The sequence below is a fragment of the Pavona decussata genome, unplaced genomic scaffold, assembly GCF_977016875.1.
Source record: "Pavona decussata unplaced genomic scaffold, jaPavDecu1.1 SCAFFOLD_89, whole genome shotgun sequence".
In the NCBI taxonomy this organism is placed as follows: domain Eukaryota; kingdom Metazoa; phylum Cnidaria; class Anthozoa; order Scleractinia; family Agariciidae; genus Pavona; species Pavona decussata.
Window position 1 is genome coordinate 1140053 of NW_028145506.1, and position 70913 is coordinate 1210965.

The 70913-nt window shown below is 39.7% G+C and overlaps 7 protein-coding genes and 2 pseudogenes across 9 annotated transcripts in view; 3 read left to right on the top strand and 6 right to left on the bottom strand.

Annotated features, from left to right (window-relative positions):
• Nucleotides 1-3460: 3460 nt before the first annotated feature.
• Nucleotides 3461-5654, bottom strand: LOC146474457 (uncharacterized; annotated as a pseudogene).
• A 1016-nt stretch (nucleotides 5655-6670) lies between these two features.
• LOC146474458 (uncharacterized) lies at nucleotides 6671-9382 on the top strand (annotated as a pseudogene). The gene is made up of 2 exons (XR_014866163.1): nucleotides 6671-7177; nucleotides 7417-9382. The product of XR_014866163.1 is annotated as an uncharacterized LOC146474458 (transcript).
• Nucleotides 9383-9573: 191 nt separating this feature from the next.
• On the bottom strand, nucleotides 9574-13681 carry LOC146474459 (uncharacterized). Of its 2 annotated transcripts, XM_085117057.1 has the most exons (6): nucleotides 12869-13681; nucleotides 12498-12699; nucleotides 12030-12258; nucleotides 11131-11262; nucleotides 10350-10611; nucleotides 9574-10057 (listed from the first exon to the last, which is right to left on the bottom strand). In XM_085117057.1, exons 1-6 carry the CDS (start codon nucleotides 13091-13093, stop codon nucleotides 10055-10057), a joined length of 1053 nt encoding a protein of 350 aa, XP_084973183.1. In that variant the 5' UTR covers nucleotides 13094-13681; the 3' UTR covers nucleotides 9574-10054. The 2 variants fall into 2 exon arrangements, with proteins under 2 accessions (XP_084973183.1, XP_084973182.1); XM_085117056.1 differs by having other exon boundaries at nucleotides 9574-10611.
• Nucleotides 13646-14821, bottom strand: LOC146474460 (uncharacterized). Its single transcript, XM_085117141.1, has 2 exons — nucleotides 14533-14821; nucleotides 13646-13847 (listed from the first exon to the last, which is right to left on the bottom strand). The coding sequence occupies exons 1-2, from the start codon at nucleotides 14709-14711 to the stop codon at nucleotides 13646-13648; spliced, it is 381 nt and encodes a 126-aa protein (XP_084973267.1). The 5' UTR covers nucleotides 14712-14821.
• Nucleotides 14822-20957: 6136 nt separating this feature from the next.
• Nucleotides 20958-21605, top strand: LOC146474461 (uncharacterized). Its single transcript, XM_085117142.1, has one exon. The coding sequence runs from the start codon at nucleotides 20958-20960 to the stop codon at nucleotides 21603-21605; it is 648 nt and encodes a 215-aa protein (XP_084973268.1).
• Nucleotides 21606-29209: 7604 nt separating this feature from the next.
• Nucleotides 29210-35962, bottom strand: LOC146474462 (uncharacterized). The gene is made up of 3 exons (XM_085117061.1): nucleotides 34263-35962; nucleotides 32350-32522; nucleotides 29210-31969 (listed from the first exon to the last, which is right to left on the bottom strand). Exons 1-3 carry the CDS (start codon nucleotides 34348-34350, stop codon nucleotides 30227-30229), a joined length of 2004 nt encoding a protein of 667 aa, XP_084973187.1. The 5' UTR covers nucleotides 34351-35962; the 3' UTR covers nucleotides 29210-30226.
• A 141-nt stretch (nucleotides 35963-36103) lies between these two features.
• On the bottom strand, nucleotides 36104-47078 carry LOC146474463 (dimethyladenosine transferase 1, mitochondrial-like). The gene is made up of 7 exons (XM_085117062.1): nucleotides 46795-47078; nucleotides 45503-45651; nucleotides 43083-43194; nucleotides 42732-42883; nucleotides 41165-41284; nucleotides 39645-39772; nucleotides 36104-39540 (listed from the first exon to the last, which is right to left on the bottom strand). Exons 1-7 carry the CDS (start codon nucleotides 46919-46921, stop codon nucleotides 39291-39293), a joined length of 1038 nt encoding a protein of 345 aa, XP_084973188.1. The 5' UTR covers nucleotides 46922-47078; the 3' UTR covers nucleotides 36104-39290.
• An 11655-nt stretch (nucleotides 47079-58733) lies between these two features.
• LOC146474464 (sex-determining region Y protein-like) lies at nucleotides 58734-61191 on the top strand. Its single transcript, XM_085116957.1, has one exon. The coding sequence runs from the start codon at nucleotides 58951-58953 to the stop codon at nucleotides 59671-59673; it is 723 nt and encodes a 240-aa protein (XP_084973083.1). The 5' UTR covers nucleotides 58734-58950; the 3' UTR covers nucleotides 59674-61191.
• Nucleotides 61192-68813: 7622 nt separating this feature from the next.
• LOC146474465 (Golgi-associated PDZ and coiled-coil motif-containing protein-like) overlaps nucleotides 68814-70913 on the bottom strand; it is a 14675-nt gene continuing 12575 nt past the window's right edge. Inside the window, exons 6-7 of the mRNA XM_085117063.1 lie at nucleotides 70364-70501; nucleotides 68814-69721 (exon numbers count right to left, since the gene is read on the bottom strand). Coding sequence (XP_084973189.1) covers nucleotides 69415-69721; nucleotides 70364-70501 — 445 coding nt within the window. The 3' untranslated portion in view covers nucleotides 68814-69414. The remainder of the gene's footprint in view (nucleotides 69722-70363; nucleotides 70502-70913) is intronic.

The following is a 70913-nucleotide window of genomic DNA, read 5'->3' on the forward strand; positions in this document are numbered from 1 at the left end:
GGAGTTGAATGAAAAATCGAAAGCGAAGAAAATCGGACACAGTCGGACATCTAAAATTCAAAAAAAAGTTAAAATGTACGAATTATAACCTTTCTGAGACTAGCATTCAAGTGCTTTTGAAGCTCCAGCTTACTTCAAAATCGTTCAGTGGTATTTTACTCGGTTCCGTCCATATAACTTAAAGTTCAATTTTGTTGTGAAAACTTATCACGCGTCATGCTACGAATTCAGTAATGAGGCGTAAACAAAAAGTAGGCTGAGGTTGTCTAGGTTAGCATCTTATCGCAAAAATGGCTCGAGTGACTACAAAACGGCAGAGCTTTCCGAATGATAACAAAACCACAGATGTTCTATGGTTTGCAACGGTCTACTAATCTGCACAAGACTGCACATCTGATCAAAAGCGAATCAATGGCGATTTGGTTGCGAAAGCTTAATTGTAAACAAAACATCCACAAATAAAACTCGAAGTCAAAGTACACGAGATCAGACCGCACAGCTTAAAACAAAGTTCATTATTTCCACATAGCACGCAAGGCTCCATACAGACTTGGAACTGGATACTGCAAGGTTTTACATAAAATCCTTGTTAATATAATACCATCATTAGACTTTGTCAGTTTACATTAATTATTATTAATGGGGACTGGGGGGTTTCTACATGCATAAATACATACATACTTTATTGTAACTCAGTCCCCATAAGGGTTTAATGTGGGTATCTGTAAAACGCGGACCGGATGGCTGCGGATGGCGGATGCGGATGGCGGATGGGAAAATGTAGCCTCCCACGCAGTCGTTTTTAGGAGACTCGTATTACCTCCTCCCCACAAACGCCTGCTTACCCAAGCGCCACATTCCTTTCCGCCGATAAGCCAATCACAATGAACCTTCTAAAATCTGGAAGGTTGACCTTGACGTCAAAACGCCTCTCGCGGGAACAGTGAAAAACATCACGGCGGAGACAGAACTTGACCGAGCTTACGTGAGCTTGTTCAAAATTTCTCGTTTAAATGCCTATCAACTGACTGCAATCAAAGAATTCGTGGCGGGATATTTTCGTCAATTTGCCGACTGGTTACGCAAAGTCGCTTTAATATTTATATATCAAGCTTTGCCTTCGACCTTGTCGACCTTGCCGTTGTGGAGGAAATCGAAATATTACCCGATTTGTCGGTAAACGTTAAAGATTTTGCAGTTGAAACTCGCTTTGTTGTCGCAATTTCAGTTCGGGGGCATGTGCGACATTTTCCACAAGAACCACAAGTTGATCGGCTCTTTGTCGTTTAACTTTCCGTTAATAGTCTTTTTAAAATAGACTGATAAATACTGCAGATCTCCCCTTGATACCTTCTACATTCTTCTTTGCTTTCTCGAATCGAGTTAGTCTCTCGTAGCACTTCATACAAACAAAGAAATCTGCTCCAAAGTTTCCACACCCGTAAGAGGTCTGAGAGGTGATATCTTCACCGACTGTCAACTCGATCAGGCGAGGAAGATCGATACACTTTCCCGACGATTTTGACTCTCCTAGCAGCTAATGGTGTCAAAATTAAATGTCGCACAAGAAGCGCTCTTACTCATATTCGATATTTGGTTTGGCGTTTCTGCCATGACCAGCCATTCCAGAAGTGAAGAAAAAAATTCCAACTTAACTCCCGCATCTCTCAAGACTGTACCAGAGTCTGCACAAAGCTCGCGGGAAACGGAAGCGGCCGTTGTAACCAGGAATTTGATTTGATATCATTAGACAATGCCTCGATGGTGATTGGCTAGGGTCCTCGGGGAATAAAACAATGGGAAAGGAATGTGGCGCTTGGGTAAGCAGGCGTTTGTGGGGAGGAGGTAATACGAGTCCCCTAAAAACGACTGCGTGGGAGGCTAGGGAAAATGCGGATGGAAAAATGCGGATGACAAAATAAAATAAAAAAATGAAAAAAATGAAAAAATGAAATAAAATAGAAGGTATAAATATATAAATAGACAGATTAACAAGAAGAAAAAAATTGAATGGAAAATAACAACAACAATAAACAAAGGACTAACGTTACCCGAAAAAAACCGCCAGTAAACAAAGAACGGCGCTGGGACTTAAAGAGACCACTGAACCAACCATCAATTTGCTTTTAGTCGGTAGTCTTCATAAGACGTGTTAATACTCCTTGCGTTCCGTTCGTTGAATTGCTTTCTTTGCTTCCCGGTTTTTCACTTGTATTTCTTCTATTAAACATGGCATAATGGGGTTGACAGGCCTACGCGACTCTCATGTGCGTGTTTAGCCTAAATAAGAGTTTTGCCCTCACGGGTTATGTCTTCCAAAGAACACCCTTTTCTCTATGAAAAGAGCGGTGCTCCCGGTAAAATTTTCTTTTAGCGCTGGATTTTCTTCTTATTAAATGCCATCTATGATTTGGAGGATTTGCGCGATAGACACTGAACAAAGCCATGTGTTTAACTGTCGCATGTGTTGTAATTGATCTCAAAGGTCATTTTGACCTCTTGTTGTTACGTTTCCGTTTATAATTTAGCGACTGTCGTTCTTATGCCGTTTGTGGCATTTAGTTTTGGCTTGGTATGGCTCATTTCAGTGCGTCTGGTGACAGTATAGCCTCTCTTTTTATCGTTGTAAGGATAGGATTTGAACCGTGTAATAACTATACATTATCTTGCAGCTTTTGTCGCTTTTGTCAGATTGCCGGGCCCGGCTATTTGCTTTTGTTGCAAGATGCTGTGCTTCTTATCACGGTTATTTGTCCCTTGATCCGTTCTCAAATCCTATCCTTACAACGATAAAAAGAGAGGCTATACTGTCACCAGACGCACTGAAATGAGCCATACCAAGCCTAAACTAAATGCCACAAACGGCATAAGAACGACAGTCGCTAAATTATAAACGGAAACGTAACAACAAGAGGTCAAAATGACCTTTGAGATCAATTACGACACATGCGACAGTTAAACACATGGCTTTGTTCAGTGTCTATCGCGCAAATCCTCCAAATCATAGATGGCATTTAATAAGAAGAAAATCCAGCGCTAAAAGAAAATTTTACGGGGAGCACCGCTCTTTTCATAGAGAAAAGGGTGTTCTTTGGAAGACATAACCCGTGAGGGCAAAACTCTTATTTAGGCTAAACACGCACATGAGAGTCGCGTAGGCCTGTCAGCCCCATTATGCCATGTTTAATAGAAGAAATACAAGTGAAAAACCGGGAAGCAAAGAAAGCGATTCAACGAACGGAACGCAAGGAGTATTAACACGTCTTATGAAGACTACCGACTAAAAGCAAATTGATGGTTGGTTTAGTGGTCTCTTTAAGTCCCAGCGCCGTTCTTTGTTTACTGGCGGTTTTTTTGGGTAACGTTAGTCCTTTGTTTATTGTTGTTGTTATTTTCCATTCAATTTTTTTCTTCTTGTTAATCTGTCTATTTATATATTTATACCTTCCATTTTATTTCATTTTTTTCATTTTTTTATTTTATTTTGTCATCCGCATTTTTCCATCCGCATTTTCCCATCCGCCATCCGCCATCCGCCATCCGCAGCCATCCGGTCCGCGTTTTACAGATACCCTTTGACATTGGCCGAGTTTCAAGACTATAACACTACATAGTTAAGCAAATAACTAAAGTAACAAATCTGCATACAAAATTAGCAAAATACAAAAGGAAAAATTAAATTACCTCAAGCCCATTATATCTGCAGTTTTTCCTTCAACCTAAATAACAATGTGCAGAATATGAGCCGTAGCGTTTCTATTCTTTCATTTTCTTACCCTGTAAAATGCTCGTTTTTTAATAATTTTCGGACAAAATACAAGTTCAAAAACTTTGTGTGAGTCCGCGTCGTACATGCCAAAATAACAGGGATACAACTGATTATAAGCTTCGTCTTGAACAAACTGCTAAAAGATGTGTCCATAACAAAGGTTTCTTGCAATTTTGAGCCGAAAGGTCTACACTGCATGCATTTAAACTTCTTTGAAACTCTTAAGTTTCTCGAAATGTCTATGGACTCGGCAAAAATTAATACCGGTTGAAACGTCTCTAAGAAATACAATTTGGTCGCTTTAATTTTCCAGAAAACCAACTCGTGCGCGACTCATTTTTAAAGCGAGACAAAGCTACAAATGTACTGTTCACATCATAGTTCAATGTTCTTTAAAATTCTCACTTCTTTTTGTCTGCTGGAAGTACGGTCGCAATTTTGGCTTTAACTGGAATATTATGTGTATCCAGGCCTGGTGTTTGGCCTCGCGTATCAAACTCGATATTCACTCCAGGTCGGAATATCAGACAATGCGTGGAACCACCAAAGTGAAACATACCGAGCTGGTCACCTTTCATCACTGTATTCCCCTCTTCTACGGTGATTTCGTTGGTAGACACGTCTAACATACCGATTGATACGAAACACATCAAGCCAATATCAGGATTGTCAGCTTTGATGTACACAATTCCTCGGGCGGCTACCTGGGCCAGGTATCCTTGTGACATTCTGGGTGAGGGGTCGTCCTGGATGTTGTGGGTTTGCGAGTAATAGGAACCATCCACAAGTTCTGTTTTGTAAATGGTGCCGGTCACAGGACTGTGCCATCGGTGATAATTGGTGGCGCTAAGGAACGCTTGGTAGACGGTTCCACCGTGAAACTGCTTGGCCAGGTCACTCATGTTCAGGATAAAATCCAAGGAGTATCGTTGACTCTTTATCCAAAAGTAGTCCCTCTTTTTTACGGCTGTAGAAATCTTTAACGGTGCCGACTCACAGGCGTTCGCAATAATGGAATCATCGTTTGGAGATTCTACTGGACGAACTCCAGGGCGAAACTCTCTGGTGAAAAAATCATCCCATGATTTATAGCCATAATATTCTGCCTGTGGGTTGCATTTAAACTCTTTAGCAAAGTTTGGCATTGCTTCCATTGCATCCTCACCAAACCAACCGTGTCGAGGGTCCTTACTCAAAACGTAACATGAAGCTGAAGTGGACAGAAACGTGTCAGCCCAGTAATTGAGAATATTCTTGAACAACCTGTTGACTTTGTCATTCAGGAAAGCAGCAAATCCAGCAGTCGTAGCCTTCGGCCAGTTCAAAATGACATTGATGGGGAAGATAAGCAAACCAGTTTTGTTATACGCTGGAGCAGTTGTCATGATGTAGTCGATTATTAGAATCATCAGCTGCCAGGACAAAATTTTTGTGCCTTCTGAAGTATCCATATCTGGGAGACGGTACTGTTGCCAGAACATCTGATGAAAGAACATGTTGATCTCGGGGTCGGAAAGAATAGCATTCTTCAGTTCTTCAACCGGTGGATGGAGCACGAGGTCTTTATCTGTAGCGCTGGTAGCTGCAACTTGATGTCCACTGCTGGCTTTTTCTTCATCTTCAGCTGGTGGATGGAGAGCCATTATCAAATCTAACTTATCTTTGGATTTAACTTTGACTTCTTTGATCACGTTGGCTAGCCATTCGTCAATAACTTTCCGGTCGAAAGGAAGCCATTGGCCAACACGATAGGGTTTGGAGCTCATGATTGTGTAGCAAGTGGTTCGCTGCTCGTTTCGCCGTTGAATGATAAACTTCTGTCAAGTGTGTCTACTTTAAATTGCAAATTTTGATTGTGCATGTGCAACTGACGCTGAAATGAGCGTGCAATTATTTTCGTTTCAGCGTGATCGATGAAAGGCCTTTGTTTGGCAAAAGCTTGTTTTATCTGATTACGGTTTGAAATGTCAGCCGTCTCCTCCCCCTAACGACCCTTGTGGTTCATTTTCAGACTACAGTAGTCTCATATTTTACAACAGATATTTGTCTAGCCTCCCAGGCGGTCGTTCACTGTAGTTTGCGGAATGGCATGTGGCATGACGTGCGAAATGGCACAATTACCGGTATACGAAATACAAAATATGCGGAATGACTTAAAGAAATAAATTTACTGAAGAGTGCGTCCTGTTCTCGCGCCAATTTTAATTTATGTCACCAGCAGCTTTTTCGAGGTTGCAGAGTCCAGCCGAATATCAAACAACTGAAACAACAGATCGAGGATTTGAAAATAAAGGCCTGGGATAGAACATGTCGGATCACTGGTTGGGGGATGTGAAAGTGAAGAAATCGATGAACACTGTTAATAGTTTTCGCATTCAAGGAACTTTGAATAACTTAAATTTCAAGAACGTGGCAGCGAGCCGAACCTGGACATTTAGACCAACAACATACTGTAGAGAACTTAGGTGTTTGTGTGACGCTTGCGTGACTAAAGAAATTCGAGCGGATCTGTCAAGATCTGTTAACTGATAGCTGTTTAGTTTATTTTGTAATCATGTGTAATTTTAGACTTAGGAACCCGAGCGTTGGAGAAAAAGGGTTGTTGTGTAATCACTTGTGATCGGAGAGCATTAAACAGGATTGTAGACTGTACACAGTCCCCTATTTTTCCGTGTGATCGTCGAGATCGAGCGCGTCTTACCCTTAATGGCAGCCATCTTGATTTTTAGATGTACCGAGGGGGCGGGCGTCGGGGATTATAGCTCTACGGGGTGGGGGGCGAGAAAAATAGAGGGACTGTACCAACATCACTGCGACTCGCGTTCAAGGAGCATCTGATTAGTCATTAGACAATAGAGGTTAATCTGCATTGACAACACGTTTGGCTTAAACTGACAAGCTGTTGACAAGTCGACAGTTCTATTAAATGGCTCTCGCGCGCAGGGGATCAATTTCAGATGTATCGTTTTCATGCAGATTAACTGAGCGCCTTGGAGGTTTAGTTTTGAAGGACAAACAAGAAGAAGCGTTGAAAAGTTTACTGGATGGCAAAGATGTGTTTGCTGTACTACTTACTGGCTTCGGGAAGAGCTTAATATATCAAAGCTTTGTCATTGAAAAAGAAATGGAGGGCTGCGTCACTGATCCGTGTAGTTTAGTTATCGTCTCGCTTCGCAGCATCGTAGAAGAGCAAGTAAACTACAACGATTTTGGCATGACAGCTTAAGGTTTCGAGAATTCGAGCGAAGGCTTAAAGGACATTAAAAGCAACAAATACAAATTAATCTATGCCTCCGCTGAGCAAGCTTTATCGAGCGAATTTCTTAGTTTGCTAAAGGGTGACTCCTCCGAGCTCAAGAAATCGTTGTCGCTGATCGTGGTGGACGAAAGTCACACAGTGGAAACCTGGTAAGTGGCGAGAAATGCAAGGTTAACTGCTTTCCAGCAGATAAGAGGTCATTTTTTGCGATCAGTGGTACAATTTATGTGATATTTTAAATTTTGCCTTTCATTTGGTTAACAAAATCGCACGCGATGAATTCCCCACGCGATGTCTTTGCATGTATTATTTTAAGCTAGCTATTAAGCCTTTCACAGCGAACACTTTACTGAGATTTTAATTTTATGAGAACTATCTTACACTTCAGGGGAAAGGGCAAGAAGAGAGGAAAGAGGGTTTCAGAACCCTTTAGAAAAGATTTTGGCGAACTGTCAACTCTTCGATCCTTTTGTAGTGGTACGTATTAGCGATTATTTTGTTTCTCCAAACTTAGAAGTTTTACTGTTTAATTTTTCGTATTTCGATTTTGATTTTTTTGTAAGCTATAAGATGCAAAGCTTGTCACTTAAGAAGCTCAGCCTCTCTTCTTCTGTATACCTCTATGTTGTAAATTCCGTAAGTTGTTTGCAAATGAACATTGAATCCTGTATTGACTTGTTGTCCAGATTTACATTGCATGACAAATATTTATTATCGATACAATCCTAATAAGGTTAGGAAATTAAGAAATTACAATAAAACACCAAATAAGAAACTGAATAACAAATTATGGTCTGGCGAAATAACAATAAAACACTGAAAACAGAAAATACAAACTGAAATCAAACAAACTGATGCGACGCCGATGGAGGCTGACCGTAGAATGTCACAAGTTACACAACGGACTCTATTTCAAATCCCCTAACCATGAAACCTCACGCGCTACACTAGCACCCAGTTCTCTGTTCCGTGTCGGCAAAATATTAATTTATGCCAGTGCTTATCACAAATTACATTTCTCTGTGATAAAAACTACTAAGACTGACCAGCTTGGTTACCTTGGATGGTTAATAGATGTTATCAAAGAAAGAAATTTATTGTCTCCAAAGACAATAATTTTTTGTGCCACAATGCATGATGTTGCAAAAGTTTTTGGTTCCCGCTAGATGAGTTAGGCGATTCTGCGTATTTGGCAGAGAAGCCAAGAATCCCGGAGAACAGGTTGGTGGGAATTTACCATTCCATGACTCTCCCTAAATACAAATCTAGGGTTTCACATTCATTTCAAGATAACGTGGGACAAGTCCGTATTGTTATTGCAACCTCTGCCCTCAGTATGGGAGTCACTTTTCCTGATGTTAGATACATAATCCACATTGGCTCAGCAAGAAGTGTTGTGGACCACATACAGGAAGCTGGAAGAGCTGGAAGAGATGGTGCCAGTGCACATTATGTTTTTCTATACCATGGTAATCAGCTCGCCCATCGTGAAGAAGCTATCAAGCAATTTGCACGTTTAGGGAGTTGTGTCAAAAAAGCTTTATTTAAGGACCTTGATGATGTCTCAAGCAATAATCCTCCACATGAATGCTGCAGCAGCTGTGACAACAATTGTTTATGTTCTGGTGAGGAGTGTAGTCGTGAAAGATTTCCTTTAGATGGGCCAAAAGGGATGACATCTACCTCAGAGTCTTGTGCTGCGTTCCAACGACCAGAAGAAAATGCTGAGACATTGCAGAAAGCCCTATGCGAAGTCAAGTGTGGAATTTCCAACAGGAAAGCATTTATGTTTGACTCCACCAGTTCAAGCAGTTTCACCTCAGAACTAGTTAATGAACTGATGTTACATGCATCCTCTGTTTCTTCTTTGTCAGACATTCTCTAGCACTTCCCTGTATTTAGCCTGGGTACTGCCAAGTTGATTTTAGAAGTTTTCCAAGATATTTTTGAAGACATTCCATACTTTGATAAAATGATGGCAACAGCTGTACCTAATGACCAATTTTTCATTGACTTATATTATGACTGTGATGAAACGGAACACATCTCATCTGAGTCAGATTCCGATCCAGATAGAATTAACACCGAAGAACTAGAAAATGTGTAGTTGGTACAATTTCTTATCTGTTATTAAATTTTTATTGATTGAGATACCACTTATACGTAAACTCAGAAGGGAATGGTATGTAAATGACGTTATGACAACTGTTTTTAATTATCCGTAGAGAATAAGATCACCAAGGATAGGCAGCCCTTTATCATGTTGTATGCCTTACCATATTTTACAAAGATGAGGAAAGGATATTGTGTATCATACAACTCAGATAACCACTATTAAAAATACTAAGAGTCTTCATAGCAGCTAATTTGATGACTGTGTTGTCAATGTCATTTTTGTGTCAAGAGTTTTATCTTAAGTTTCTGCTGAAGAACAAATTGTCTGAGCTCTATATAGTACTTGCTTAATTTTGTATTCAAACTACAGTGCTTTTTTCACCTGATAAGATTGAAGAAAAAGACAGAAAAATGTGTGCAAATACTATAATTTCTGTTCCTGATTAATTCCACATGAAGATGTAAAGAGTACTCATGAATGTTATTTAAAATTGATAAATGACATTATTTCTTACAAAAAACAAATGATGATCTTTAACCAATTGCCCCTGTTGTTGCCAAGTTTATGTCGGGGAATAAAAATCTACTGGAATACAACAAATTTAAAACGAAATATCAAATGAATTTTTAAGTCTGACCTTACAACACAAATCAAGTGAAATTTATCACACTGCATAAAACTGTGAAGAAATCTGCATACATCTGTATATGAAACAGCTGATAAAAAAAGATATGCAGGGTATTAATACTCTAATTGGGTTGCTATGTGTAAATCTTTTCCCATATTCTCAGATGATCCTTGATCCGATGATCCTTGATCCTGTTTCTGTAGTCCAGTCTTTCAGTGAGGTCGGAGCTGAACTTTTCAAAACCTTTGTAGCCGCCCCTCCCTAGGTCATCAGTAATCTACTTTACTGTCTCAGCAGGGTCCTTCCCTCCTCTCACGGTCCCAGTTCGGCTTTGGCCCTTACAGTCTCCATCCACTGTTTGCATTATGGTGATCATGTGATTTAAAGAGGCTGCTACTCTCTGGGCATTCACTTCATTGAGGTTAGCACCAAGGCTTTTTAAGGAAGCCTTAACAGAATTATTGTCATGTTCTAATTGAAGATCTAATGGAATATTTCTAGCTCTTTTTCCAGTAGCATTGCAAAACCGTTTCCACTTTAGCCTGAAGGCTTGTGACTCGCTGAGCAATGCACTTACTTTAACTAGAAGCATTAATGTGGTATATGCATACTTTGTACAACCGTGGCTCTTGTAAATTAATAATAGAATTTTGTACAAGGAAATTACCCTCTCCCCATCCCCTTCTCTTATGGCATCCTTGAAATTGGCTAAAACAAGACCGTGACAAAGCTTAGCCTTATGGTAATTAAAAATAGTGTCTTGAGGCTGATTCTTGGAATTGTCATCTTCTTGGGGCTCATCACGTACCTCCAGAGTTGGATGCTTTTTCTTCTCATGGCTTAGAGAAATTAAATTAAAACAAAAAAGCATAGTTTATTAAAGTGGAGTGGTTGGTAATCCCTTTGTTTGTGCACAACGTTCAATAGCATTCCCATCATTTTGAAGTTATTGACCAATAGAAACATAACATTATTTTTTTCAGTCATAGTTTGTGCACATTATACAAAGGATTGTGTACGGTGAGGAGCTTCTAACATAACCCACACCACCATTGTTTTCAATTTTGATGTTTGCCAGGTTTCCTAACCTCTACTAACCATGAAAAAAATGAAGCAATCAAAATTTAAATTTTAAAAAGGTGGTTATCCTTTGCAGAGATTAATTTATTGTTGGGTTCTTATTGAGTAAACTTGTAATAACTTGGATGGTTGGGGGTGGGGGGGGGGGGGGGAACGAAATGTAATAATGCTGATGCATATAAGGGCAATTTAGTTGTAGAGTGCAAGACAACTTAACTTTGCAATACATTTTCTTGTAGTGTAGTCTTGGATTAAGCACAGGATCAAATTATACTCACTTGTTCCGTGTTGCCTTTGTCTTATATACAAGTCCACAGTTTCCTCTGCACCTGTAGTAGCCTTCACTATCCATCTCGTCAGTTGGTCCAGTGTCTTGCACCAAAAGTGCCGGATGTGAAACAGTCTCATGCCTTTCAAAGTAATAGCAAAATTAATACTCTAGATTGATAATCAAATCTTGACCCCATGTCCAACAAGTGGATATAATCCTATTACCACACAGGGTTCTCGTTAAGTTTTAAAGTATGCAGCTATAACGTAAAGGTAGGCGGCTTAGCAATTGAGTATTGTAGGCGATTTCAGGCTTTCTTTCCCTATTTTACCCCCTTTTTCTCAAAAACGACTACAGGGCCCAAACCTCAAAGTAGCCATTTTTTTTTTCTTTGCCAGCACTTAGTGAGAACCCTGCCATATATGCTGAAATTTCCATACATCATGTATTTAACCTCCAAACCCCTCTTTTAAGGTTTCAATTAAAAATCCAAATATACCATATTTATTTGAATAAGCACCCACTGAGATTCATTGTACTACTTCACTGGCTGACAATCTCTAGATTCACTGTACTACTAATAAACTTCCCTTTAGACCACGTTTTCTTAGTATTTTACAGGCACTCTCAGTGGTGAAAATTTAATACACGTAAGCCAAGCCATGCCAAGCTTTGAATGAGGTCCAAAAATGTAATAAGTGTTGTGCTTATATGAGAAATATGATAAATTGATAATTGTAACTTTTTTTCTTTAGTTGCAATTTGAATAGTGTTTCTCATGTTATAATTGTGGCAGCATTGATTAATACTATCAGACTAAATAAGCGGTATTATTGATACTGTTACATGTATTTGTGAGATACCATTGTTGCCATAGTTAGGTCATGCGAAAGTAGTTATACTTACCTCACTCTACCAGAGTGAAATGCATAGGATTTGTCACAGCCCGGTGCCCTGCATGGATATCTGTCACCAACATTGTTGTCAAGTCTTTCGACTTGTTCTACCATGGTTGACACATCTGTGGCACCAAAGACAAATTGGTCAAGGTAACTGGCTATGGCTTGTTCAAACCATCTTTTCTTTTCCTCTTTTGTTGACCAAACAGAGGGAATGGTCACTCCCCTTGGTTGTTCTATAATAGAGCAAAATTAATAAATTTACTGTTTGTCTCAAGCCATCACTATTTTGATTGTTCTCAGCATCAAAAAATAAATGACAATTTTAGACGCTTTTATATAACATCTTAATTTCAGAATAAATTTTACGGCAATTTTGTGCTTTTAATTTTCTTTTTGTCCCATGTTTATTTTTATATTCAACATTTATTTTCAAACATACAACACAAGTATTTTGTCTAGTGTAAAAGATTACCTCCCATTGTTTTCATCCCAGAGAATGTCATGAAAGATGCCAGCACATGTTCCTCAAACTCTCTGTCGTGAAAGTCCTTGTATGCATTGTAATCTGCCATTGGTCCCTGCTTGGCATTGGTCTTCCCAGTCATATTCATCGAAGCACATGTACTCCCCACATCTCCAGATGACTCCGTTTTGAAAAAGATTTTGTAATCCAGCTATGTAAGATAAATAAAGAGATAATATTAATAATGTATTAACATAATGTGTACATTAAATATAAGAACGATACACAACACAGCCACACAGCCTAGCCATTTGAAGTGGTCCCTCCTAGAAATAAGGGTACATGTATATTAACATTAAAAGTATGTAACTTGCACTTACATCGTACAACTTCAGTTTAGCATGCCAGTCCGTATGAAGTGGTTCCAATCCCTCTAAGCGGTCCAACGTGTTATCACCATCCTTGAACGTCCACTGGACGTTCGTTGCCCTCTCTTCTGTTAACGCATCGCCATCGAAGAATATAGGCTCCACGTAGGTTCCCTGGTCCTGGACTTCAACGGTCGGCACATACTTTTTCTGGTTTGATATAAGCAAATGAGCCATTTATCCCGAGATGTTTGAGTTAAGGGGTGTCAGTCCAAAACAGCATTAGAAAAAAGTGAACTTTTTTCCTCTCATCAATATTGTTTGTTAGCTTTTGGTATGTTGGGGAAGAGAGTAGAACAAAAAACCATGAAATATGTTTTAAAGAGACCCAAATAATACTTGGATAAAGAACAGAGTATTACATAAAAAATGAACTAAAGTAATATGAAAAAAGGTTTGTCTTTATATATGTATTGCCTATTTGTTTGTTAACTAAATCACTGACCAATTTCTCCTTGCAACATCATTACAGAAATGGGAAATAAAGAATTATGAAAAGGACAAGGGTTAAAAAAGATTAGCACAATATGTTTCATACCCTTTCAGATTTTTTTGCCATTTCCTTAGAAAACATGTGCGGAATGTGATTGATGATGATGTCTTTGAACTGATTGAATGGTGCCAGGTACTTAGCAACCATCCTTGATACCAACACAGTTGAGTCCCTCTTGAACGTGTTCTGAATGGTCTTTCCAGGTAAAAGGTTACAAAGGGGCAGATCATTGAGGGTCAACTGAGTCCTGGGTCCTGGGTCCTGGGTCCTGGGTCCTGGGTCCTGGGTCCTGGGTCCTGGGTCCTGTCATCCAGTGTGGGATCACACCTCACCCTGTCCTTGATGGCATACTGGTGTGTCCAGTGTATGGACTGATTAGACTTTAACTTTGTCTGAATACGTGACTTCACAGACAAGTCAAAATTATCTGCAGCAATTCTAAAGTGACAGTATATTTAAATATATTGAGGTGGTTGTTTCTAGGTTATGAGCATTAAATTCGTTTATGGAGGAATAGAAAAATGTTCTCCTCATTGTTTCAGATCTGGGTTAGCGGTATGATGTTTTTGTTCTTGTGGAATAGTAATTGTCCTCAAACCAAAGAGAGTCCAAACTTGTAATTTGGCATTGTGGTGCTCTTCCGTTAATAACGTTTTTTAAAATGACGGGGTTTTTTAATCTTGAGCATGTGATTGATTGGCCGCCACCTTAATCCCACTTAAAGTCCCCATACAAGGGACTGGGCTGGGTTGTATAATACATTTTTAGGTTATGGGAACTCATAAGTTTTGTTCCATATTAATAGGTTATTTTTCCAGAACATTAATTAAGAGCTCTCTTATCTTAACAACGTCTTATGAGGGGGGCCTTGAATCTTAAAAAAAAACCTATTTTACTATTTTTATTGTCTACTGAGTCAATTGACTTATGGTATCCTAAAGAAATCCCACCATTTCCAACAAGAGTAAATAATTAGCGTGTCACGTGAGTGGCCAACGTAGTGCCTTTGGTGATGTCTTATATGCTGTACTGTTATTTCAGTTGCCATGAAAACATTATTGACCAACTTAAAAACCTTGCACAGATCTCAAACTAATATTAGTAATGTAATAATCTAACTCACCTATATCTTGGAATTAATCTGTATTTATCTGCTGTCGAAGAAACAGCCACTTCAAGAGCAGCAGGGGTGGCAGTTGGTGAAGATGCAAGCATACCTTTGCAGATCTCATATGATTCTTGAGAGAAAAAATCATAAGAACCCAGGGTTGACTGGTTCAAATCATACACATCAATTTCCATATCATTTTCATCACTGGTTTCCAATGGCACTGGTACTTGTTTTTCTTTCACTTCATTGAAGAAGACTTTCGCATCTCTTGGCGGTTTCAATCTTATTTTTCCACGTGAGAACCAGCGAGTCGTTCTCCTAAGCCATTTTTTTCTGCTTTGCGATGATCGATTTATGGGACATGCTAATTCCAAGACGATTAAGGCGAGTGAAATCCTGGCTCTTGGCACCAGTATGCAACAGGATCACGGAAATTCTGTAGGCAAGGGTTGACATTCTCTGATGCCTAGATTTGGCCACAGAAGCAGAGCAAAGTGCCAGGACATTTACAGCCTTGTCAGACTTGGCCTTGGATCTGTGGCAACCAGCTCCGCTCTCAGGGCGGCATTCCAGAGGGGACACATCACTGACACTTCGTGGCAAACTAACTTATTAGAAAACGCAGCTAATTCTGCTGGCGAAGTATGCTTCAAAAGAGAGTTGTCTGATTGACAATACTCCTTCAGTTCACTAGAAATAGCTGATTTTAAGGCCTCTTCTATGAAAGGCTTCAGTTCCTTGCACTTAAAAATCAAATGAACGGCCGCCTTGACATTACTTATTGCGAAGTTTTTCACAATACCTGACACATCATCGGGCACTCACTTGTGGCGCTGTCCGGATGGAAAATCGAGGGTTATATCCACGTTAATTTTTTTCTGTGATCTGCCCTTTTCCTCACGTCCGACATCATCCAATAACACGTTTAGCGGAAAATCTGCACTGGCTTCTCCGGATGATCGAAGACATCGTCACTCACGCCGTCCAGGGTTATGTTCAGAGTGTCGCCCAGATCAGCATCTCTGGCCATGTCATCATTTCCGTTAAACAGCATTATATAGAACGTTTCGCTCTTCGCCTATTTTCTGGCTCATTGTCTGCTCGCGAAACAGCGGAAGGACTTGTTTTCCGTGACTGCTTCGGCATTGGCGAGCTGTAAGGCCGGCTCTTCTTGACATTTCTTAGAGGAGAAATGACATTCAACCTTTTGAAGCGAGGATCTCCGCCACTTTCTACGTAAGAGGTGTTTTCAGAATCCAATGCTGCCTTTATAAATTCGCATATTGTACTGGCATTCCGAATTTTCAAGGCACATTTTGCGCAAACACGCGCAAACACAAGACTTCTTCGTATCTTGCGGGATTTCTACTCCGACATGCTTTGCAACCAGCTCGGCTAGGGAAGTGCTGCTAACTCCCGATTTCTGCAGTATTTAAAACAAATTCTCCGTGGAAACACGATATCTGCCGGACGACTTAAAATCAACGTAAGAAAGACGACACGTACTAGAAATATCTGGCTTCTTAGCTAATGGTTTAACCGGTGTTTTGGGTATAGAAGAAAGCGTGCTCACCGCCTCCATTGGAAAACGGTGATGTTTTGATCACGCAATGTATCAAATGTACATTTGTGTATTTTTATTTGGCATGTTTTTTATCAGAGGCGGAGTTTGTTAATTAATGAATGGGGATAGGCGTTAAATTCCCGTCACATCCCCTGAACGCGAGTCGCAGTGATGTTATTACAGTCCCTCTATTTTTCTCGCCTCCTCCCAAACCGTCCCCCGCCCCCTAAGTAGACTTGATACTCTTCCCCAGGTTAGACTCGGTACGACTGAAAAACAAGATGGCCATTAACGGTAAGACGCGCTCGATCTCGACGATCACACGGAAAATTAGGGGACTGTGAACAGTCTAACAGGATTGTGACAGTTCTCATGCGTCTGTTTTGTCGAGATCTTTAAGCTATTCACGACAAAAGTGGCACCTCCGACGGGACACCGTTAAAAACTTCATAGAGCGACGAGTACAGTGAAAAATGGCGACGTATTAGGACAATATTAAAGCTGTGGGGACGAAGTTAGCGACGCTGGAATTTACAGACAACGAGACAGAAGGACATCTACTCTCGCTAGAAAGGCAGCGCAAGATCTCAGAGAAGAAACTCGAAGAAGTCCACAACTTTAAGGTGGAAATCCAAGAAACTAAACTAGAACTCGGTGAGGAAGCAAAGGATGTCAAAGCTGATAGCAAAGATATCGAAGCCAAATTAGTGAAATTTGAGGAATCAGTAAACAACGTGGAAAGGATTACAAAGGAGATCAAGCCCAAAGAGATGGAAGAGGAAAAGCAAGCTGAACTAAAATTCGCTGCCCAGATGAAGGAAGAGCAATTCGAAAAAGAGTTGAGATTCGAAGAAGAGAAGTACGAGAAGAAGATACAGTTAGAGAAGAAGCTAGAAGAAAATCTAAAAGGAATGACGTCACATAAAGCGGCGAACACAAAGCTTCCGAAACTTGTCATAACGAAATTCAATGGCACGCACGTCGACTGGTTGAGATTTTGGAACCAATTTGAGGCAGAGATAGACACCGCTCTAATACCGGCCGTAACCAAATTTTCTTACCTCAAGAAATTGCTCGAAAAGAAGGTTCGCGTTAATGTCGATGGTCTCCCTGTTACGCCGCAAAATGTAATAAGAATCACCACAAAATGTAATAACATCGACGCAAAATGTAATAAAGTATTTGACGCAAAATGTAAGAACTTTTCTGACCCGTAATATAATAACGTAAAATGTAATAACTCACGAATGACGTGAATGGTTGTTTTTGAAATCAGTATCATGATTCAGTGTACGTTCACCTATGCATAAATTGAATAACAGGTGTACAGGTTTTATTCTCAACTCTTTAACGTTTCAGATCGGGGGACTGGTGTTTTCTTACCGTATCTACTTATTGTGGCGCTTAAAAATGTGACTTTTTTGGTGCTACGCTTATTCAAAAGAAGAGTTCTTACATTTTGCGTTGAATACTTTATTACATTTTGTGTTAATATTAAATTTTGCAGCGTCTCTCGACATGGTCACAATTTCTATTGTATTCTATACAGGTTGGTGTGGCACTCGAAAACTAGGCGCCGCCCTCCAAAAAGCGCCTCACCCCTCAATAACAACGCGGGCGCTTATTCGAAGCACATGAACTCTTGGGTGGGAGATTACGAAGAGTTTTTCACCCTGACATAACTACAGTCAAACCTCTTTACAGCGGATACCGGAGGGACATGAATTAGTGTCCGTATTATAGAGGTGTCCGTTTTAGAGAAGTAGGCTTTAAATGGATTTCGGTCTCTCCGAGACCAAGTGAACTGTCCTTAATAGAGAGGTGTCCGTAAGGAGAGGTTTCACTGTGCCCGATTCCGATCTACAGAGTTTTTAAACTGAATATCTTTATTCCTATTATGCATTTACTTATCCAAAAGTGACTGTTTTGAATAAGCGTAGCGCCAAATGAGTCACATTTTTTAAGCGCCACAATAAGTAGATACGGTAAGAAAACACCAGCCCCTCGATCTGAAACTTTTAAGAGTTGAGGATAAAACCTGTACACCTGTTATTCAATTTATGCATAGGTGAACGTACACTGAATCATGATACTGTTTTCGAAATACCATTCACGTTATTCGTAAGTTATTACATTTTGCGTTATTACATTATGCGTCAGAAAAGTTCTTACATTTTGCGTTAAATACTTTATTACATTTTGCGTCGATGTTATTACATTTTGCGTTAGTATTGCATTTTGCGGCGATTCTTATTACATTTTGCGGCGTAACACGTAACACTCCCTTTCAACGCAGAAGGTTACCAAAAAGGGAAAAACATTTTGAAAACAAAATATGGGAAAACGAGTGAGATTATCAACGCATACGTGCAGGCAATTTTGGCTTTACCTCACATAACTGGAAGTCAGCCAGCGAAGATACACGATTTTTACGAAAAGCTGTTATCAAATGTGCAAGCGTTGGAAACCTTGGGAAAGCTAAAAGAGATTTCTGGGTACGTACCAATGACGATTGATAAATTGGAAGGCATTAGAGGAGACCTGGTGATATGGGAAACGATTGCCTCCAGGAATCGATTCCCCACAAATGTCACAAAGGAAAAGGAATAATTAAAGGCAAATTATACTCACAGGTCCACTAATAGGTTTAATGGCTTGGAATCACTCTGAAAGGTTCAAACTCAACAGGTCACAGCTCTCGCGATCTCACGACTGGTTTACAGGGTCAACAACGACAACAACTCAACGACTAAACTTAAGGTGGCCGAACACAGTTTGCGCGCTTTACAGATTCTGTTAGTGATCCTATTAAGCGCGCAAGGGTTGTGGTAAATAAATACTATCGATCCCTCGATTTTACACCAAATGGATCACAAAGGTAAGTTTTGCTGTCATAATGACTCAGTTTCTCGTTTGTGAATCCTTCTTCATTTATCGCCGAACAAAGAAAGTGAGTTCACGAAGAGCTAAGCCTTTTTGTACGCTTTCCATCTTTGCTGAGAAAACCTAATTAAAAGCCACGCATGCGCATTTGAGCAAAAAACTGTGACTGGTTGTTTTAGTGGAAACAAACTGTTTTCTAAGGAACCGCTCGTTAGAATTTCTTGAAATTTGACAAAACAGTAGTTTTCTAAAAGCGTAACTCGCCTACAAACAAAAACCAAAATCTAACAGAGGGTATCTCCAAAAAAACATTAAAGTGCAAAACCAATTATACCAAAGCAGCGTCACTATGTCAGTATTTTGTGAGTGTTTCTGGATACAAAAAATGGAAAAAATCTAACGAGTGCATTTTCTAAAAATTAAGGAAAACCATTATTTGTGGACGGTTAACAGCTTGCTACGTTGCCATGGCAACAGCACCTTGCTCAACAAGAAGTATCAAAATTTATTCCTTCTTACTTAATCTTTCACCATGCTTATTTCGGGTACTCAGAAGTACGTAGTTTTTAAATAATGTTTACTAACACCTGTATACTGGAAAACTGTGTTCAGCCACCTTAAAATCACAAGCGCTTCTCGTTTATACTGAGCGGGTAAATTTCCAATCCTTGACACATATCATTCACGGCTATTTAACAAAATCACTTATCGAACTAATTTGATCCATCACGTGGATTTTCTGTCATCAACTCAAGTCTGCACAATCACGCAATCACAAATACTAGCCTCAGTCTCCGACAGTGAGAACTGACGATGATTGGCAGGAATGGGAATTTCCTCAACTGGTCTTAGCCCTCAGAAAGTGGACAGAAAGAAACCCCCAGAAGCAGGACGACAGAGCCATGGAAAAGCCTCCTTTAGGAGTCCAGCCATCTAAGAATTCGAAAACCTTTCAGGCCAAGCAGCAGGAAACGAAGTCTAAACCGTGCGTTTATTGTGAAGCCAGAGTGGACACAGACCTAGCAATTGCAGCAAAGTTGCTTCTGTGGCGCAGCGCAAGAAAGTACTACTCGAGAAGCAGCTGTGCTTCAACTGTGCTGGTACCAAACACAAGGCTTTCGAATGTCGCTGTCAATTAGGTTGCCTATTCTGCAGACGAAGACATCATCCTTCGATTTGTGACAAGGTATCAACAGAACACATGCTAGTAGCGACTGGAGACACAACAGTCACTTACCCGGTTGTAGTGGTGAATGTCGAAGGGATTAAATGCCGGGCGCTGCTAGATACCGGAGCTGGTAGTTCCTATGCTTCTTCCGCACTACTCGAGCGCCTACATAAACGACCTATCAGCAGAGAGCGACGACGAATTGAGATGATGATGCAGTCAATAAACCAGGTGATTGAGCTTCACAAGCTGAAGATCAGCAATGTGATTGGGAGTTTTCACCTCGAGACGGAAGTTACAAAGGTAAACCGTAGCCAGCTTCTTTCCCTTGAAAATCCCAGGTATAAAGAGAAAATTGCAAGATTTCCCCATCTGCAAGGTATCATCGTGGACAATACAGACGAGAAGGCGGAACTCCCGGTAAATCTATTACTTGGAGCCAGCGAATATACCCGAGTAAAAGTAAACAGCATGCCACGAATCGGTAAACCGGGGGAGCCAATAGCGGAGCTAACTCGTTTTGGATGGACAATGATGTCCCCTGGGAAAGAAGTAGATTTGACCAACATGTTCTTGACGCAGGCGTCCTCTTGTTATTACGAAAACCTCTGCAGACTTGATGTGTTAGGCCTAGAAGACACGAACGCGGGAGACCAAGGATTCGTTTACGAAGAATTTAAAGAGCAGTTGAAGAGAGGTCCAGAAGGGTGGTACTAAATTGGTTTACCCTGGAAGGGCAACCATCCTCCTTTACTTAACAACGAAGCAGGAAGTTTGAAGAGACTGACTGCACTCACTAAGAGATTGGAAAAACAACCGGGGATGCTTGAACGGTATGATTCTGTGGTTCAGGATCAGCTAGCTCAAGGTATTGTGGAGCGTGTGGAAAGTGAAGCTAAAGGGAGAGAATTTTACATACAGCACAAACCGGTTATCCGGGAAACAGCTGAAAGTACCAAGTTGCGCATTGTCTATGATGCATCTGCAACAGCAAGTGAAAAAGCCCCATCCTTGAATGAAAGCCTCGAGATCGGACCACCAACTCAAAACCAGCTATGGAGCGTCCTGGTGAGAAACCGTTTCCATCCCATAGCTATCTCAGGTGATCTAAAGCAAGCATTTCTTCAGGTTCGAATCTGGGAACCAGGCAGAGATGCGATGCGTTTTCATTGGTACAAGGATCTGAAGACTAAAGAGATTGAGTTACGTTTCACACTAGCACTCTTTGGCTTGGCGCAGTCTCCCTTCTTGCTTGGGGGAGTCTTACGGGAACATCTCGAGCTCTGTCGGGAACGGTTTCCAGCAGAAGTGGAAGAAATCCTCCGAAGTTTACACGTCGACGACCTCATTACTGGTGGAATGACCGCTCGAGAGACGCAGCACTTGAAAGCATCTGCGCAGACAATCTTCAGTGAAGCCCTGTTCGAACTACATAAATGGCACTTCAATGTATCAGCCTATAGAGACTGATACGCTGCGGGAAGAAAGAAGTTCGGAACAACAATCAAGCTATGCCAAACAACAACTGGGAGCGAAGCCAGGCGAGACAAAGCTATTAGGCATGCCGTGGGACAAAGAAAAGGATACGATCGCCGTTGTCTTCCCCACACAACCGTCAGCACCCACTAAGAGAGAGCTTCTGGGAAGTTTAGCGAGAATTTACGACCCACTTGGTCTCGTTTCTCCTATCATATTGGCGGGCAAAGTGCTGTATAGAGAAGTATGTGACAGCCGTCTTGCCCGGGACAAGGCGTTATCTGGCGTAGCGTTAGACAATTGGAATGCTTGGAAGACGATATTGCCTGACAAGGTTGAGATACAGCATAGCCTAGCTCAGCATTAAGATAGAATCGTTGGCATTGATCTACATGGATTTGGAGACGCTAGCAATAAAGGGGTGGCATCGGCAGTGTTCGCAATTGTACGTCAAGCACAGGGTACTCAGCAAGGCCTCGTCACAGCTAAATCACGTTTAGCTAAGCAGGGACTAACTATTCCCAGACAGGAACTAGTATCCGCTCATATGACAGCAAACCTCATCAGTAACGTGAAAGAAGCCTCGACAGGATTCGCAGTGGAAGGTGTCTACGGTTGGTTGGATAGTAGCGTCGCACTCCGCTGGATTAAAGGAAATGGTGCTTACAGGCAGTTTGTGGCAACACTGGCGAGCTGCAGTGGCTGCTCGAGGGCAGATGAGAGCTATAGCTAGCGCTGAAGACGACGAAGATTGATTTCGCTTAATGAACATTTAATGAGACATTGTGTTTTAATGCTCGCTGATCTCTAAGAACATTTACTTTATGTATTTGCCCATATGCATAGTCAAACTGGGGGAGAGTGTGGAGAACTTAGGTGTTTGTGTGACGCTTGTGTGACTAAAGAAATTCGAGCGGATCTCTCAAGATCTGTTCACTGATAGCTTTTTAGTTTACTTTGTAATAATGTGTTATTTTAGACTTAGGAACTCTAGCGTAGGAGAAAAAGGGTTGCTGTGTAATCACTTGTGATCAGAGAGCATTAAACAGGATTGTGACAGTTCTCATGCGTCTGTTTTGTCAAGATCTTTAAGCTATTCACGACAATACTGGAGAAATACTGGAAAAATAACATCAGTCCAATGCTAAAACTATTATGTGAGAAAATTTCAATTCAAATTAACCTCAGTCATTCTTTGACGGTTACATAATGTAACGAATAAACAATTTGTAATTAACTCATGGGAAAAATCAGTATGTTCTACTTTTTCTCACCTTACATTTTCGTCGAGCTACGAGTACGCAAGTCACAGTTGAGCTGCTGAGCTAGCTAGCTAGCTATTCAATAGGCGATTCAGGCAGTTCAGTTACCCGCTATTGAACTAAAGAACATATCCGTCTTTAATTAAGGTCTTTCAGTGCCAGACTCCCCAACCTAACTTCAGATTTAAAAGCGAAAAAGCCCCAGAACAAAAAAGCAGATGACAAGTATGGTGTCTAATTTATTCATCGACACTGGTTGTGTGAAAGGTTATGAAACTATCCTTATCACAAACGCATTTTGCTCAAATTGTTGTTCAAACCCTTCAGATATCAATTTTTGCCGCTTATGATAAATGAATCGTCGAGCATAGTCAGGGTATGAGATTTGATCCTTTACCGAGGGTTTAAAGGGAGATAAAAGATTGGCCGAATTTATACTACAGACGAATTATCCGTCAGACGGATAACTCGTCTAAGTATAAATCCGAAGACGAATTTTGACGAAGAATTTGTCTAGATATTTTACGCAGGTTACACGACGGGTGTTTTCGTGTTGAGGACCCGAGTGGAAGCTTGGGTTGGGGTCAAAACCAATATGGCGGCACGTACTGGTAGCGTTGCAATTGTTGACGAACACATCGAGAAGAGCATTAGACATGCACCGTAGCCCACCCAACGGTGTAATCACTTCCTCTGTAGAGCCGGGATCAGACATAACTTCCGCGAAGACGTCCGTGTCTTGATCTGTCCAAGTCAACTTCTTGTTTGTCTTCCCTTTCTTTTTCGCGTAAATCTGTTCTCGCATAATTATGCTATTCCGCAAACTCATTCCGCCGTTTGCCCTCGCCGGCTAATATTTGTCCGGATGCAACGTATTAGTGTCTTGTCTAATGATCCAAAAATGATCTGTAGCTTATTATACTAGACAAAGACTTTTCATAAAAATATGGAAGGGCTGTAACCAGAATGAGACATATGTGACTGTGGTCGCACTTAAGAGTTAAGAACGTAAATGTCCCTAAGCATCAAATATAATCGTCAAATCGCGGACACAGCTCAAAATTCGATTTCGCTCATACTTTTTCTATAGATAGGCCTTTGACCCAAAGTAAACAAAACTGGGTTAGTTTGCTTTAAAATTCTTTTCTTTAAGAGTAATTAAATAAAAATGTTTGGGTTGGTTTTGAGGCCGTAATTTAGATCGAAATTTCACAACGGTTCATGGCATTCTAGTGTTCGTTGAAAATGCACCGTAAACCTTCCGTTTCTGGAACTTTATAGTTTAGTCCATAGAATTTAGAATAGTCTTTAGTCTCTTTGTTTTTCTCTTTTTAATAATAAAAATAATAATAATAATAATAATGATAATAATAATAATAATAATAATAATAATAATAATAATAATAATAATAATAATAATAATTATGATGATAATATATTTGCTATCACCAACGGCTCAAACATGAATTATACACTGAGCCTCATGGGAAGGGCTCGCAATCGTTTTTCACCGGCAGGTCTATTCCGGGGGTGAGGGGTGGGGGTGAGAGGTGGGGGGTAAGGGGTGAGGGGTGAGGGGTGAGGGGTGGGGGTGGGGGGTGTGTTTAACAGACGTGGATCTAGACTCTCATATAGGTGATAAACGAACATCCTGCAATCTCACATGAAATCACGAGTTCGGGGTGAGGGTACGTTTAATTTGTTCATGGCGCGAGCTGTGGGGATCTGCGATCCACCTTAACATTATTGAGTTTGACAAACACATAAAAGTAATCCAAACTGTGGCTATCGTTTATTATATTGCTTTTTTGTTTGAGACTCGTAAGATCTTGGATCTACTAAATGATACAACTGACGTCATATTGGTTTTGATTCTTCACACTGTAACAAAACTGTAACTTTATATATACAAATAAACTAGATTAACTTTCCCTGGTTAATCATTTACCATATGGCCTTCGAAAAACCGGTTGTTAGGCTGGTTTGTCAATGATACTAAGTGGAGGAAGCGTCAATACTACTAAATGTCGCTATTGTCATGATACAATTACAAATGTCGTTATTGTCATTACTCAAACAAACGTTCTTCTCCAGTGAGATATGAACCCTCCACTCTCATATTTATTCGGAATCTTAAAACTAGTGAGTGAGTGCAGAATTTTCCCACCACGTGCCTCCAGTAGGATACATTTTTTTGCCGTGTTTGCGGTTTTGCGGCTTTTTATAAACTGTTCTATATGGAGACAGGATGACAAAGTGGGTTTTTGGGCTGCTTTGGAACCCATTTTGTTTTAGCACCTAAGATAGTGTGTGAATTAAATTCAAGTAAATTGGCAATAATGTAAAAATTATAGTTCTCAGGAAACTTATCAGTGTCACATGTACCACGTTACAATTCACTCCATTAGTGAATGTCAGGTATTAGATGGGTCTCAGATCTCAGTAAAATAGGGGAAAGAAACTACAGTCTTGAATCTTGAATTGTTATAGTCTGAAATGTCAGCTGTCGCCTCCCCCTAACCCCCTGTGGGTTAGGGAGAAGAGACGGCTGACATTTCAGACTAGAATTCGTTTCGAACAATTGGCTCACCCCCCACCCCTCACCCCCGAAATAGACCTGCCGTTTTTCACGTGATCAACCATCATCCTCTACAACACGTTGGAAGGAAGGAAGTTTTACGCTTAATCCACGTCAAGCTTTACCGTTTTTTGTTCATAACTTTGAATGGAGTTTTAAATTAACATGTCAGTTTTGACGTCCCCAATGAGATTTCAGTGTTCCCGTAGAAATTTCCCTAGTTTATTGACGGTATAAAACTATGAATTTTTTTTTACATTACAGCACGTACAAGTATTTCAAGAATAGCAATTGTCTCCCAAGTATTTTGAATCAATATTTTCCCAGATAATTCGTCTTTTTCGGAAAGATTTCCAGAGAAATGTTCTACATTTTATTCAAATGCCGAGCTTTACAAAGGAATTCGAATGCATGTTTATTTCATTCTCGGAAATAATAGTCACGCGTGACATGGATTGACTGCAACAAATGAACACGATCATGGAAGGCGGCGGGGGTGTTCATTGTAAGTTCATGCACGTTCTAGTTCACGAATTTCATAGTTCAAGGAAATATACTGCCTGGTACCTTGTATTTTTTGTCTCATTTCGTTTCTTGGAAGAATAAAAGGTAGTCAATTCACGGAACCAATGAACGCCAGAATACGGAACTGCATCGAGTGTTGTCACCGATGACCTATCCTAAGCTTTAGACACTTAACCTTTTTATATTGGCTTTAATGCTGACCTGTGATGTTGAAAATAAAAAAATTAAAACAAGAAAAAAAAAAAAAAGAAAAGAAAAAAAAGATAAGAGACCCCGGCCCCGACCCCGCGTTTTACTGGCACCCCGAAAAATATAACATTTGCTTTGAGCTAGATTATTTTTGTACAATCTAATTGTTGAGTCTTGAGGATTCCTCTGGATCCGGATTCTGGATTTCGGATTCCAGATTCCGGCCTTTAGTGCTGCCCAAAACTAAGCAAGGTTTCATCTGTTGTCGACAACTGAAGTGATGTTGAATGGAGATAAAGCTGTGCTTCTATCTCATCTGTAAAACTCAGAGTAATCAGAGTGAAAATTAGATTTTTGCCAGTTTTTAATGCTTTAAAATACACAATTTTAGTAACAGATGAACATTGCCTCTGCAACCTTTAGGAATGGGTTTCCTGGAAAACCAGACACTGACTGAGCATGTATTTGAGTTAGTTTTTGAAAGCGTCAGCCCAAAGTTTCCTTTTTTGTTGTTGTTGTTGGTGGTGGTGGTGGTGGTGGTTCAAATATCTAAAAATAAAATGTTTCGGGACTACTATAGATTCATATATCCGACAAAGAAATGGTTTGAAATAAGCTGGCCTGTTTGTATCAAATTACCGTTGTCGAAGGGCCGTTTCTCAGTCACATGGCCTTCCGTCATTACTTTACCTCTTCAATTTACCTCAAGACGGCAGTATGAGTCCAAAATGTATATATTGAACTCCATAATGTCTATGATTATGTACCTGTTCAGTCCAAAACGGTGTGCTGTGACCCGCGGGAATCGTGAAACCCAGGTTGGTGAAACCATAGCAATGCTAAGTATTGCTTGAATACGTGCCTCGGTTAAAGACTCTCTTGCAAAGTGAAGTAAGCAAATCAGTCGAAAAGGAAGCTCGAAGTGGAATAAAAACAAATATCATGAAAGGATAAATGGCGTCGTTACATCAAATTCGAAGCAAAGACAGTTAACAAACCCGGTTCTCAGTTTAAAATGCGCAACCTTTTGGAGCCAACAGTTTTCTTTCATGTTTCCGAAATGCGGCTCTAAACCGAAAGCTGCACTTCCTCACTTTTGGTCTGTGCCATGTGGGATATGGATGTAGCTTAAGCCCTAAAAAATGTTTGCCAGTTTTGACCTTCTCCAATCGCAAGGTTCGCGTAAGCGAGTTTTGACAACAAAAAAAAAAAGATGTATTGGAAGTTGCATGAGAGTGACGCGAAGTAAAGGCTGGTTTTCACTAGGGACGGAGTCGGAGTCGGAGTCGTAATCAGAAGCGTAGAGCTTATGATCTAGTGAAAACAGCGTTCCGATTCCGCTTACGACTCCGTCGCTTACGTTTCGGTTGTGATCAAGTGTAAACCAGATTGTCGGAGTCGGAAGAGGCGGGAGGGTCTGGGACCCTGCATTGTGATTGGTTTATTCTACCGCTTCTGCTTCCGTCTCCGACAATCTGGTTTTCACGAGATCATAAGCGGAACGTAAGTGACGGAGTCGTAAGCGGAGTCGGAAGAAAATGGAAACGTTCTGATTCTTCCGACTCCGATTCCGTCTCGCTTATGACTGCGCTGATGACTCCGATTTTTGAGTTTCACTAGGTCATAAGCCCTCTTACGACTGCGCTTACGACTCCGACTCCGACTCCGTCGCTAGTGAAAACCAGCCTTAACGCAAAGTGACCTTCCGTGTTGATCACGTGAATTTCTGTAAAAATGTATTCGGACTATTCGAAATAGACGAAAATACTGCACAAAATTCTGGTTGGAACGGCTGAGCTCGCGATGAAAGATTCACAGTGGTACATACGTAGTGGGGAACGTAAGATTAAACTGAGAACTAAGAAAATAACGGCAAAGAAATCAAGCTTGTTTGAGGTCAGTGACAGGAATGAGGTGAGTCACGGCAAAAATGTAGAAACTATGCACGCTGTTTCGTTATGTTAATTTGCTACTCTTAGGTTATGATTTCAATTCACAAAAAGAACAGAAAGGGGGTTTAAAGTTGATACTTGGTACAAATAGATGTTTCCAGCGGCTTATTTTAATAAAACAATGGAAGTTAAAACAATTCAAGTGTGCTTGTTGTTCCTTTCAAAATGGCGGATAGTGAAAATGTGCTCAGTTTAGAAATGTTTTTATTTTAAAGTACGAAAGATCCGAAGAAATTGAAGCGGTAGAAACTGAAAACTATCATAAGTTGTACCCCCAGGAGATTTTTCGGTGAGATTCTTTGCGTACCATAGGTATTTATTGGTAGTTTGTTGGAGGTCCTAACGAAGCCTTTAAGAGAAGCCGTTGGTTCTTTTTAAAAAAAATTGTAAAATATTTATTAGAAGAGTTGGCCAACTATGTTACAAGTCAGAGAACTGAAAAAGCATTTAATGAATAGGATTTGCGTGTAAGTGATTCAAAGGTTACGATTGCCTGATTTAGTAGCGTAATAAATGTTGACATTATTTGATGTTTTGTTGACCAAAAATGCTGTCGATCATTTAAAATTCGTTTCTCGTAAACGGGTGGTTATTTGGTTAAATGGATGTCCTTTTCATAACTGTGGTACTAGGGCCTATCAATGTACAAAGTATGAGCGAATTCGAATTTTCAGCTGTGTCCGGGATTTCTTTGGTTTTTACAGACATTTACTCTTAATTTCTAAGCGACTTGCGAGTTGCTCACCACATGTTTTGTTTTCAACTGATATTTCGCCTGTTTGTTCGTTCTCTTAGTCGCTTTCACCAGTTTCACGGCGAACTTCGCTTAATTTTCATCTGCTTTCTCGTTTTCTTTCTCTCTTTCTTTCTCTTGTTTCCACTTTTGTCGACATATTGGACATATATTTACTTATTAAAGAACGAATTTGTAATTACCGGTCAAATTCGACTCTTTAGCGCCCGGTGTGAAAACTAGCTTTATGCAAACATTAATATTGAGTGGACTTAACGTTCAACGAAAGTGCTTGTCAGAAGTCGGACATGTTTCTCTTGAATAAGGAGAGTTTTGATGCACTATTCAGTGAGTGATACAGGCATACTCTGACAAAAGAACAATCGGAGTGCTCCAGATAATTCACCAGGCTTAAAAGAATATACCATCACATTTATTCCGTTGCATAGGATGAGTTCAAGGTAGCTTTACCGAAACCACCATGGTGGCCTTTTATGTTTTCGTCTCTTCCTTTTTTCTTGCACCAATGACCAATACCCACGAAACCCTTGGGCTGTGCTACAAAATTATTGTTTTTGTTTAATGTTTCCCATTACAAAGTATGTACAACTTGTACATAAACTATATACAGAAAATATATAATATCAAACTATCAAATTGACGTTGAAACTAAATATACGAATACAAGACCTTTAAAATTAATGTGATAAAACAATTATTAAACTAACTTTTAGCTTTTTCTCTTCTTCAGAATTTTGTCAACTCTCAAAACGTGAATTTTGTCAACAAGAGGAGAAATATGAGAAGCAAAACTTTTTTGCACATACGTTGAATTACTTTTTTCTTCCTAACTTAAAGGGGAAGTATCACGAAAATATGATGTCATTTCAAAACCCCAAAATGTTTGTCTGACAACAGAAACAAAAAAATAATGTCTAGTTTTGTCATAAATTATCACCCCAGTGCAATAAAACTGTCGATTAGTGCCTCTGGCCAGAGACAGAGTCGGTCGGAATGGATTGAAACTTGAAAAATGTTAGGCTATTGTTTTTCAAGTTTGTTTCCAAAATGGGCTTAAACAGAGTACGAGTCAAGAATTGAGTTGATTTCTCTCCTCTCGTTGTTGTAGAATTATTTTGTAGCAAAGAGAAGATCTTATTTCACAATTTTTAACAAAAGAGGTAAAAAATCCCATGATACTTCCCTTTTAAGTGCCACAATGATAGCAATCCTCGACCGAACTATAAATCTCACAAGATAAATGAGTTTTGTTCACTCTTAAAGCTGTCATTACAGCAGCACAGCACTTGCATTATATGTGCAACGTCTAAGTTATGCATTCTCTTGCAGCAGACGAAAATTATATATATGCAAAATTAAGTTTTCTGCAGTGTCCGTATCGTGTTATTTTGTATGGTGTGAGGTACTGGCTGTTTAGTTTTGGCAACCTGCGGTGACAATCTGTTCGAGCACCAAAGATTCTGCAATTCCTCCTCGTTGATTATCGACATCAGATCATCGAGCACTGACGAATCATGATCATTGATATCCTGCATCTTCATCTTACGTGGGACACATGAAGGATTTAAAATGTCCTCTGATAAATCAGATGTCTTGGTAGCAGGCAAGGGCATCAATGGTACCATGGCATCGTCTCTGCTACATCCTGGCACGATCTGGTCACCTTCATTTGTGAGGCTAAAACTGTTCAGACCAGGGAAAGGAGGCTGTGCGTCACACATCAAGCCAGCGTTGCGCAATACCTCTGCGCAATGCATCTCAGAGAGCTCATGGTGGTTGGTGCAGATTTCAGAGAATCCTGCGTTCCCATCAGGTAAGCAGATGCTTTCACAAATCACATCACCGTCACGTATTGTACTTGCGTCAGACAATGAGCTATTGTGAAGGATTACGTCAGTATCTTTGTGAAATGCCTCAATCTCAGTGGAGCTTGAGAACTTAATGTATTTCTGGGATAAGGTTGAATTCTCGTCAGGTAACCAACTGGTTCCATCCATCACACCGGTATCTAGATCACGCATAAAGCTAGTGTCGTGCATCAAGCTAGGACCTTTGTACAAAGGCTTATGTTCAGTGGGACCTGGGAACTGGGCAAAGTTGTGAGAAATGATTGCATTGTCGCCAGGTAACCAGGTGCCCCCATTAATCAGGCCAGCGTCATTTATCACGCTAGTTTTACGCATTGCGCTACTGTGACGCATCATGTCAGCACCAGAGTTCATATTCATGTTCCCGGTGGGGTTTGAGAACTGGCGACAGCTCTGAAAGAAGCTTTCTCTTCGAAAAGATAACCAAGTATTTGTATTCATTATACCATAGTTACACATCTCGCTTCTGGTCCAGATAGCCTTGTCCAAAAGGTTGGTCTTGCTAAAGCTTGGGAACCGGCTACTCTTTTGTAAGATATTTGCTTTTGGAGAAGACTGAAGAGTACCTCTGTCCAACCTGCTACCGCCATGCAGTACGCTACTGTGACCATTGCATAAACCCTGACTCTCAATTGGGCTTGGCAACTGAGTAGATTTCTGGGAGACACATGAATTCTCACCAGATAACAAAATGCTTCCATCTGGGACGATGGCACTTCCATTGTACAAAGAGTCACGCGTTACGCTACTGTCAGCTATGTGGGCACTATCACCCAAAACGTTTCTCTCTGGGATTTGGGTAAAGTTTTGTAAGTTACTTGATGTTGCACCAGATAATGAATCCTTTGCGCGAGGTATGCCAGCATCGAAGATCATGTTAACACCATTGTACGAAACTGTACTATCACTCGGGATTGGGAACTTGGAGAGGTTTGAATCTTTGCAAGGTAACCAAAGGTTTCCAATCTGTGAGGATCTGGTGGTTTGTATGATATTTTGGTTTCTGTCATCCCACAGGCCATTTGAGGTGTGTGGTACTAAACCTCGATCTTGAGAATTAGTGGCCATGGTGTGTTTATCGGCTACAGCCCAGGGGGATTCATTTGGTGGAATGGCTTCAGGAATTCGAAATTTGTTGTCGTACAAACGTGCAGCAACGCGATATTTTTCTGAAGCACACCAATCACGCATCTCTTTTCTCCACTTCACCCTTCTGTTTTTAAACCACACCTGAGTCATAAATAACAATATATTTGTTATTCGAAAATTGTATTCTATAAACAGATATCCCCGATTAGGCTAAATCTTTAGTGGCTTCGTCTTATTTGGGCGGTAAGAGGAATATTAATTGAGAAACTTTTATTGCCAATTTGCTTTGACGAACAGCTGATTCCTCCTCAGTGTGCCTGTGTGTGCTGTGTGTCATGCAACACTCCACCAAGCTAAACCTTGCAGCATTCATAACTAAGCTTTCCTTAAGTCAGTGAGTGACAGAAATGATTGCAATTTGTTTTGATGATGGAACATGGATAAGGATAATGCTGATGACAACAATAGTCTACTATTGGTCTTCTTACAGCCGAAATATTCTCTATGACAATGAACGTTACCTTAATTTTTTCATTTGGAATTCCAAGCTTCTCTAACTTGTTGCTTGTACGAGGTGTGACGTACTGGGAATAGCTAAAAGCTGTCTCAAGCTCATATCTTTGTAACGAGGTGAAGTTTGTCCTCTTTTGCCGTTTTAGTTGAAAACGATTTCCCTTCTGATTAATTGGAACTCCTTCAATAAAAATAGAAAATATAAAATTATTAACAAATCCAAGTCGAAAAAATTAAATTTCCTTAGCATTCAAATGGAACTAAACATTAAACTTGAATTAAATAGGGCGATTCGACGTCAATGTTTTGTCTTTGTACCTTGTACCTACTTGACATCAACAAAGACAAACAATTTAATGTTACACGACGCCGTTTAAATTAAGCTGTCATACATCATCTTCTACAAGTTGCCACATTAGATAGCATCAGTATTTGTTTAACAAAAGCGTTAACAGGTTTATTACTCTCTCTCTCTCTCATTGTTCGATCTTGCGCTAGACTCAATCTTCTTTATTTGTATTCACTCTTGCATTGCTCAAAAATAAAATTACAACAAAGAAAATATTAAAAGTAATAATTATTGTTTTGCTGGTCGCGGGGCGCGCGTGTGCATTTTTTTTTTTATATTATTTTTTTCTAAAAGACACCAGCGAAGGGATTTTGTATCCTTCATTCCTGTTTTCTCTTGAAATTCCTTGAGAAAGAAAAGATTCTCTCAGTTTCAAAGAAAAGCGACGACTAGATTTCCTATTCCGAAAAGACGATGTTTCGTGTCAACAATTAATATTGTTCTATCCCGCGGACGACCTCAGGACTTTTCCGGAAATTCATCTGGCAACAACTTGATGTCGTCGATTACTGTTCATTGGCAACCAATTATTGACAACCACTTTTTCCAGAAAATGGAAAATCTCTTTCTAAAATGAAGAAAACATAGTTTTATTTCTAGAACTGTTTTCCACCTATATTAGTGTTTCTTTATTAGCTCTGATTACTTTTCGTTTGATTTCGGCGCTTTGACTTTTGTTTTGTCTTTTTTTTTAACCAAAAAACCTAACAATAAATTACTTTAGACTACACGTGAAGCGAATTAAGCAACCCTGACAACCACTGAAAGTATTGTTATACGTGATAGCACTAAATGATGCTTAATTTAATAAATAGATGATAGCATTGTCCATAAGACTGCTAAAATTCGGCTGCGCCTAATTTCATTGGTAGTCAGTAGAAGATTTTGTTCCAATTGTTACCAAATTGGGCAAGCGTTTTTTAGAACAATTTAAAAATAGTCTGGCATACTAAATGATGACACACCCTGAACAAATTCAAGTTTTAAAAACCCATTTTTAAGTGGTAAAAACCTCACTTAACTCCCATATATTTTCTTTAGCCAAAAATACAGATAGAACAAAATACTTTGAATCTTCTGTGTAACTACATAATGACACAGACAGGACAAAATCCAAGTTTATAAATGATCAAAATTGATGAACTAATTTGGATAGGAAGGTAAATTATCAAGTAATACTATGGTTGTCTCAATGAGACTTGAGCATAGCAAAAAAAGCAGGGTAAAAGTCTTTCTCAAAACATCGCCGTACGCAACAAAATAACCAAGGGCTTGCTCTTACCTTCCAAGTCGAGATTTTCAACCCGCAGTTTGCTCATTTCTATCTTGTACTGAGTAACTCTTTGAGATATTTTCACTTGCCGTCGGCAACCAAAATGACAAAGCGCTTTACACGTTTCAACTACCTTATGCGTTTCTGGTTTTAGCCGGAAATGATCCAAAGTTTTTGTTTTTTGTTGTTTGTGGATAAATCTACAAGCAATAATGCGGTTGCTACGATGGAAATTCAGCATGGCAACACAATTAAAAACTTGAACGTAGGTCGCAAAATGACCCATGGCCTGCTCTTACCTTCCTGGTCGAGTTTTGAACCCGCCGTTAATTCATTTCCAACTGGTATTAGGCGACTGGTTGAGAGAGTTTCACTTGCCTTCAGCATCTGGTCAATCTTACTATCATCGAAAATTTTTATATGAACAAAGTAACAAACGACATCGAGCAACAACAGAATGAAAATGATAGATCTCTTCAATCGTTAGATGATTTTATCCCCGACCACCTCCCATTTATTTTCGTCATAATGACCTAAATTTAACTTCATCGACTAACCTTGATTGGACGAAATTTATTTACGTCTAACAGCATAATTTATTTAATTAGGGATAATTAAATTAGCATGTATTTGTTTGCCCTGTGACGTGTTCAGGGATCGGGCCGCAAGGTATGCAAACACAGAGATCAGCGGTTGATCTCCAGAACATATCCGTTTTTTGACCACACTTCATTTGTTGACGATGGCTGCCTGATTACTGTTATGTAAATGACATAAAACAAAACTTCGTACCATAAAATATGACATTTCCCCAGGAACAATCCAAGTTTTCATGGCAAAAGTCACACAACTCCTTGATCGGATGTCGTCACTGGCGACAAAATGTTAATTTAATTTTCGAGGTCAATTCTAAATAATTGAAAAACATAATTACTGCAAACAGAAAAAGCTTAAGTTTGTTTGTATAGTGACGTATCCAGAAAACGTCATTGCCAATCAAAATCAAAATCAAACAACAAAACAATATTTAGCTCAAGGCCATGGCTAGTATGCTGCCTTTCTTCCGTTTGTTCACAAACGATAGCTTATTACTCCCTAGAAAATAAGATTGTGCTGAATTATCTTCGCTCTAATACGACATTTTCCAAGTACCATTTCAAGTTTCCAAGGCAACATTTACGTAAGTCATCAATCAAGTGTCCTGTCAATTATTCAACAAAACATTAAGGATCCTTGGCGATTAAAATTTCAAATCAACTAAACTAACATTTAGCTTGAGACCATGCCTTTTTTTATTATTTTCGGTTTCAAGCGTTCACTGGATGGGTAGCTTGTTGATTTCCTGGAAATAACATTGGGCAGAATTACAAACCTCTATTTTCAAAGTACCTATCCTCGTTTCCATGGTAACATTTATGTTATCCTCGATCAGGAGGACATGCAGTCTTATAATTATTCAATTTAACAGCTATTTTGCAAAATTTTCAAGTCACGTTAACTGGCTGGTTTTTGGTTTCAATTGGTTTGGTTGTCTGTGTGTCTGTGGATGAATATTAGGAAACATCCGTTGTGAAAGTCAAAATCCAAAACTCAGTTTTAGACCTGGGATTTAACTGTCTACTTAAAGTGTTCGAGATGATTGGCTGATTTTTGAGGACCATTGGGATGAAGGCCGGGATACGAGTTATTGGGGAAAATGCTATCAGGATATGAGATATATGTAAGGAATTATTACAGGGATACGTGGATATTGACAGTGGACAAACCACCACCACAACCTTATTTTTTCGACGAAAACCGAGGCTTGTAGGGTCGAGATACATTGTATCTCGTCTTACAAAGAGAAGCATGTTAAAGAGTAGGTGGCCCTGCCCCTCCCACTTACCTGTCAGCCTGCGAAAAGTAAGCATCAGCTTTCTTTACGATAAAAACCGGGTATCTAGGACATTGAGGTCAAACATGTATAGGATGTGGGTAATGCAGACACCCGCCAATGTGGCCTCACTTATGTCCTGTAAAATCCGGCTTTTATTGACTCTTCAATTGTGTGCCGTTCCCCCTTAAACCGGAGACAATGGGTAAATTGGGGATCTAGTGGCTGAAAATGTTAAGTGAGACACCAAACAACGGGCTATCGCGCTGAAATTCTGACATGTATTTATTTCGTAGTTCTAACGTAGGAAAAATTGATAACAATACGATGCAATTTATGTACGAATATACTACCCAAGCGTACGTCATGCGCTGTAAAATACCATGCTCAATCATGGTCAAGACCACGTGTGTGCTCGCAAGAACAATACTAATTTGCCCGACGGCTGTTTCCGCTATAAATTTAAATTTGATAGAGATAATGATTTCAAAAAAAGCCACAATAACCCGCATGGCGGGGTAAAAAAGAAATCCTGGTAAACAACCATCGCGCCTATGAAAAATAACCCCCCCCCCCCCCCTCCCCACCTCACGCCCCTCTCACCGAAAACAATGGATGGGAAGCTGGTCCATCTCTCCGTTCTGAAGTGACCAGGAGTTATTGCTATACCCCCGGATAGAATGCTAGTCCATTTCAGGAGACTCAGCATAAAGTGACTTGAAGTATTACCATTCCCCCTGGATGAAATGCTCGTCCATCACAGGATACCCAGCAGGAAGTGACAAAGAGTATTACCATTCCCCCTGGATTAGCCTGCGAGCAAGCTCTCTTGGGGGTGGGTTCCCCCGGATAGATTGCCAGTCCAACACAGGATAACCAACAGGAAGTGACAATGAGTATCTACGTTTTCAACCAGTGAGAAGCAAATCGAAACCCATTCGGGAATAGAAAAAATGATTTTTGAAATTTTTGTGACGGTATTTCCTTATTTGTGCAAAACAAGCTCGTGCGGTCTCATATGGTGTGGTTTTCAGAGCTTGCCGAATACTCATTACTAAATCTACATTAGCCAGGCTGCTAGTCCAAGGTAAAACCACCCAAACCGTTATCGATACAATAAATTTCTAACCGGAGAACCTCAACTGTCTAACTCAAGGCCACAAAATGCGGCATTTTGTCTTGAATAGCATAGGAAAATCCGTATATAGTTACTCCGCTCTTAAACACGGCCTGGATTTTCTGACTCAGTTAATATGTCCCAGCCAGGCTTTGGTCAAGTACTACCTCCTCCGTCATTTCCACTTCTCATAGCAGCTGAAAGCAGTTTTGCTTTGGAAAAGTGATTTTCTAATCCTTACGGAGAGCTTCGGGAGACATTTCAAAGCAGTTTCACCGCCAATAGACCCTTATCACTCGGCGGCCATGTTGTGTCTCGGGGGTATAAAAAGCTTTGTTTTCGCGCGGCCGGCCTTAGCCTGGGAACGCGAACTAGAGTGTCCATTTTGTCGTAGTAGTCTGTCTTATCCATAACAACAGTCACTCGTCCTTTGTCAGCGGGGAGTATGACGATGTTCTCGTCAGTTTTCAGTCGTTTCAGTGCTTGTCGTTCGTCTTTAGTCAAGTTACTGTCAGTTAGGGAGGATGATTGAATAGTAGAAGCAATTCTACTTCTGATGTTATCCTTGGCCGATTCTGATAGTTCTCTCTGACGAGACAGAACCGCCTCAACACTAGATACAATAGCCTCAGTCGGTATGTGTTTAGGCGTCACTGAGTGTTTCAGTTTCTAGACTGCTTAGTTAACCGTAACAACAACGACAACAAACTAAGTACTACGGTTTACAGGAAACCAACACATACTGACAGACTACTGGACCAGTCATCCTACAACCCTACTTCTCACAAAGCAACGACTATACAGACCTTAACAAGGCGAGCACAACTGGTTTGTGACTCACCTGACAGACTCGCAGACGAAAACAACTACTTAGACAACGTTTTCAACAAGAACAACTACAACAAAGACTTTGTTAGACGTAACACTTACAAGAACACTGAACCTAACGTCACAAACAACGACGCGACTCCCGTAACTACTGTAACTATACCTTACGTAAGGGGCACTTCTGAGACTATTGCACGGATTCTACAACCTTACAATATCCGTGTAGCTCACAAACCTATCACCACTTTACGACAACTACTGACGAAAGTAAAGGACAAAGACGAACCTAACCGCAGACAGGGAGCAGTTTACAAGATCAAATGCTGCGACTGCCAGGCCACTTATATTGGTGAGACCGGCAGAAATTTAAACGTACGACTGACTGAACACAAACGAGCAACTAGAAATGGTGATATCAACAATCACATTGCTGAGCACCATTTACAAACGAACCACAGAATCGACTGGGACTCTGCCAAGTGCATTACCTACTGTACAAATTACTATCAACGACTCACTCTGGAAAGCTGGTTTACTAACTTAGAACAAACGCCACTCAACCGTTGCCTACAACTACCTGCACCATACAAACGACTTATTGACAATAACAACGAAACAAACAAACAATAGACATTTTACTAACAATAGACCCACGGACTTTTTGACTAACAAAAGACGGATCGAAACGCACCAATCACCTTTTACAATCTTCACAGCCAATAACATCACGGCTTACTGACAAACGACCAATAACATCTGGATCTCGTTGACCAATCAGGTTAACAACCAGAGACGTATATATACCTCCTACTGACGTTCCACAATTCACTTGACTCTGAAGATGACTTCCGCTCAGGTTGTCGAAACGTCAGTCAAAGTCACCACAAACAGTCCTTCTCAGGACTACACTCACCCGGATGATCATAATTTACGTACTTTTAACTACCTTTATTACATAGCTGAACTGGTCTTCGCTGAAGAGGAGCATTCTGATTGGCTCCCTGGCCATTCCGAATATTCCTATACGGACCGCTAGGATGGAACACTTGTCTAACGTAACTAGGATATTTGTTTGAAGAAAAACTACATCATCCAATAATATGTCATGATCCTATAATACCACTATATCATTCAGAAGCCCTTACGTAGAAGAATTGTTGAATTTATTATGTTAGTAAAAATGTGGTTTCGTAAAATGAAGCATTTTACAACTTCAAGAAAATAGCTTTCTATCCCGGCAAAGAAATTTTCTTGTTTCCAGGGTCTTTTCTCTTCGCCGCTGAAGATCTAGGGATAGGAACCTGAGAATTAGGTTGGCCAAGTAAAACGACGGAGCATTTTTGGCAACTAATATCGTTTACCCGTTGTTTTCTTTCGTATCACAATTCTCACAAGATATGAGGTGGGAGATGGTTCATCCCAAGCTACCTTCCTGTGTTAACCGCGGTCAAACGAAAAAGGTTGTTGTAATATAGTGACGCCACAGCGAAAACTGCCTATTATGTTGTTTTAATCCAATTCCATGATATTCTCGTTATCATCGGCTTCCTTCTCTTTGCTTGGAACCGTTGCTATAGGAACAGGCTTGCGCACTCTCAAAGGTGTCACAGACAACTCATGGTCACGTGTTAATTCTATAAATGATTGACAGATCTTGTTGTAATCCTCAAAGTCGACTTGGTGGGGACGAAGAGTAGAGTTCAACCCAGTCCTCTCCATCAACTCGTCTACAAGCTCCGGCTTTTTGGGGAACAATGTTCTGTGGACCGTCAACAACAACGTAAGTCGTTTGGATATGAATCTACCTCGCGACTAAATTTAGTTAGCGTGCATTCCCAGGCATTTGTCAATCAGCTGACTTACCGGAGAGAATTTCGAATAGTTTTTCTCCTCTCGGAGAAAATCGCTTTCACGATTTGCTCCACAATGATAAAAGGGGCGTCAATAAGTGGAGTAATTCTCGGAACAAAACACAGCAAAGAGGCATCAATCTGAATAAAAAAGACAACAACATCAAGATGTTAGAACTGAAAATTATAAAGTCGCTCATTGCAACCCCAATGTACAATGTAACGTGGATATATCAAACTTACTAACCATAAGGCAATGCGCACTACGAAAGGCACTGCCGCACTGGACTTTTTTAATCAATGTTTCCAAAAACATGAATGTGAGTGTTTATTTTCCGGGCTTCCAAACGTTCAAAGGCCCGTTTCTCGAAAGTCCCGGTAACTTACCGGGCCCGATAAGTATATTTTTAAATGTTTTTTCGCCGATTACACAGTGATTACAGACATGGTACTTGGCCAATGTTTTCACAGAATTATAAGATTCCAAAATTTAGTATTAGTAAGCCAACAAAAATTGACTTCTGTTAAGAAACATCCCTTACCAAAGACACTTATCGGGGCCAGTAAGTTACCGGGACTTTCGAGAAACAGGCCCCTGGGGCTCGTTTCTCGAAAGTCCCGGTAACTTACAGGGCCCGATAAGTAATTTTGGTGACAAATGTTTCTTAACAGAAGTCAATTTTTGTTAGCTTTGAATACTAAATTTTAAAATCGTATTAGTCTATGAAAACATTGGCGAAGTACCATGTCTGTAATCGTTGTGTAATCGGCGAAAGAACATTTAAAAATATACTTAACAGGGCCCGGTAAGTAACCGGGACTTTCGAGAAACGGGCCCTAGGCCCCAGTTGTTCAAAGAGCGGATAACTTTATCCAGTGGATAAGTTGCTATCCAACGGTGCAAATATACTTCAACCAAAGATTTTGACAAGTTTTCCACACAATCCCATACTTAAAATACAGTCGACTCCCGATAACCCGAACCCTCGCCTCGCTAACTCGAATCAATTTTCCTCACCTTTCAGGTCATCTTCTATATAATTTTACCCTCATCGGGAGTCGACTGTAGGTATACTGTATCCTTCTACTCTATACACAAAGTATAGGGCTAGAGGGAAATTCTTGCACACATTTTGTCTGCTGCTCAGCGACCTATCCAGTGAGTAAAATTATCCGCTCTTTGAACAACTGCGCCAGGCTTCTAAACGTACAGGCGACACAATTTAAACTAATCGGACTCGGAGATAGTTTAGTGGTGTGCTATGAAGACTCTCAAGAGTGCCGTGTTAGAGAGGTATCGATACTGCAATGCAGAAACAGCCTACCCTGGGTGGTGCGAGCTTCACTCTTTTTCCAGTAAATCTTCTTTCCTACCCTGCGTTACTGACCCTCCCCCCCCCCCCCCCCCTCCACTCCAGCTTCCCCAACTCACAGGAGAAAAACTCTGTAAAAGAGCAGAGATCAGAAGCGGCTGTATACAGCCAAGTCGTTAATATAACAGGATCTTCCTTTCAAAGTAAAAACTTTCCATACCTTTGGTTCTGGCATAAATACTTTTCTCGGTAATGAGTATTTTTTCTTCACTTCACACAGGTACTGAGTCATAATGGAAAGCCGCGTGCATTCGCTATTTCCAGGAGGAGATTGGATATTCTAAGGCAGAAAAATATCTACTTTACTTAACGCAGTGTGGCAGTGGTAAGAATCGCATGTAAGAGAATCAGGGGCGCTCTCTGTTTAGCCAAACTTTTCGGCTCAAACGCTTGAATGAAAGTGCCTCACGTTTATACACCACCGCTCGAAACTATTTATCCACTTGTCACGATTTTGTCTCTGTCGAATCGGAGGTGAAAGCAGCAGTTTGATTTTTGCAAAATCCAGTCTGAGAGCTTTGAAAACTGCAGTTTCACCATGGTTTTCTCCGTTCGATTTAAGCTTTCTCGTTTATTGCCAACAAAAGGCGACTTGTCACACATTTGGAGTAAAATTCTAATTCTAACAAGCTGTGCAAAAGATATAAACAGTCATGTGTCTCACTGGAAATTTTCTGGAACAAACGGGCGGACTTCATAGGGACCCCACTTTTTCACCAGTTCGAACGGAAATTACCGTTCCATTTGCTTGATGTCATTTTTATTTTATTAGCTTCATGTATCATCGCGTATGCTTTTTAATCTACCAATGGGATAGTTTGGAATTGAAAACGAGGCTCACCATCTAGATGGGAAAAAAGCCTTTCTAATAGGCCATCTCAGACTTCCTTTGAATCTCGTTATGAAAACGAGGCAACAAGCTCAAACTGTATTATACATGTATGAACTCAAAACAAACTGGAAGAAGGTGCATGTGCATGCAAGCATGCACTGAGCGTGTGCATGCAAGCACTGTCGGGAAAGGAATAGGTGATGCTTAACTTGATTATTCTGTGATTGAATATTAATTAGAAATTGACATTTGTAGCGCAAAGAAGTTAGATTTCGTGACATTAGATTTCACAATAATGTAGACAAAGTCCGAGTATATTTACGATATAAAATGATGTAACTGCATGCATTATCTTAGGCTAAATAAGGTGAAAGAACGTGCGATTTTGTAATAGACACTTAATTTAGATACATTACAATGGGAACTTTTACTGTACATGTGATTAATGTAAAAATACTCCCTTGCACAAGGATAGTAGAAGGACCACTGTATACTTAGAATGTTTTAGTTAATCGTTGATCGTTTAGTTACGTTGATCGTTGTGTTACGAACGTTGAATATGTGAAAATTGTACATCGCAGTAGATTGTTGGATTGGATTAAATCGTGTTGTTACATCGATAGATACAGTCCTCTTGATTTGTTTAAACCAGCGGTGCGGGGTTAAAAAAATTCCGCAACAAGCACCACTGAGCCTACATGTACATAATTATAGGATGTAACATCAGTAAGGAATATTTACATGCATCTCTCAGGACATGGTTCCAACTGGAAATGCAGTGGCACCATACAAACAGACAGTCACCACCACTACTACTACCAGTGTTGCTTACTACAACAATTTTCTAGAGCCAGATCCACTTTAACACTGTACATGATTGTATATTGACACTCACATCAGCAACTTCTTTCTGGAATACCAATGCCATTGGTGTCCTTCCAAAGGCAAACGGGCCTGCTCTTTGAGGAATTGCTTCCAGCCACTGTAGAAGCAGAGGAATTGACACATTAAAAGGGAGATTCCCCACCATACGCACTCCTGGAGAATCTGAAAAGTCAACCACAATCTGAATCAACTTAGAGAAAACATGAAGACCTTATATATAAATTATGTTAGTTTTGAGACAGTATAATAAATTGTACATGGGATACATCTCTCAACCTGTTCTTGATTGCAATGAAACTTTCTATCAGTATAAGTAACACATCAAGACATTACTGAACAAAAACCTCAAACAAAGCAGTACCATTTGAATCCCATCTCACAACATCAGCTTTAGGAAAAGCATCAGGTATGTAAAATGTCATGATATCAGCTCGATGAATACTGAGTCTACCTTTACTAGCACTCTGGAGCATCTGGAAAAAGAATAGAAACACATTTTAAATCAGGGTGAGGCATACCAGTCTGTTGCAATTCATGATCACAGCAGAGCCTAAAGGGTGATCTGACAAAAAATGACAACTTACTACTAACAGAATCACAGCGACTGCCTGCACTTCCCCACAAAAGGTTGATGTATGAGAACCAAATCATACAAGCTGATAACAGTCATGCTCCACAGATCTGGGGTGTGTCTGATATGTTATTGGTTTACAGCACTTGCAAAAGAGCTAAACTTTGAATACTTTGATTTAAACGTATTATACAAATATGGGTACATACATGTATTCAAACAATGTTCTTCTCTCTGACATACTGTACCCCACAAGAGAAACAGAACACTGTGGTAACTATCAGATGCTCCAAGTGGGAATTGAATCCACAATACCCTGATCACATGCCAAAACTCTAACCATTGAGCTATTGAGCTACCATGGCAATCACAGTGGAGTGATTCAAATATTACATGTAGCTCAACATGGAACAATGATTACCAGACATTTGCTCCCAGTACTTTGAAAATTATGTCAATTTTTATGGCTAGCCAAAGTTCAAACTAAAGAATGTAGAAACTTAATGCTGCAGATGAAATCTGCATCAGCTTCAGGAAATTATGTAAACAAAAGAAAAGTGGCAGTCATTAATAATTTATTTGTCTTCTATTTACTCCATTTTTTCTTTCAACGTTTCACAAGTAAGGGAACATGTTATGTTAACAGCTTTTTGCACAGGATGAAGTATTTAGAAAACACTAGTTTCAGTCATCTGGGAAACAGTCAGTAACAGATCTCATCATCAGTCACAGTGGGAAAAATTAAATACAAAAATTATTCTGAAATTGAGTTGGCTGTTAGTCCATTTATTTCATGAATCACACATTTTCTTTTGTTATTCAACATCCTTTATTTAACTTACATACTTCATGAATATTAAACTAACTGAAACGAGGGATTTATACACATAAATCCCTCATTTACATTAGCAGTACTGCGAGAAACGCACACATCAGGTTGCTTCTATTGTTCTCCGTTTCTCACCTAAGTGTGACGGTACTAATTAGCCGGCGTTTGTCCCCTTGAACAAAGGAATAATTTCATGAAATAAGTCAGATAAATACCTCGAACGTCGGTATTAATCCATATACATCCCTCGGGCCTATGGCCCTCGGGATGTATATGGATTAATACCTCCGTTCTCGGTATTATCTCTTACGTACATGTACAATAGGATTGATTGTAATGACAGCACAGTCTACTTCCACCTTGCGGACACCACATTGTCACAGAAACCCCATTACTATGGATGTATGATTTTAGAGTCAAAACAGCTTCTGGCAGGCCTCTCTCTATTATGGTCCCAAATTATGCATCTAATACCGTAAACTGCCGCTTATAAGCCCTGGGCTTATACAACTTCGTAAGGGGTTTTAGATGGGCCTATGAATGGAGGGGCTTATATCCAGAATAAAAAAAGGTTCGGAACAAACTACATGTATAGCATTGTTGATCGAAATACTTTTTTCATTTACTGGTTTTTAATTAAGCTTTAACATGTCAATATTTGGAACAAAATGAAAACTAACAACACAAATAAAACTAGAGAGGGCTTATATTCAGGAGGGAGAGGGGGGCTTATAATCAGATGTATTTTTTGGTTTACAGGTACATGGGCCTATAATGAGGGGGGCTTATAAGCGGCAGTTTACGGTATAACAAGAGTTGACTGTGTTATTATCTTGATCAGGAAAAACCTCATTTGCATTTACTTTCAACACATAATTTACTTTGAAATACTGTATTATTGTTGTACATGTATTACACATGAGATAACAATTACTTGTAAAGTCGTTTTAATATATTATTTTTAAAATAATACTTTTATCTTACATGTGCAATGTTATCTTACCAAAAAAAATTATATCTGCTAATAGAAGCATTTAAAGCTGTTCATAATGTTTCTTGAGACAGAGGCTATATAATGATAATTTGTGGTTATTTCTCGCTCATAGTAACAGAGCATTAGGGACCTACTGGTACATGTATTGCAAAATATCATGTGTTTTCTCAGAAGTGTGCAATATTAATGACTTGAAAGACTTTGAAATACTGTCCCTCAAAAGAGAGAAGAAATATTTCAAAATCATTTTCCTCCAACAGAAATGTTTTGAAACTTATGAAAAGAATGCAAAAATAGGCACTGTTAGTAATAGACACATGAATGGTTGGAAAAAGTAAGTACAGGTAAGGAAATGGTAAGGAAGAATATAGTTTACATAATGAATACCTCTAATGAAGGCATAAATCTTCCATCAATCTCCACAGCAGAAACATGCTTAGCTCCAGCATGCAACAGGGACCTTGTGAGTGATCCCGGGCCAGCTCCCACCTCACATACATGACAATCAAACACATCAGCAACTCGTGCAATTTTATCTGTAAACAAAAATACTTTTATCCCCCTTTTTTCCTAAAAGTAAATACATAGACCAGTAGATTATTTACAGTACCCTAATTTTCTGGGTGATCTTCGAGGTTGTACGTTTCGATATAATGGCAGCCATCTTGCTTTGTGAATAAAGAAGTCAGTAAGCACATGTACATGTACATGTACGTAAGTAACCTTTATTTAAGACTGTCAAGATTCATTCTAGTGCATAACCAGCACTAACTGGGGACACTATGATTAATGATAAGTCACTACAATGAGAGGGCACAACCTGGGAAGAATGCCAACACTTCCAAGGGGAGACTTCTCATGGTGTATAGCCCTTACCCCAGCCCCCCTGGGTAGTTCCGGCACTGACTGCTCACCATTGCAAACCAAGGTTAAAAGTACATTAAATGCAAAATTTTGTTCTAGCAGATGGCTCATAAGTACTTGCTGGGTGAGCAGATAAAATCTGATCTACCTAGATTGCGAAATTACATATGGATGGCTACAGTAGTACTTTTACACACATGCAGGATTTTAGCTAATTACTCGTGGTATAGCCTGAAGTTATTTTACTACATTAGTTTATGATTAATTTTTAGAAGTCAGCAAATATATAAATATAAGTTAATTAGTTTTAAGGGGGCGGCGTGGCCCAGTGGTAAGGGCGCCGGACTTGAAATCCGGAGGTCCTTGGTTCAAGTCCCACCTCGGCCATGCTTGTAACATTTTATGTTCGATTTGATTGTTATTTGTTTCCCGTTATTTCCGAGTGGAATGCCTTTTAAGGGGGGGGCGTGGCCCAGTGGTAAGGGCGCCGGACTTGAAATCCGGAGGTCCTTGGTTCAAGTCCCACCTCGGCCATGCTTGTAACATTTTATGTTCGATTTGATTGTTATTTGTTTCCCGTTATTTCCGAGTGGAATGCCTGTAAACTAGCTTTGGGTAGCTAAGTGCATTTCCACTATAAAAAAAGTATTTATTTATTATTTATATTATTTTAGACAAGCATTACCGACCTTGCTGATGCTTCCCGTAATCCTAATTTTTCTCGTTTTCGCCACCAATGAACTTATATTTATATATTTGCTGACTTCTAAAGTATCGCTGCATCTTGCAGGTGAAACTCTTCAAATTTCTCTTACCTGTAATGTTGAGATCAAGAATGAAATTCTGGCTGAGTTGTTTCTTGGCTGACAATCCATAAATCCGAAGGATATCCGCGATTTTCGGCATTGGCGGGAGCCGAAGAGGAAGAGGATTCGCTGACATTGTTAAACAAAATATAACACCGACACTTAAACTAACAAATGATGTAGACACAAAAGAAACGACAGGATTACGCCAGCTAAAGTAGTCGGTAGAAGGTTATACAACTCGTGCTTCTCCGTCCGCCATCTTGACTTTTTTATCCTCAGGGCTAATACCGCTGACATTGTTCGACCCCAGTCTCGCTTATTACTGAGTAGTTCCCAGGAAAGCGCGAAGAAGCGTCGCTTGGGATCAAAATCAAAACACCGTTGCCAGTTATTTTCCGTCATAATATTCTTCGACCTTCATATCCCACAATAGGAGAAACAGGCCTTCTTGATACTTGGCTTACTTAAAACTTTTTCGGCTGTTGTGCTCCTGCAAACAGGCAACCTACCTACCTACAGGCGGCTACGGTTTAGAAGCAGGGCGTATGAAAATGATGAATTGGCGCGTGAAAGGAAACAGACGGAGACCCGACTTGTACTGCCCATGCCAAAAAACTTTTCAACCAAACAAGTAACTGCTATTTAACCAGATGAACGGGTATCGGTTATGAAATTGGCTTTCGCGTGGAATGGGTCCCGGGAAGCGCGGATCGTGACCAGTTTCACGAACAACTTGCACCCGCCGTGCGTGAGTGTTTTGATAATAACGAAATAAGCCTCAACCTTGTTCGGTATATAGCAAGCATTTTTCGGCCGTTAACTTGTTCGGTTGTTATATACCGATACGGATTCGGCCGTTATCCCAAATGAGTTAACGGCCGAGTCTCGATCAGTACAAAGAATGATAATACAATTTAATTAATACTATATACCGAGACAAACCCGGCCGTTATCCCAAATGAGTTAACGGCCGAATTTCGTTAGGTATAATTTACCGATCCAAATTCGGCCGTTATCCCAATTGACTTAACGGCCGATAGGAAACCCAAATTCGGCCGTTATCCCAATTGACTTAACGGCCGAATTTCGTTCGGTATATAATAGGAAACCCAAATTCGGCCGTTATCCCAAATGACTTAACGGCCGAATTTCGTTCGGTATATAATAGGAAACACTAATTCGGCCGTTATCGCAAATGACTTGACGGCCGAATTTCGTTCGGTATATAATAGGAAACACTAATTCGGCCGTTATCCCAAATGACTTAACGGCCGAATTTCGTTCGGTTATAATAGGAAACCCAAATTCGGCCGTTATCCCAAATGAGTTAACGGCCGAATTTCGTTCGGTCATAACAGGACACCCAAATTCGGCCGTTATCCCAATTGACTTAACGGCCGAATTTCGTTCGGTTATAATAGGAAACCCAAATTCGGCCGTTATCCCAAATGAGTTAACGGCCGAATTTCGTTCGGTCATAACAGCACACCCAAATTCGGCCGTTATCCCAATTGACTTAACGGCCGAATTTCGTTCGGTTATAATAGGAAACCCAAATTCGGCCGTTATCCCAAATGAGTTAACGGCCGAATTTCGTTCGGTCATAACAGCACACCCAAATTCGGCCGTTATCCCAATTGACTTAACGGCCGAATTTCGTTCGGTTATAATAGGAAACCCAAATTCGGCCGTTATCCCAAATGAGTTAACGGCCGAATTTCGTTCGGTATATAATAGGAAACCCAAATTCGGCCGTTATCCCAAATGAGTTAACGGCCGAATTTCGTTCGGTATATAATAGGAAACACAAATTCGGCCGTTATCCCAAATGACTTAACGGCCGAATTTCGTTCGGTATATAATAGGAAACACAAATTCGGCCGTTATCCCAATTGACTTAACGGCCGAATTTCGTTCGGTATATAATAGGAAACACGAATTCGGCCGTTATCCCAAATGACTTAACGGCCGAATTTCGTTCGGTATATGATAGGAACCCAAATTCGGCCGTTATCCCAAATGAGTTAACGGCCGAATTTCGTTCGGAACATAATAGGAAACCCAAATTCGGCCGTTATCCCAAATGAGTTAACGGCCGAATTTCTATCGGAATATAATTGGAAACCCAAATTCGGCCGTTATCCCAAATGAGTTAACGGCCGAATTTCGTGGAAAATGTGGAAAAGAAACCTATTTTCTCCGTTATCCCGAATGAAATTTGAAGGTTTAAAAAAAAAAGAGAAAGAATAAAGAAAAAGGTATTTGGAACAACAACACTGAGAGAGTTGGTATCCACGCAAAAACACCCCAGGTTGCTAGTGGACTAACTTCCATATATTACCTATTTCTCTTAATTTGACCAATCCTCTTAGAGGAATACTCCGCCCAAACATACCCAAAAATCACCCAAAAATTCGCAAACTACCCCGCAACACAGATTCACGGGATGATGAAAGAGTTTTTGGATTGCTTGAAAAGTGAGCGAGATATTTCCATAAAGCCATGTCAAGTGGCGGAAAAATGGCGTTTAGGCGTATTCCCCCTTACAGGGGCAGTGTCACCGATTTTTTTGTTACTTTGAATAGCCAAAAAACATATTTGAATCGATGGAATCGTCAAAATAATGGTTCAGTTTTGTTAACAATAACCCTAATAATGCACAGAAACTAGTATTAATTATCTTTGGCTGGGGATGGCTAGGATGGGAATGGATTGCAACTTGAGGCCAATTTTTTCAAGTTCCTCCTGTGTATTGTAGAGAAGTCGTCAAAAACTGTTATAGTTTGTTCTTCCCCGGAAAAATCCCTTGATATTTTCCTTCCCGGTGCTCTAACAGCAATTTCATGTTAGAAAAAAAGTTCTTTGTCAAATATTTGAGCCATTTTGACGAAAATATAGCAAAATCGCCGTGACAGTCTCCCTTTAAGATGAACATTTTCAAGAAAATCCTTGATGTAATCGACATCAACCTAAAATATGTCAAGAAATCCACGAGGTCAAGACCTCTGCCATAGTTGTTAATGAAAACAGTAATTTATGACGTTTTAGGACGAAAACAAGCTTCGCACCAAAACGAGGCTGCGCCTCGTGCACATCTAGGAAAATGTCTCTCATATAGGGGGAAAACGATGCTGTCGCGTGTTATATAATGTTTTCAGCATTACCAAGTTATTAAGAGTTCCCTCGCGCGGGTGGATCGGTGATGGTGGGACTCTGCAGAGACTCTGCGCCCAGCAACGCTACCCCAATGTAGAGCAATGAGAAGTGGGAGCATTTTGCTCAAACTACTTTTTAATTGTTTTTTTTTTTTTTGTTATATTAACAAGTTAAAAGGCGGGCCTTAACTTGTATCTTCTTCAAATGGATGTATGTGGCACTGTAAATTCGATGTAAATGTTAAGAAAGTTATGTTTCTTGTATTTCTTTCGGTATATGGAATGAAACATGAAACCCAAGTTCCAAATGACTTAACGGCCGGATTGGGTTTGTGGTTTCCAGGTCCCCCCCTATGCCAACCGCTTCTTTGGTTGGCTAGGGTATTACCTGAGTAGCTTATCATCACAGCTACTCAGAGGGTATCATCGAGTAACCAGCTCGACTCATTGTTGCCAGGATGTAGCGGGTAGTCGCCTGAGTTTGTTTGCATATGTACCTTCAAATAAAGGCCACACGCACTAGACGACGGTATTTATTCAGAGGCCGAACTTTTCATGAGCCGAACTTAATTCAAATCCACTTCGGCCCAAATCACGAAAATCCCGACTTTTGATTCATACGCTGAACTTAATAAGCCGAACTTAAATTACTTGAAGCAAAACCAATCGGAATTACTGAACCTTTTCATTCAACTTTTTTTATTTTTTTTAATTCAAGCACGTTATGATAAGTTATGCATTAGGTTCGGCTCATGAAAAGTTCGACGTCTGAATCAAAGCCGTTCCAAAGCTGAAATTGCCGGCTAAGCCGTTCCAAATTTAAACAGCCGTTCTCAAGTAATTCAGACGCCAAACTTTCCATGTACTCAATTCAAAGTATTAGGTTTGGCTCATGAAAAGTTCGGCGTCTGAACTAGGGTGTCAACTTTTGCAAGGCATACGTGTCCTTTTGTTATAAATTGTGACATACCTATTTCATTACACTGAAATAAAAAAATAAAAGTTGCGTGAGAAAATATTCCTTTTCGAGGTTATAGTATCTTATTTCTTCAGATTCTTTTCCACATTTTCCACGAAATTCGGCCGTTAACTCATTTGGGATAACGGCCGAATTTGGGTTTCCTGTTATGACCGAACGAAATTCGGCCGTTAACTCATTTCGGATAACGGCCGAATTCGGGTTTCCTATTATATTCCGAACGAAATTCGGTCGTTAACTCATTTGGGATAACGGCCGAATTTGGGTCTCCTATTATAACCGAACGAAATTCGGCCGTTAAGTCAATTGGGATAACGGCCGAATTTGGGTGTCCTGTTATAACCGAACGAAATTCGGCCGTTAACTCATTTCGGATAACGGCTGAATTCGGGTTTCCTATTATATTCCGAACGAAATTCGGCCGTTAACTCATTTGGGATAACGGTTCCTATTATAACCGAACGAAATTCGGCCGTTAAGTCAATTGGGATAACGGCCGAATTTGGGTTTCCTGTTATAACCGAACGAAACTCATTTCGGATAACGGCCGAATTCGGGTTTCCTATTATATTCCGAACGAAATTCGGCCGTTAAGTCATCTGGGATAACGGCCGAATTTGGGTTTTCTGTTATGACCGAACGAAATTCGGCCGTTAACTCATTTGGGATAACGGCCGAATTCGGGTTTCCTATTATAACCGAACGAAATTCGGCCGTTAATTCATTTGGGATAACGGCCGAATTTTGGTTTCCAATAATATACCGAACGAAATTCGGCGGTCAAGTCAATTGGAATAACGGCCGAGTTTCGATCGGTAAATAGTGGATAATTAATTTCACAGACGGAACTAGAAAACGGCCGAAAAAGTGTTCCTATATACCGAACAAGATAATGCCGTAATTCGTGATTATAATAATTCCCGCCGTGCGTGATGAGCAACAAATGAAATAACGTTGAAAATTACGGTACTCCATCTGAAAAGATTGATTAATGCTGCGTAAAAAATTGGACTGGGCGCCATTACTAAAACATTATGAAAAATTTCCTGCACTGAATACTGAATTTTTTTTAAGGAAACCGTCTGCGTGTAAAAGTCAAGCTTATTTTTCTCCAAAGGCCTGATCGGGCATATTGGATTCACCGAAGGAGAAGCTTTTGAGCGCAACATGACTTTTTTTTTTTTTCTATTTTTATGTATGAATTTACTGAGAGTAAAACGAGCATTTCAATCAAGAGCCTGAATAGTTCGTTTGCAACTGTTTTGCGCGATGACTTATTTTTTAAATGAGCTATATTTTTATTGCTGAATCATGCGTGACACACAGGGTTAACGTGTGACGCTTGCCTTGTGATTACCGTGATACAATTGAGCTCAATTTCGTTTTCACCTGACTTCTGAGCCTATGCATGTTCATTCGAAAGAGTGACTGGTCAACAGATAGAAATTTCAAATCAGTTGTAAGGAAACTTTCTCCAAGTGTGAAACAAAAACAGTATACTGATCATTATGAACGGATGAGCAGACATCGCCCAAACATGAGAGGTCACACTAAAATTTGAATACAATATTGTTTCTCTTTATTGTACTGTATTCCATGTTTTGACATGAATTCTAAAACATCCTTTGTCACCTGACATGAGTTAAAGCATTGCAAATTAATTTAAACTAGGCTGAAGAAAATGATAAATATCCATCCGTGAGGGTATGATTTCAAAATGGAACCACATGAATCTTGGGAACTTCATTGAGGCCAAATATCACTAAAGATACAGCTCCTCTATTTGCTAGAGAACCCAGAGAATATTTATCCGAAGACGCGGAGAGTCTTTGCCGTAGAAGTAACATATATCCCGTTGAATGCGCCGATTCCGCTCAGGAGTGATCAATTTAACGTTTATATTAAAATTCAGCGTTACATTGCAAAAAACAGTGAGAATAATTTCGTCACAGGTGCAAATCTGCTGTAGCCAAAATGCAGATAACCTCGTGTCCGTGATTAAGCCTTGTATTTGAATCATTTCCAAATTTCGTCAGCCATTTCCAAACGGAGCGGTCTTCAATCGTAAATGGACGTTAGCCAGTTCATTTGCGTTGCCAGTGCCAGTTTTATTTGGTTCTCGGTCCTTTCGAGAGAATCCTTTTCTTCTCAGTGTTTCTCAGCTTCTCTGTGACCTTTCGCTCATGTCCTCCTGGGTTTGGTCTGTTTGTGTTCAATGTAGCCTCTCGCTTAGATCTCCCCTTTCGAGAATTGCTCATTGAAGTTGCCACCCGATCGAAATTATAATGATCGTACTCATCGAAGTATTCCATAATTTCTCTTCAAAGTAGCACAGAACGTCCGGCCAAGTCTGAAAGCGAACGAGGTTCAAACAGTGAGTAGTACTTGAAAATGGCTGCTTTGTTGACAGTTTCCCATCGATTGGTAATTTTTTAGTGTGACGTAGTTTACCACAAATAGAACTGTGGTACGTCTCTTGTGATTGGTTCTTGTCGTGAATTATTATAATTATTATCATAATTTACATACAACAAAGCTCCCTCGCAGCCGTTTTTTGGGCTGTCACAAAAAAACGGCTGCGAGGGAGACTAAAGTGGCACAGGATCAAGAAATATTCTGTTTTACGGCACAAAAAATCGTATCAAATTTTCTCACTGAATTTAGAATATCTCGGGCCGGCTGGCCTATAATATGCTAAAAAAATCAACTTGACTAAATTTTTTTAATGAAAGTAACCTGTCCACATTTTTCGCCATTCTCTTCAACCAATTTTCTTGAGAACATTTACATATTGGGAGTTCAAAGAAGAATAGAAATTCAATCCGTCTTCCGGCCGTATTATCAAAAGCTGAGCGAACGCAAGTACTACGTCTTGGGATAAAAAAATAAGCGCTTCAAACCTGTTCATCTCAGCATTTTTTGCGTAGCTTTTGTAGAGCTTGCACAGAAATACAACACGGCTACGGCATGGAAATAAAGAGAATATGCTGAGTCATTCCATTCAAATCGAAAAAAATTATGCCCGTAGTTCATCATTATGAAAACTTATGATGGAAACTTTCCGAGAATCCTTTAGCGGTATTAGCCGAAGTTAGTGAATTAATTAACGTTGTTGGATCAATTTTACGCGACAAACTCACAAGGTACTATAGGATTTTATGAAAAAACTCAATAAAATTTTAAATGGTATCTTTTCGGGAGAAAAGAAACTGTATAGGGATAACGTTTTGCAGCTAATTATGTAAACGCTGAAAGAATGATTAATACTACGGCTCGCCGGTGCTCTTTCAACAGTTTGCCGGCTTCTCCCAAATGAGTTGAGTCAGAGTTTCATGTCACTTATAAACTTTTATAAAACGTACTCTGTGATCTTTTAGTTTTACGAAAAAGAAAAAAGGTACAAAATAAATTAAAATACCTGGATACAAGAGTAGCAAGTGCGTGGTTTCAGTAATTTGTATGTAAGAAGTTTAAGGGTTCCATTGACCCAGTTCCGGAATAGGAATACATACAATGATGACAAGAAATCCCTCATAGGAGGTTTTTTGATTTACTCAGGATTTACTGGTGTACAAATCGATCGCTCTTAAATTATCACGTGTCAGCGAAAGCTAAAAAAAGTTTGCAGAAATGTCTTGCCAAATTTACTTAAAAAGAGAAATCTAACAGCTGTTCTCCTTATTGTATTATTCCGCCGGAATATGGTCAATCGAACGCAACTTAAATCTAAATGATCTAAATCAATAGTGTGCAAAACCTCCCTAACGGAATATCTGGGACGCGGTCGGCAGATATTAGCTGGTATCCAGTTGCAGTACTGGCTTTTGCTTATTAATTCCTAATGTCTAGCTAGGTCCCGTATAAGGGATTGAGGATTTGTTGCACTCAACACACGGTACCATTCCGAAGATGAGGGGGTAGATGGTTCTACTCTGGGACGGTGCGTAGGAAGAATGTTATCTATAACAAATTAAACGGTAGTCCCACTATCTGGAACAGAAAGTCATCAGTCTCTGGATGCTGCCTGTGGTAACTTACTGACTATCTTGAACTCCCGCTTTCGACATAATTTTTTTCTACCAACGAGAGACCAAGGGAACGTTAGTCTGTTGTATTGTAAAGCCCAAGTTATACGTTGCTTTTCAGTCACTTCGGACGTGCTTCATGCCCCAGAAAAACTGTAAAAAATCACACATGTCCAGAAATGCACGCTAATGAGATTCATGATCTGTATGATAGACATCACAAGGTGTCCCCTGAGCTTAATTCTTACTAAAACACAAATAATTCTGTCAAACATGAAGTGATATGAAAACGACAAAAATGCCTGTTTTATATGAAGCACCCAAATTCAGGGTTAGGTGCATTTCTGGACATAAGTGATAACAAACAACTCACAATTAAGTAAAATGCTTCACTTTGAGGAGTAAATTGTCTAACTGAGTCTAGCACAACGCAGATTGAATTCTTGCCTGTACGTTACCCCGGGGAGAAGGGTTTCTTCAGTATATAAGCTGTACAGGGTTTTTGCCGCCCCAAAGGGTATCAGCTTTTTTCAGCACTTTTGTTATGAAAATATAATGAAGGTGGATTTTAGAGGTCAGGTCGAAAAGGGGGTTATTCAAAAATTGCATATTGTGCCCTTAAATACGGTCAGGGTTTGGAGGACCGGGCAGCACACACCCAATAAATATTCCAAGGGGTCTCTCCGGGGTGGGGAGGGGAAAGGGAGGGGGTATGTTACGCGATTTCCATTTGTCGTCACAGGCTCACCGGATATCAATCCACTCTTAACTGTGAAATTTGCTTCATAGAGAGAGGATTTCGGAATCCAGTGGCTCTTCTTAGATATAACTGCTCTTCTTAACTGCTCTCTTCTTGAGTCAGTAAAGAAATGTCAGTGTGGAAGGCGAAGTGAACACGATAACAAATGAGACTGAAGCACCCCGCGCATGTTCATTATTTTATCGCGAAATCTCGTCGCGTTTTCAGAGCCTTACTGACCAAGGTAAGGCATTATTTTTCTTTTAGAAACCACGATAAAAAGTATTCAAGCAAATTTGGAAGAAAATCAACACATTGTTTAGCCATCTCAGGACGTCTAAAAGAAACATAAACCGTTTAACGTCGTGATTCATCTTTAGTTACGGCTTCATAGGGATGCTTAACCTTCGGTGGTCTTTTAACAGTACCTTTCTTGACAGTCAAGTGCGGCCGGCTAGATAGTCTTGTAAGCAAATGATCATGAGAATCGTGCAAGTTCGGCAAAGCAAACGATTAGAGGGAAGATCTGGGAGGACCACTAGCCGGAAGAGCCCCTTGGCGGGTCTCGTCGAGTTTGCTTTGCGCGCGTGCAATCTGATATCAACTAGCCCGCTCGATTATCTGAAAAGAGACGGTTCGCAGTACAAACCTCTTGTTTTCCGTCCTCTTGCTTAACTTAACCAGCCTTTTCCAAATATACAGTCACGAACTGAAATGATTTTCATAATGTCACCTCCAGGGCCCTCAGTTTCTTTGACATGCGAAAATGAGAGGAAACTAAGGTCTAGAATTTCTTAAATGTTGAATGAATCGAATTGCGCATGCTCCTGGCCAATTCCTTTCAATGGAACATATTCTCGACCATACAGAGCTCTCCTCTTTTGTGCGTGTCAAGCCAAGAGCAGAAATCAGTCACGGAAATGAGAGGTATTTAAACACTGTCTGCTGTGTGACTGTCAAGCGGAAATGGTTATGTTAACAATCCAAATGAACAAAAATAAACGAAAATTATTTTGTGAGAACAGAACACAACAAACACGAACATTATTTTCAAGGTTCGAATAACATCTAAGTGTGATTACTCGCTGATTTTATCGGCAATGACAACGGCTAATTTCGAACTAATTGCTCCATCGAAACTAGCCGGTAACTGATGCTCAAAACATTTCGGAAAGGTTTCTGGGCTTAGCTTAAACAAACCACAGAAGGGAACCAAAATTTCTCTAATTAAAACAGAAGTAACTGTTCTTAGCACCATTGATGAAGCTTTGAAGAGTCTTAAGCTCCTTTACAACGCTGTTGTCGGACGCGCACAAATGTTCATTACAGTACTGTTATGTGACTTATCTGTCAGGCCGCTGTTTATTGTTCAAGAGTTATCCTTTTGTTTGGCTCTACCTCCGGGTGATTACCATAACTTGCCATGATGCGGCGAAACGAGAATGCGAAAGTTCGAGGAATCTGCCGCCTTGGCATCTTAGTCCATAACAAAAACCCAGAAAAAATACTTTTGCTCACTAAGGATTGGAAAAATGAAAAAGGAAAAAAAAGAGACTAAGGGATTTTGTGTAATCGTGTTTTTTTTGCGGATCTTTTCAAATTCCCATTTCGTTTACTTACCCGCCATAGATTAACCACTTTACAGTAAATCAGTTATTAAAATCTTCTTCGATCGCCTCTTAATTTCTAAGAAGGTATAAATTAAAAGTAAGACAAATAAATATGCGGTTTGTGCGCTTTCTATAATTACTGCTGAAAACCATACTTAGTTGCATCCAATTTAAAATTAGTTAGCGACGGAAAAACGCTTAACTACTTGTGTTGTTGTAAAGAATACTTTTTACTCGAATTCTGATCCGTGCGCTGTACTTGTAAAAACCGTTTGCGACGTTTCCTGTGTATGTACAGAAGCGACAGAGAGTAAAATTGTGTTTTGTTTGTTAGTTTACACGGCAACGAAAAAGCAATGAACACACCACTCTTGGTTGTAAAGTGATGTAAATGAGGTAAAAGACGATTTGATGTTCGTACCTCAATATTTTTTCGGTTTTTAAGCTTTTGATTCGCGCGCTAAGTAAAGCTACTAATGCTTAAATTCATGTGTTTGCATTATAATAAAACGCGTTTCAAATAAAACGGCGCAAAGAAAACGAAGAGCGGGATATGTACAAAGTAAAACTGCTAATCTTTTGTGTTTTCGGCATTTTTTGAAGTTCTTTTATATGACAACCTGGCTTTGCAGAAGTGATATCTTGTCGGCTTACTTTTCTTGTCGGTTTTTTGAGAAGTAGGCAAGCCTGGCAGGTCAAAACAAGAATCACAGCATAATCCGTAAATTCTTCCCACGGTTTAAAGGAAAATTTGGTCTTCACGTATTCCTGACCCTTGCAAATGTTGTCATGCGATTTGACAAATCAGTAAACAGAGACCAGTTCTCAAACAGAAAGGACGTCTGTTAATTCTGTAACAAGTCGAACTGGATGATCGGCAGCTCTGTAATATATGTTTGAAGACGGTTTATTATAAGTGAACCGGCGCCGAACATATTACAGAAAAATAAAGTTTACCTTTCAAAAACTAATAAACAATGTTTAAGGCCTTGGGAAGACTTTAATTGTGCACACTTATGCCTAAATGGCTGACTGTTTTGCTGGTAATGTTTGGATTTCTTTGTCAAAAGTTGTTGATCGCGCGCGTTTCTAGATGAAAAATGCTAATTTCCAAACATATTAAACTTGTACCGATTTATGTTCACAGTGTGATTCAGAGATTTGTAAACAAAGCACACAATGAGTTCAGTTTTACAGAAGAAGTCTATAAAAATATCAATCACGCCTTGCAAAAGGGTATTTGTTTGTGTACTTAGACACAGTAAGACCCTCGTTGCCCTGTATTGAAATTAACTTGTCCGAAAAGACAAAGAATGTATCGCCAATAAAGGCAGCAATAACAAAACAGTTAGTTTATTCAAAGAGCTTTAATTACTTTGTGTGGGAGGATTTATGGACTATATCAAGCAATATTGTATCTTTTGAGGCGCAGGTAATTAACACGTGCATATTGGCCCGTATATTTAGTGTTGTACTATCGCACAACTGCAGGCTTCACTCTTAATTGTTCAAACGTAACCACCCCGGCTGCGACTGCGCCCGCACTGGCTGCTGAGAGATCTGCCCGGTTAATGAGTGGAGGTGTTACACATTACGCCGGAGATTTTATAGAACAACAGGTCGCAAAGACAACTAGAACTGCTGGATTCACAAGATGAGCGTTAACGACTCGAGTTCCTCCACAGAGCCGTCAAGGACATCAGAAAAAATTAAGAGGCCGTTAAATGCGTTCATACTTTGGTCGAAGAAGAGGCGACGGGTGATCGCCAACGAGAACCCGCAAATGCACAACTTCGATATCAGCAGGAAGCTAGGTTTGGAATGGCAGAAACTGTCTGAGGAAGAGAAAGCGAACTACTTCGAAGAGGCGAAGAAACTGAAGGAAGAACACAAACAACTCTACCCTGATTACAAATACCAACCGAGAAAACGTGATAAAACAAACAAAAGAAACAAGCTTCTTCATGGGACGCCGTACCAGTTCAGCTTCTACCCACACGACGCGGCAGGGTTTTTTGACACTCGCTATCACTTTCCAGTACCTGACTCAAGGCCGTCATTTCCTGCAGAAAGCCTACTGCCACGCGCCGAATCCGCAGTAACCAGCGAGGAATTGACACTCAATTCTCACGCTAAGCCAACACACACGGATCACAGCCCGCACAGTGTCATATACCAGAGCTTTCGACAGCCCTGTGATGGCTTCGTACCTTACAGAAGTTTGGATACTCCGTATATGCCTCTTCGCCCTAATTTCGACTTCTCACATCTTAACTGGTACAATTCTCCCTCGGGACCGGGGAGGGTTGCCCCCGTGCCTTACTGCAGCAGGATGTACCAATGGCACGCGGCAAGACAACCTGACTTCCATTCATGATAACTTTGCCCTAACTTCTTGTAGTTTATCATGCTCGCAGTACAAGGTACAGTAGAGTATAAAGAAACTTTATTCCGTAATACAACACTTATAATGTGAGACATTATTCAGTTTATGCAATGATGAAAACACGGAACTTTGAAACTGTTAGTTTAATTGGTCGAGACACTTCTAAAGTACTTTGTGATTACTTAAATGTGACTTTGTGGGTAGCCGTAACGTCTTAAAAAGACGCAAAAACGAAATTCTTAATGTAATCGTAAGCGGAAATCCCTTATTGTTATTTTTTAACTATTTTTTTTGTAAAGTACAGTCATAGGAAACACGGTACTTTACAATTCGTGGAAGGCTGTTAACAAATATTCCGGTTTGTACAGTTTTAAATTCATGAGCGTGTTCAGTTTATTTTTCGAAAGCCGAACGTGCTGAATACGACGGAAAGCTAAAAACACGCTAAGTCCAATTTAGAAAACCGTTTTAAAAAGCTATTTTATTTTTCCATTTATTTGCTAAAATATAAAATTCGCTTATATAATTCTTCAAGAAATCGTTCATGCTGTCGGTACTAACGGTAGTTGCATTCTTTTTGAACCAACAACAAACGGGGGATGAGAAGCTTGGCTATCGCTTAGAGCTCCGATACAAATACCTAAAACATCTTACTACGGTTAATTTAACTGTGTAAATTTTGTGAGGAAAAAGTGGCATTGTATTGAGCCTAAGTGTTAAAACACGTGGCAAGACGAGTAATAGCTTAGTATTTTACCGTGAGCTTGCAAAAGTTTTCAAAGCGTTAAACTCAGTTTTTATTTTCGTACCACGACATATAAAATATTAGTTAACCAGTTTGTGTTAATCCTTTTAAGAGGCCAGGACAACATTAATAATCAAACTATTATGTTTTAACATGCATAACCAGGTTTGTCCGGCCGGCGTGCGAAAGAGTTGCTTTCATTAAAATCGTTTTACAGTTTCCAAAGTCAACAAACTGCAAACGCATTCTGATATGCTAAATAAAAAGTGACCTCGGGGAGAAGTTTTGTTCTTAACAGTAGATAGAACCGCTTATTGTTTTCATCTTTGTCAGTAGAGGATAAAAAGATTGTTAAAACACCCGTGGTATTATGGACAGTAATCGCCACTGGAAATCAGTCAAAATAACAGTGGAAACACGCGACGCAAAAAACAGCGGTGTTCGTTCAATAGCTACTCGTTGACTTAAAGCTTTAATTATCTTTCAACCATGAAGCATTCGTTGCTTCCGTCCTTTCGGTTTCACTTTGAGTAGTTGACGAGTTTAGAAAACATCGTGCTGGTAGATTTAAACTTTCTTTGAAAAAATCTTTATTGCGATTCAGGGTATTATGTCGTTGGGAATTAAGTTCAGTGAATAAATATCTAATATTGGTGTATTGCTAAGTAAAATATAATAAAGTAATGTCTTATTTTCATAGCTACCGTTTCCTCTTAGCCATGAAAACATATATTAGTGACAATAAAATGGAACCTTATTGACAACTTTGTGGATTCTTTTGCTCATTTTACGCTGTTTTTATGATGGAGAAAATACAACAGATACAGTTTAACAATACGTAGCTAGAATTCACTGTTTTGAGGAGAACGAAGGCCATGTAGTTAAAGATCATTTCTTTGGAAAGTGGCCTCAAGAAAATGTCAACTTGCACCCATCTCATCATGCTTCGTTAGCTTATATTTTAGAGATGAAGTAATGGGTTTTTTAAATTCAGTAAAACACTTTTTTTGAACACTTAATTGAATCAAAGTAAATGTCGGTGTTTTTGTGTTCTGATGTAGAAGCAAGCTTTCACCTCTGCAGGAAATTTCTTGGTGTCGACTATTTCATTTTACGCTTGTGCGGTATTGTCTTTCAATCTTTCGGCGTTTATTGTATTCTTGAAGAAAACTGAAAATAGCAGACCATGGGCTTTTAACAGTTTTATCTAACAAAATTCAAATTAACGAATTAAGTCTGCGGCATGAAATCACTGCCACTTAGAACTTCCATAATAACTGATCGTTTTAGCTATATTTTATATCAACGTTTCCGGGTCATTTCCAATTCCTAAAAAAATAACGGGGAGGTTTCCAAATTATTTTAGGCCTCTGCAATAAGTTAGCAACTAAACAAAAAACTGGATAACGTGGACTTCAATACCACCCACAATAAATTCTCCCTCATTGTTTACCTTTTATCGGCGAAAATTTTCCAACGAAATTCTGAGGGCTAGGTAACTCTTTTCGAACTCTATTCTGAGGTTATGCTGTAATTTTGCTGATGTAGTGTGTGTTTTTCCACAAAAAGTGTATTTAATACTGAGTCTGCGTTTGAGGGTTCATATGATTTTTACTGCTTATGACAAAACCCATAGCGCGTTGTGTAGTCATTAACTGAATTCCTTTTGCATAATATACCCATTGACGCCCTTTCTCTGAGAAAACAGTTTGCATCAGATTTATTGTGAGGGAAACACAAGTCTTTCATTATAGAAAACAGAACAGTTTGTCTCGTATGTTGTCTGTTAGCGGCGTTTTCTATTAAGTCGTATAGGAATATTTAGCAATTAAGGCTTTTTCTTTCATCTCGTAAGGCATTATTCACTGTATAGAGGAACACCTCCACTGTTCCCTGTTTTCGGATTGCTGGGCCGGTGTGTTACCGTTGTTCCACCGGTACAGGTGTCCCGCGGCTGTTTAAACTTTTAATTTAATTTTTAATAAAGAGTTCGGAATTCAAAGTCAAGGAGTGCTAGGACATAATAATGTCAATGTCTTGTCGAGGCATGTGTTGATTTGAAGGTGGCCATGGATCGAGGTTTTATAATAGCGGGGTTGAAACAACTGCAAAAGTTGCTTCAGCGAAAGATCAAGGCAAAAGTGTTTGTCAATAATTGTTTTAAGCAGCTGAAGTTACGACGGTTCCAGCGAAGTCGGCTTCTACAACTGCCGAGGGGGGGTGAAAAAGCTGAAGTCTAACCTGTTTTCACATTTGAAGTGTAAACATTAATTCATCTTTCTGTATGATTTTTTTTTTACCACGATACCTGAGCCAACGCTTGCAAGCCTCAAAGCTTTTGATATGAACTTAAATATCTTATTCCATAATCGGAAAGACCCATTTCTGGAACAAAATAAAGATTATCAATCGTTTGTTACTTGTCAGCTTTTATTGTGGTGGCCTTTTCTAATATTGAATGTTAAATGAGATTTTTGGAATTGGTATTTTGATTGGGACTTGCTTGTATCTTACTGATATGAACTTGAAGGAATTTGCCCGTCATTTGCACTGGCCTATATCAGTGTTGTTCATTTACTCCGAGGAAAATGCCCAGGCAGAATAAACCAGAAAGGTATAGTAAGCTTAGATTAAAATTAAACCAGCAATACACGAACCACGAGGTTGACGATTAAGGTTGACCGTGCCAATTCTTAAATCGAAGCGTTATATCTTTGTCATTGGACGCGGGGAGAGAACTCGGACGCGGTTGCGTTCGGCATCTTGGCAAAAGATACAGAATAGCGCCGGACCGTAACACTTACTTGCCTTCACAAATGATATTTCCATGTAATATCATGATCTATCTCTCATATTTTATACTACGGATCTCATTCCAAATTACTTCTTTTAGAGAAAATAGGATGAACATTTACTGACAGGATAGGTGTAATCTGTTTCGGTACAAATACGGTAAGCTATATGTATTCCCTTTACAGCGTGGCAATGAACTGACTTTGCAAGACGATGGGCAAATAAAACTTCTTGAACTCATTACTGAATTAAAAACAGACAACCTTCAGAGATTTCTAACTAATGCTTTGATTATTTTGTTATAGCATAACAGAAAATGAAATTTGTTTCACTCGTTTTACTGCAGTTAACACTGAAATGCGTAAATAAAGTCTTGCTAAATAATTGAGTCTCGTTCATATTTATTTGTCACACGTTTGGTTTCCTTTCATATGTCAGAAGGCGTCTCGGCCTTTCTCTCGAGTGCTTTTGGATTTCAAGAGCCTTTTTTGTTGCGTTAAACCACTAACGTTTTAGAAGAGGAAATTGGACAGCCTTGTCATTCCCACCCCGCAGAAACTGTCCCCGATCTCTTTATCGAAAGAAATTCAATTATGCTCCTTTGTCTTATCCAACTTAAAATATAAAGGACGAAAAACTGCGAGACATTTGTTTTGTTGTCTTGATTCTAAAACTTAATTTGGAACATATTACCCTCTTAAAGTAGGTGTTTGGAAGTCTTAATTATTCAGTAAATTCGTTTGTAATCTTTTGCCTTTAGGTCGCTTAAGGCTTTTAGGGAAAGTAGTGGTACATTCAAAATCCTCCCAGTTGATTTTAATAAAAGGGTGAATAATATATCAGCAAATGTTTTTCTGCTTCTCACAAAGTAATCTCGGCTTTCTTTTCGTTAACAAGTTGCATGCAGCCTCGCTGATTTCCTTTCTTTTTCTTATTTTGAAATGGTTATGTATAAAAAGACATTTGTTATCAGTTAGTTTACATGGCGTGAGAAAAAGTTTACAAACAACCACTAACGCGGCTATCAGTTTATTAAACGTTTCGAAATCATTCTTATATAAATAGCTGAAGATTTGATGATAAGTTCTGCTTTGTAATATTACGTGATTTCCTGTTGTTGTATGCATCAAGGATTTTTTCTAGTAATTACCTTAACGGGTTTCACTTAAAGGGAACTTCAATAAAAGGCGTGAGTTTATCATGTTTTTTACCCCTTGGTCAGATAGATTAGATCACGCTTGTTCCAATCATCAGTGCATAGTAACTCTAACAGCGAGGCAACACTGTGCTCGATGATTATCATGTCACTGCAAAATATCTCTTGATTTTGAGAAAATAAAAGCAGCCATTACTGATTATGTTAACTACCCCACTTCTTTGTTTCGACATTATTTCCCCATGAAAGCAAAAAAGTAAATAAGTGATGATGCGGGTACTAGTCTGACGGAAATATCACGGTTGATATGCACGCTTATAAACTTTTTAAATGCACTGAGTAAAAATACGGTGTCATGAAAACTCTTTTGCGGTTAATATCACGCCTTTCAAGTCTTCAAGGCAATAAAGATGTACTTTTATTGCTTTATTGAAGGCGATAAGACATGATTGTTCTAGGTGCTGAAGTTATTTTATTGAAGAATGGACACAATATAATGACGCGATCAGAACCCGTCTCGTCGGTGCAAATGATAAGCAAACAAGGGCGGTTTAGAGCCGACAATTAACGCAAGAGAATTCGAACTTCCATAACTAGGGCGTCAACTACGCTAGTTTTAGATGTTTATAACCATGGGAAAATATATGTAGATGGTACATTGCTTCTTTTTTTCACGAAAGTCCACTTTTCGAGTGTGGAAGAAGCCAAACGAGTCGACGACCATGTTTCGGTGATTCTGTACATACAAGGTGGGCAAACAGTTCCATGACATACAGCTGCTTACTAAGTAAATACAATATTCTCATTGACCTATAACTGAAGTTTCACGCAATTAAAAAGATTAGAGCATAGAATATACAGCAGTACACATGATGGGCATAAGGCGATAATTAAGCCATTGAAAAGCCTTCCCGTGGGACTGAATCTCCAAACGGGTTTCCACACAATGTGACAGGAAATTAAAATCTCCCGCGAGTAAACGAACGCTTATTCACATGTCAAAATACACTTGGCTCTTCTGTGATTTGCCTCCCTGTTAGTCTATTTAATTCTGATGAAGAAAACAGTCGAGGAAAGTAAGCATTGATACTTGGCAGATAACAAGTGAGCGTTTTATTAACGGGCATAGAAGGCATAAGCGTGACACCTGTCTGCTCAGCCTCTCACAACACTGTTTAATACTTGATTGGCGTGCAAGGTTCATAAAGTTTAACAAAACATGGGCTCTTCAAGTCATCTTGCATGATCCTCTGCTCCAAACAAGTTGCTCTAAGCGTTGTAACAACCAACTATTGAAGCTCTTAATGAAAGCCTTTTGTTAGGAATCTAGCTTCTAAGCGTCCTAAACCATGTATAATTTGTTTTCAAAAAAAGTATCTTTTAGGCCGGCTTGTTATACTTTTTTACTTTTCCCTGTGTCAGCAAACTATCTGAATGAGGCACAAAATAGCAAATATATATCTACAAACGACCGCTTTTAGTGCATTGAACACATTTTTCGTCCGCCAAGTAATCAAAACTCTCGATAAAAATTTAATTAAGTTATCAATAGAGTATGATGTTTTAGCTATCCTGGATTTCCTATCGAACCTCGTCCCTACAAAATATAACAAGAGTCTTTCAGGGACTTCCTCGAGACGACGGGAATTTGGATCGAATCGTCTTCTGTGATGGCGATGATTCAGTTGATATCTACATCTACAGACTTCTTCGTGATCTGCTGTTATTGGAGTAAAGATGTCACTAATGATTTGACATCTGCCCAGATGAATTATTGAACCATTTTCAATTTTAGCCAATTCCAAAAGCTCACTAGTTTTTCCTTTTCAGTTTATAACTGATAGCAGCTGATCGTGTGCTCTCAGAGGATTGGTTTTCGAACGTTTCTCGGACAGTTTGTGAACCTGAATTACGCATGGTTGAGCTAAGCTAGGATTAGTATCACGTGTGAATTCTGGGTCGAAGTTCAGTGATGTGAGTTCCTGTGAACTGTTTTGACCCCCGTGGGAGTGGGGAGGGGAGAGTTTCCATTTTCCTATCTTTAAGAGGCACCAAGCTCAATGTTTCAGAGAACGGAGGAATGAACAGCATTTTTGAAGAACAAAATCCTCATTTTATTCTCGAACCAAGTAAAACCACGACATTGAAAGACCAAACATTTTTGTTTATTATGACAGAACGGTTTTATCATATCATGGGTTCGGCCAGCAACACCAGGCTTCGCCACGAGGTTTTATTAAACCATAATAGCACAGTTAAGCCTCCCTCCCCAGAGGGATGTAAGGGGGGGATCCCAAGAAAGGGGGGGGGGTGGGGCGGAGGGATAATAGCACAATAATACTACTTTTTCTCGTTGCAAACCAAATTTTCAATTTTTCTTCTTTTCTTCACTTCAAACGGTGGCCGGGAGGTTACATGCATTTGCTATGAGTTTTGATTGGTTCATCGTATTGTTTATGTCTGTTGTGATTAGTGAGAGCTGTTACTTTGGTTTTGGTTTGACGACACTCAATTGAAAACCGCTCTAATGCCGAGAAATTAATTCATACTGGAGAAAAGATCTTGAAAGCTTCATACAGGTGAGACTATTTATTAGTTTAATACCACTTCTAAAAATATACAATTTACGAAAACCTCTTTTACAAATCTAGGGACAATTACCCACAGTATTTCTGAAATGAAAGTGCTTATCCCTTGCTCCGTCCCACAAGCAAATTATGATAAACAGTACGGAAACCTCTACTAGTGGGCCTGTATTTCCACTGATAATAATCCTGCAATGCAATGAATGCGCAACTTTTCCTTCTATTTCGTGGAAGAAGAAACGAAAAAAACGCACGAACACGCTGAACGCTTAAAATGGCGCGATTTTTTCCACGCATTTTTTCTTGTTCTTCCACAGTGAATCAACTTGAGATAAACAGGAACAAAACTCAAATAAACAGGGCCCAGTTGTTCAAAGCCCGATTAAGCTAATCATGAGTTAACATAATCAATGAAGACTCGTAAAAATATTTTTGTTCCTCAGTTTTAACTAAGACGTTACTCTACTGTTACCTTATAATCAGCTTTTAAAGACATTTTTAATGAGCGAGATGAAAACCTCGGTTAATTTTTATTCGGGGAATAGCGTTAATCGGCTTTCGAACAACCGGGCCCTGAAAGTTACTTGACTGTTAACTGTACATGTGTATCTTTTTACAAGGAAATTTTTGTGACCAGACGTAATTTTTCTATTAGCCTGACAAGGAAGCTTCATTTAGGACACGTTCTTTTGGGACAATTACCGGAATAGACGGGTCTTCAGAATGAACAGAATAGTATTCCATTCATTCTACCCCTCACAGCAGAATGAACGAAATATAGTCTGCCTAGAATAAGATGAATTGCCTCAGTTCTATTGGGAAGATGTTCAGATTAATGAGAACAGGCAGAATTTCGTTCTCTTGGGAACAGATGCTAAGTGTCTGTTCTGTTAATCCTGAACTAGAATAAGAATATCCAGAATTGTCGCAAAAAAATGCGCCCTTAATCTTTAATTTAAATGGGAAAAATTATTCTGGAATAATTCTGATTGTTCTTGTGTTGACAAGACTCGCAGTTGAATCTCTGCAAGCTATTTTTCTTCTCTTTTTTGTTCTGAAAAGCCAAATGATATATTTCAATTGATCAGAGGCTAAAATAATGATCCAGTCTTCTGAGTCTTGAAAGTTATTTCTTGTGCACTTGAGCTAATTTTGTCTGTGGACTCGGATGGCCTAGCTTCCCATGCAGTCGTATTTAGGGGACTCGTATTATTAGTAATACGAGGCCCTTAAAAGCGACTGCGTGTGAGGCTAGGACTGCCAAGATGGAAACAAATTGCAAATTGAAAAGGTTGAGCCAACTTCAACAGATCACAGTATCATGAAAATGCAATCGTTAGCTAAATTTTTAACTACGGAGCTTGCCTCCAATTAATTTTACCGATAAACTCTGAATTAATACTCCTTTTAACCATAAATCTTCTGTTTCTTTTACTCTTTTAGTATTACTTTAAATGACCATTGCATATTATACCTTTGTTTCAAGCGTTCAGAAAAAATTACTCTACAAAAAGTTCGGTAGGAGCAGCCTAGTAATCTGTTCCTTATACTCTGGCAATAAATAAATATATATTTTTCAGCTTTCTATTAAGTCTCCTACGCAGAGGTTATTTTGGTCGTCACGCAAGGTTTTCCAGTTAGAGGCGAGGACCGACTGCTCCAAATACAGCTTCTTCCCAAAACCATCAAGGAATGGAACAATTTTCCAGAGAACAATTTGTTCAACTCAACTGCAACAAGTTCAAGGCTGCACCTACGGAACTTTATATTCAATAGTTAATTGAATTATTAATCCGTCCAATTATTTACCGATTTAATCATTGTTATATTGTATTATTTATTTATGTTTTATGCACGTCTGCATGAGGCCTTCGCAGTGTTGATGAATAGGCTGTTGAGGAGCATTTTGATAGATGCAGATGTAGACGTTATGTTCGGGGTGGAGCGCAGTGTGACGACCCAAACCAGCTGCGTTGGAGATAACGCAATCTTTCCTCCCCAAGGAAAGATTGGAGGAAAGATTGCGTGACGAGCCAAAAGAGCGTCTACGAGGGAGGCTACATAGGAAACTACTTTCTATTTTAATGAATACTAATCTAAACCCTAACTCCTTTCCGCCAAACTAACGATGCACCGTCTAGCCTCCCTCACTGACATACTTCAGGTCTGTCATTGCGCAGAAACTGTTTGTCACGTAGAATTTCCTCACCAAGGAACAGCTGCGTGACAACGCAAGACGTTAATAACTGGAAATTATCTCGTTGCAGCAAACTTTTTACTACAACGTAATTTTAAGATTTTGGAAAGGCGGTATTTTATGACACTGAATTCTTATGAATTTGAAGAATTTTCGAAATCTTTCACTGATAAATAAGTGACTTATTAGCAACATGATTGTTTTTGCAATTTCAAATGATGGCAAAAAAAATATGAATCGGTGTTTAATACTCCTGCTACGTTGTTGGAGAAAACAGTTCTGAGCTTGCATCGCTCCCGTCAGATGGCGCCTGTATCAAAGGTTCTAATCGTCCGACATTTATGGCCCCAGTCTGCTGCGGAGAGAGTGTTGATGCTAAGGATAATGATGACTGTGAGCTGGATCGTGAAGATGAGTTGGAGTGACTGCCTCTACTGTCGACTGAGGTTGAAAACGTTTCCGGTATCATTGCTGGATTGCTGTACTTTTTCGCTGATTCTGGCGATATGCTGACTGGTTGGGCTGCACCGGGGTGGGATGGGAGCATGCGCTGTGATGACGGACTGGAGAGAGTACAAAAGATTGCGTCAGATAACATATAAAGGGATTAAAGCGAACCGTCACTTAACAAAAAATTGAAGCCAGAGAGGGTACCCCCTTCATTTCATTACTGTGCATGCATTCTGCATACATTCTACATTTTCGCTCGCACGTCACGCACTCCTTCCCCTCCTGTGGGAAGTGCGTGACACAACAACTGTTTTAACCCTTTAAGCCCTAAGAGTGATCAGCATCAAATTTGCGATATCTATGCTTATTCAACCCCCAGTTAAGGATATGATCACCCAGGGTGAATTTTCTTGATATTTAATAACTGTTCCCCAGTACTTTTAATAAAAAAAAAGTATGGGGATAAGATAGGAGAATTTATTCTTTGATGTTAAGAGTTATAAAAGGGTTAAGGTGTCGACTTGGTGTTTTCGTTTGTATGTCCAATAATAAACAAAACCCAAAAATATGTGTAAACTCCTAAAAAGGTCCTTTGAACGAAAAAAACGCATAACACCATGCGGGCCTTATATCTAGAATTTTATTGTACATACATAAGCTGATGGAGCTAAACGTAGCTGATTAAGCTAAGCGTCAACCCCACGTTAAATAAAGTATCGTATCGTATCGCATACATGTATCTGAAAGAGTCTTACTTGCGGTGTATATGATCACTGTCAGTATCTGGAGCTAAGCTCTGGTTTGAGGCGGGATCTCTTTTTGAGTTTGTCATGTATACATCACCATTGGATAGTTCATTTGCAGGGTCTTCCACTCTACCAAGCATGCTGTACCTGTGTCAAAACAATACGGTACTTCCACAACTGGGCACTTCACTCTGTCCAGGAGAGACCTTTATTTATTCTAGAGTGCAGTATTACTGGATTATCATAAGCACAAACAAAAATACATGTATATTGGCACACAGAATGTACAAAAATCAGTGTATAAAACATTGCGAACATATTTTCACCAAGAAAAGCTATGTTCCTAATAAAAAGCGATTTCAAAAGTTATTATGGATACCTTTTACAAACATGGCAGCCGTTTTACATTATTTTGAGATCGTTCCCATTTACCTTCATTGCCAGCCCTAGGATAAACTCTTATCACCGTGCGTGTATCTACAGCCGGGCACACATACACAAGAGGGCAATCTCGAGTACAAGAGAGATCTTATACCAAAACACACCTAGGACTTGTGAA

Bases quoted from the DNA above. Each gene is read 5' to 3' on its own strand.
- LOC146474464 (XM_085116957.1), top strand. From the start codon at position 58,951: ATGAGCGTTAACGACTCGAGTTCCTCCACAGAGCCGTCAAGGACATCA.
- LOC146474462 (XM_085117061.1), bottom strand. From the start codon at position 34,350: ATGCTGAAGGCAAGTGAAACTCTCTCAACCAGTCGCCTAATACCAGTT. The intron at 32,523-34,262 runs GTAAGAGCAGGC...TTTTTATTGAAG, and splicing joins TTCAAAACTCGACCAGGAAG to GAGTTCCAATTAATCAGAAG. The intron at 31,970-32,349 runs GTAACGTTCATT...TTTATGACTCAG, and splicing joins TTCCAAATGAAAAAATTAAG to GTGTGGTTTAAAAACAGAAG.
- LOC146474461 (XM_085117142.1), top strand. From the start codon at position 20,958: ATGCTTGAACGGTATGATTCTGTGGTTCAGGATCAGCTAGCTCAAGGT.
- LOC146474463 (XM_085117062.1), bottom strand. From the start codon at position 46,921: ATGTCAGCGAATCCTCTTCCTCTTCGGCTCCCGCCAATGCCGAAAATC. The intron at 43,195-45,502 runs GTATTCATTATG...TTCTTTTTCCAG, and splicing joins GATTTATGCCTTCATTAGAG to ATGCTCCAGAGTGCTAGTAA. The intron at 41,285-42,731 runs GTGAGTGTCAAT...TTTCTGCCTTAG, and splicing joins TCCAGAAAGAAGTTGCTGAT to AATATCCAATCTCCTCCTGG.
- LOC146474459 (XM_085117056.1), bottom strand. From the start codon at position 13,093: ATGGCTCATTTGCTTATATCAAACCAGAAAAAGTATGTGCCGACCGTT. The intron at 12,259-12,497 runs GTAATCTTTTAC...GCTCTATTATAG, and splicing joins TGGGATGAAAACAATGGGAG to AACAACCAAGGGGAGTGACC. The intron at 10,612-11,130 runs GTGAGTATAATT...AATTTCTCTAAG, and splicing joins ACAAAGGCAACACGGAACAA to CCATGAGAAGAAAAAGCATC.
- LOC146474460 (XM_085117141.1), bottom strand. From the start codon at position 14,711: ATGGAAATTGATGTGTATGATTTGAACCAGTCAACCCTGGGTTCTTAT. The intron at 13,848-14,532 runs GTGAGTTAGATT...CTGTCACTTTAG, and splicing joins AGATTAATTCCAAGATATAG to AATTGCTGCAGATAATTTTG.